Consider the following 60,948-nt stretch of genomic DNA (forward strand, 5'->3'; position numbering starts at 1 on the left):
CTTTTTTAAGGCGCAGACCTGTTGGTCCATATTTGAGATGAAAAGTTATCGATTAACCCTGCTATCCGAGCGTGGCTATTTTGATAGAAAAGAAGTTATATTTTGACAACCATGGCTGAGTTCTGCTCGAAAATCGGTCGATCGATAGCACAGGGATTTTCGAACATGGAAAATAACTTTATAAATGTCACTTTTAACCACGAGTTAAATTTAACTCGGCAATTGGTTCACAGTCTATGCGTATAGAGTTGGAAAAACATATTGGACCTTTATTTTCTAAGAGTGCGGATGTTACGATCAAAATTAGGTCGACTCTAGGGGCATCCCACTCTAAACTTCAGTTCCAATACTTATTAAGTATTGTTAAATCTCTCTTAAGTATTTTAAAGTATTTTCAAATATTTTTATTTTGACGTTATTTTGATCATAGTAAGTCTTGGCTATAACATCGGTTTCTAGTGTAATTGTTTTTTTTTATTTTGATGTCAAACATTACGCGTGAATTTTACAAAATGTCTACCGAAGAGTTAGTCACCAGTACGGTTAGTAAAATATCTATTTATTCACTATACTCATACTGATAGGATAAAATAGCTATTTTGTTGATTTGAATATTATTGCTGTTACTAATTTTATATTAAATACGGGAAAAGTTGGCTTCGGCAATACCTTAACCTATTATTGTCAGGGGTTATACAAAGTCCTAGAGCACTCAAATTTGGCCAATAGCTGCTCTGAAAATTGAGCTCTCAAGGGCGTTGTTTACCCCCTGACGATAATAGGTTAAGGTATTGCCGAAGCCAACTTTTCCCCTATTTTATTTGTAGTCATCATTCAACGGTGCTTTGGTGATTTTCCCAAAGATTTGCGTGTAAAGATAAATGCTGGACGTACTGGCATTTTCAAGTAGCCTAACCATAGCGCTCTTGAAGTCTGAAGTTACTTCACAAATTGGAGAGGACATGAGGACGATGACAGAGTTAATTTGGAAACGGCACGACGTCAACTATGCACACCTCTATGGGAACTTCAGTGAAACCCCGAGAACATCCAGCTGTTTACCCAATTGGAACCCCTAACCTCGAGCATGCCACGAGTAATCGGTCCTCGTTTCACTAACATTAGGTTTAAGAAAACTCTGTTAATCTAAAATTAAACTTCAGCTTTGTAAAGCTAATGCAAATAAGCTTTGACAAACAAAAAACATTCATATACAGTTTACCGCAAAATTTAGTACACCTTTGTGGATTTTTTTTTAACATTTTAAATAGGTTTCTTTTTAAAATCTTGGTTGGTGGTTAAATAGATGTTTATTGATTTTTCACCAAAGTTTTTGACTTTATTGGAAGAACCAGTATGAAGTAAGATTTATTTTCAGATTTTCAATTTTTTTACCATTTGGACGAATTTTAGAAAAAAAAGTGGAATAGGTATTAATGATTTTTATTATGACTAAAACTGAGCAAAATTTCAAGAAGTTTAGTTCATTATTTTTTGAGATATTAAGGTATTTCAATAAAAAAAGCGTTTTTCTCAAATAGCTCTTACTTTAAATAAACGCAACCAAATAAGCCCAATACTGTACCAATAATTGATAAATGAATGATGATGCAGCAACCAAAAATTCAGAAGCGTATCTTTTTAAAATTGGGCTTTTACAGCTGTTTTTCTAAAATTTAAGGACATATGTACGCTTAATTTTGCGATACAATGTTTATTTAAAAAAAAAAATCATGGTTTACATTTGGCTCACTGTCCTCTTTCTCATGTTTGCCTAATACTGAATTTGCTCAATGGATTCAAATTAATCACTTATCTATTTTTATCTATTTATGTATTATCTATCTACCCTTATTTTGATCGAAAAAAAATTTCAAAAATGCTTATGACAAATCCGTTTCATTCCAAATAGGGAATAGGAGTGAATATTATAATGATTTTTTTTTTTTCAGAAAAAAAGTGTGTTTGCTCAATTACTATCTCAAATATAGCTACTTAAATAAGATATACGGGTTCTGCAGGTTGAGAATCGGTGCAGCTGGAAAGCAGATTTTTTTTTTAATTTTCTCTTATGTCAGAAGAAAAGACACATTCTGATAGACCATAATTTTCCTTTCCTATTAAGTTGTAAATCTCTTCTTTTGTATGATTTATTCATTAAATACATTTCCGCTGGCAATTTACAAAACCCAATCTAATACATAAAATCCCTGACAACATTGAGTAAACAAACAACAGAAATTTATCTAGCAACCAGGGAAGCAATCTAGTAATAAGTATTTCTTAAGTATTTCAAGCATTTACATGTATCTAAGATATCAGTTAAAACTTTATAAGTACATCGTAAGAAATAGAAAGTTTAGAGTGGGATACTCCTAGGGTCGACTTAAACTTGACGCATTTCTTTTAATCGAGCATTTAAAAACCCTGAACACCCTCATTTTGTATGCGTGCAGAATGATGCCTCTATTTTGATTTTGCCATTTGCTCTTCAGTTATCAAAATGGCGTCCATTCAAGAGGAGCAACGCTTCAAAATTTTGAACGCGCATCGCGAAAATCCAAACTACTCGACGAAACCTACGTCAAGGCAGACTTCAAACAAGCAGGAATTGTATACGGCAATGGGAAAGGAGGTAGACATTTTCAAGCATATGAAACTGTCGAAGTTCGATAAGAAATATCTGGTTTGGCAAGGTATCTGTACCTGTGGCTTGAAAAGCGACTTTTTTATAACAAACGAGACCGTTGTGCTGTTTTGGCCAGATATGGCATCCTGCCATTACGGAAAAAGACCATAGAGTAGTATCATAGAGGTAACGCTAAGACTAGAAGGTCCCGAAGAAACGTGTTCAACTTTTTAACTCAGTTCTGGTACTATCTTTGGTCCCAAGATAATCGATGAACCCCTCGAAACATAGGAAAATCCACGAACCCCTCATTTTATCTGTCAAACTTTCATAGCGAAGCAAATTAAACATAGTATAGTACTAGAATTTTGACTAGAATGGGGTACGCTTATAAATGTGCTTGAGACCAATAGGCTAGTCAAGTAGTGAGCCAATTCAAAATCGTTAGTTTCCACCGGTTGGTAGTATACCGCCGATTGCTGTACATAATCTCATGGCAGGAGTTAAACGAAAGGCCCAGAATTTGCATTCGATAATCCGGAAGCTTAGCTGAATATGTTTTCTGTGTTCTATACTAATTTAACGTAAAAAAGAAAAATAATTTGATTTGTTTTAATAAAAAATTTCATATTTTTTTATCAAATTTTGATCGTAACACCCTTTAATGGCTTCAGAAAGTCCAAAATTTGTTTAAAATCTTTAAAATGTTCCTTGAATTTTCTAATTGATTTCAACGCTTTTTCACAGCCCAAATCTTGCCAATTCCCATCGGTAAATGTCTTATTTTACAACTTTTCACAAATCTGAACTGATTTATAACACAACTATTCACACACAAGAAATCCGGAAGATCATAGCCACTAAGACACTATTCTAATTTTCTATTTTTCTCAAATAAAATATTACTGAACACCAGCTGGATCCTTGCAAAAAACGATACGAGTTAAATTTTTCAAGTTTTGGTGTTTTCATATGAATCAATTTATCAGGAAAAGTGAGAAAGTGTTCCGCTTCCTATATCCCACGTCAAAAATGTCTGCTCACAACACTCTATTCATCACCGTTTAGTTTAGATTTGATCCCCAAAGGATTAGATACACTAAATCCTAAGATATGGATATGAAAACAAATTAGACGCAAGGGGTGGTCACTCTACACACTTATTTTGCGCCAACTTTATTCTCATTGTACCTCAAGTGTGCCACGCTTGCCGGCAGTGCCGACAGCACCAGGTTGACTTTGTTTGTGAGTACATACATACATGCTTGGCAACCCAGTATTTTGACAGCTTGAATGTTTTGTTTTTCTTGCCGAGAAGATAATTGACAAATCCGGCATAGGTCACCGCGGCGCTGTAATCGTAGCGGTGATGAACTTGAAATCATTTGTCAAATTGCATATCTTTTCAAGTTTGTGATAAGAAAACTATTTTTTATTTGTTATTGTAATTGCTTTATTCAATAAAAGATAGGAAATATGAACAGAACGGTAGCGCCGGTAAGAATGGTAAGTAAATCTTATTTTTTAAATGTAAAATTATTGTGATTTCTTCAAAATTAAAAATATGCTGCTCCTAGCAAAACATCTACAAATAATGTTAACAATGTTAATACAGGATTCAAACTGAGAATGCAATCCTACAGGATCATGCCATCAGAGATTGAATGAAATCAATTAATTTTGCTGTTTAGGGTGAGTTGTTTTTTTTTTCCTTGATTTGTATTTCCGTCGATCTTGTTTTCCGTACTGAGTACCAATGCTACCGACGCCAGGGAGGCACAGCTCCCACACCTGGACCCTACATATCGATCCATCAGCTCATAGACCGGGGACCAACGGCTTTACATCCCTTCCGAAGGAAGGCGTGATCAGAGATTTTATGCCTCCGAAAATCCCGGTGGTGCCGACTGGGATTGAATTCTGGCCTTTTGGGGTGAAAGGTAATCACGCTTACCACTACACCACCGGCGCCGCTGTTTGAAGTGAGTGGTTAGAACAATTTTACATTTTGAAGCAATCGAGACAATTTATTGTTCCATTCGCAGGAGCATCATCTTCCTTATAGCTGAACCCACTGTGAAACCATTAGGAGGAAATCACACCTGGTTTGGTAGGTTCAGATGAGCGGGGCAACAACTGTGTCGTAGACGGCATTAGTTAGTTTGCCTGATCCCCAGGAATATAGCCGAAAGGAATCCCTTTCTTCTCTGACATTCTCAAAGAAAAACAAAGCCAGCGGATTGCCCATGTGAATTCGTTGGAATCAAACGAAAGGAACTAGCAGTAGAGACACTGACCACGGATGGACAATCGGGATCCAGACAAGGAAAGCCGATCTTAAAAAAAAGTAGCGTTGATCATAATGGTAAGTATTGCTAAATTATTGAAATAAAAAAAATCGTACACTCAAAAAATTTATCACATATCTAATGGATGAAATCCATGTGATTTTCACATAGCTTTCATGTGATCACATAGCAGCAAATCCCACCACAAAATCACATGAATATTATGCGGTCCATGAAATTCATATGAAAAATCATGTGATCGCATAAATGTTACGTGAAATTCAGATGAATTCCATTAATTTTGATTATGGATGAAAATCATGTGCGTTTCCGATGGAAGCCACATGAAAACTATTTTCGGTGTAGAACAAACATTATTTTAGGCTCTGAACCATTTGGTGGATTATTTTAACTTTTGGTTAAAATTTGACAGATGAAAAGTTATCGATTAACCCTGCTATCCGAGCATGGTTATTTCTGACAGACAAGAAGTTAAATTTTGACAACCGTGGCTCGAAAACCGGTCGATCGACAGCACGGGGATTTTCGAACATAGAAAATAACTTTCGAAATGTCACTTTTAACCACGAGTTAAATTTAACTCGGCAAATGGTTCACAGCCTTAGTAGATAGAGTTAGTGTGGAATAAAGAATGAGTAGAATTGAGTTAGCGTGAAGCGTGGTAGACCTTTATATACGGTATTGGTTCGAGAATTTTGATAGGTTAGCAGGAATAAATAAGCTCGTTGACGGCATTCTTGTAACGCCTCCAATTCCACCAAGGTGGTCATACTCTAATAACAGGCCTGATAGGACTAAGAACTGTAAATAATAATTAAAAATTTCAAATGTTCTAAAGTTGAAAAGACGCATCTGTGTCACTTGATAATCCATACATGTAAACCAAACAAATACAAGAAATAAAGATCATTTAAATGTCATTCTTGTAACGAATTTTGGAGGAGACAGAAGGAACAGCAGCAGCAGGGTTGGAACTAGGGGAAGGACAGGTCCAAGTATCAGCATCAATATCGATGTCGGAAATATTAAATATTTTAATATGTGTGATATTTGCGAATCTTATACTTAGTCTGACAGTTGTTTTTTTTGTTTTTGACTATTTTTAGTTTGAAGTGTACATTTGAAATTCGTTTAGTAAAAAATGGATTTCACACCAGATGCAAGTCATTCTTTGATGATCTTGCTGGCCATCGCCACCAAAATCCGCTCCTTGTTCTAAAAAAATCGGCATTATTTGTTAGCTGATTTCAGTGCAAATAATCGGTCGCACTTCTGTCCCAGAAAATAGTCATTAATTTCCTCGAATTCTTCATCGTCTGCGAATCAATGTGCTGTCCTCCGATGGAACGGGAATCGACTGACTACACCTCTCCTGTAAACGGAGTCCCAGAGTGATGGTTCCGTGGTCGTATTACACTCGATTTGCCATGAGCCTGCAACTGGCAAAATTTGCTGCTGGGGGAACGTCCAGTACCGTTTTTATCATGAAAAGTCGAAGTCGAAATCGATCAGAGTTATCGAAAACGAAAATCTAGGCAAAAATGAAAGCTGCAGTAAACATAAACAACAACGGTGAAACGTCATTGAGTGTATGCGTTAAAATTACACTGTTATTTTTTTTTTACTTTGAAGCTGTCCGCTTGACAGTTAATGTCATTAATATTTATACTAAAAATTATAATAATTACCAATTTGAGAAATTTTGACACCAAATATTACTGCAGATCAAGTTGTACTTCCCCTAGGGTTGGAAACAACCGCAGCCGCGGGAGCTGCACCGTTAATTCCGTAATGGGGCTGGAAAGTGTGATCCACTATAGAATGACAGAAGAACTGAATAATTTTTTTTTTTTTTGAGAAATAATTGTAGATTAGAATTGCCATGACCTGATAGATGATAAATATGAATATCCATGACCTGATGGATGGTAGATAGAATTAGCATGACCTGATAGATGGTATATAGAATTACCATTACCTGATGGATGGTAGATAGAATTACCATGAGGTGATGGATGCTAGATTAGAATTGCCATGATCTGATGGATGAAAGCCTCCTAAATAAAGCTAAATAATAATAATAATCTGATGGATGGTAAATATGAATTGCCATGACCTGATGGATGGTACATAGAATTACCATGACCTGATTGTAGATTGGCTCTTCTATTTTTCTTTTATATGGTTGGTCACGTCTTCATATCAACATGAATCGATGTGGTATCACCAACAATCAATACGAAACTAACGATTTTAAATTGGCTCACTACTTGACTAGCCTATTAGCATAGAGGTAACTCTAAGACAAGTAGGTCCCGAAGAAACGTGCTCAACTTTTTGGCTCACCTCTGGTACTATCTTCGGTCCCAAGCTTGTCGAATCACCCCTCGAAACATAGGTAAAACCAATAACCCCTCATTTTATCTGTCAAACTTTCATAGCGAATCAAAACAAACATTGCGTAGTACTAGAATTTCGACTAGAATAGGGTACGTTAATCGTTTGCTTAGGGTTACTTCTATGGTATGACTGTGAATATAACCATGTCTATAACCTTAGCATGTTTTTTTTCAATTTTATTTGAAAACTTGTAATTTTTATCTTAAGATCGGTACATAGGGAAAATGTATGTAATGTTGGCCTAAATGCTCCTAATTTGGGCCCATTCATAAATTGAGTAATCGACTAAATTTTGAATAGCGACCAAAAATATCCATTACTATCGTCCCAATGACGTGTTCATCTAGATAAAATTTATAAATAGCAGATTTTTAGCGATGGGCCCAATCTTCGAACCATAGGTCAACATTAGAGCCATTTCACCTATCACAATAGTTTTTTAGGTTTTGTACAAGATTCATTCATTTTAATTTGCATAGCATTAACTAGCACTGTACTTTAACAGTTTTCCAAAAAAAAAATCGGTTAACGTACCCCATTCTAGTCAAAATTCTAGTACTACACAATGTTTGTTTTGATTCGCTATGAAATTTTGACAGATAAAATGAGGGGTTATTGGATTTTCCTGTGTCTCGAGGGGTGAATCGATTAGCTTGGGACCAAAGATAGTACCAGAGCTGAGCCAAAAAGTTGAGCACGTTTCTTCGGGACCTACTAGTCCTAGGGATGGTCCATTAAATATGTCACGCAAATTTTGCCCATTTTCAACCCCCCTCCCCACTTTTCCACATTTTTTGTATGGACCTTAATTTTTTTTTTGTATGGCTAGTCACAGTTTTCAAAACCCCTCCTCTCCCCTAAATGTGTGGCATAATTAATGGACGACCCCTTAGAGTTACCTCTATGGTATCATGACAAGCAGCTTCAGTCAGATGGTATTTCTGGCTAGTAAAATGTTTTAGCTTGAGCATTGACCTTCCGGACATAAGTCCACTGTCAGCTGCTCTCTAAATAAAGGGTGATACGGTCAAAATTTGGTCAATATCAACTTGACGTATTTCTTTCAATTTTGCATTTAAAAAACCTGAACACCCCTCATTTTGAAGGTGTGTGTGTGTAGAATGTTGCTCCTATTTTGATTTTGGAATTCACTCTTCAGTTGTAAAATGCCGTCCAAGCAAGAAGAGCAGCGTATCAAAATTTTGCTCGCGCATCGCGAAAATCCGAACTACTCGCACGCAAAGTTGGCAAAATCGCTAAAAGTTGCCAAATCAACCGTTACAAATGTAATTAAAGTGTTTGGGGAACGTTTGTCGACAGCCAGGAAGTCTGGATCGGGGGGAAATCGAAAACCGGAAGCCGCTGAGACGACAAAGAGAGTTTCCGGTAGTTTCAAGCGAAACCCTAACCTCTCTCTCCGAGATGCCGCAAATAAGCTGGGTGTATCGTCTACAACCGTGCATCGAGCCAAAAAACGAGCCGGACTATCGACTTACAAGAAGGTAGTGACTCCAAATCGCAATGATAAACAGAATACGACGGCCAAAGCGCGATCCCGGAGGCTGTACACGACGATGCTGACGAAGTTTGACTGCGTGGTAATGGACGACGAAACCTACGTCAAAGCCGACTACAAGCAGCTTCCGGGACAGGAGTTTTATACGGCAAAAGGAAGGGGAAAGGTAGCAGATGTTTTCAAGCACATGAAACTGTCAAAGTTCGCAAAGAAATATCTGGTTTGGCAAGCCATCTGTACCTGTGGCTTGAAAAGCAGCATTTTCATAGCTTCCGGGACTGTCAACCAAGAAATTTACGTGAAAGAGTGTTTGAATAAACGTCTGCTGCCTTTCCTGAAGAAACACGGTTGTTCCGTACTGTTTTGGCCGGATTTGGCATCTTGCCATTACGGTAAAAAGGCCATGGAGTGGTACGCCGCCAACAACGTGCAGGTGGTTCCCAAGGACAAGAACCCTCCCAACACGCCAGAGCTCCGCCCAATTGAGAAATACTGGGCTATTGTCAAGCGGAACCTAAAGAAGACCAAAAAACTGCTAAGGGCGAGCAGCAGTTCAAGGCAAACTGGCTTTCTTTCTGCGGCGAAGAAGGTGGACAAGGTGGCTGTACAAAATCTGATGGCAGGGGTCAAGCGTAAGGCCCGGCAATTCGGATTTGGAAAAGCGGAAGCCTAACTGAATATTTTTCCTGAATTTTATACTAATTGAACTTGAAAAAGAAATTTAATTTGATTTTTTAAATAAACGATTTCACCGATTTACACGCGTTTTCCCTTGACCAAATTTTGACCGTATCACCCTTTAAATAACTGATTGAGCCTAAACGATAGGAAATGCGTTAGGGTCTTAGCTCTGGGTTACGATTGTGATTACAGAGCTGGAGGGTAGCATGGAAGGAATCAAATTTTTACCGAGTATTAGAGCGGTTTCTTGGATGAACATTTTCTTCATATCACAATCGGTGATGTTTGGAATGTGGCGTGTTGTTATGCATGCAATGTTCAACACAGTAGTAAGTTCCCCAATTTTGGTATGCGCAGTTATCCTAATACGTGAACGCAGAGTCTTACGTGGAATAAAATGTGCGGCTTCGGACAAGCGTTAGGATGTGCTGACTGTCTTGTTAAAAATCCATGGCAGCGAAAATTCACGGTTGTTGAGGTTTCCAAAAAATGAATTGTGACAACAACAATGATTGAATAAAATACTAACACATGCGCACAACACAGGCATTGTTGCAAGACACTTTAAATAACGTAAAATTGTTTATTCATGAGCAGCGTTGGAAAAGATCGCAATATTTCACGCAGTTCACCAAGGGAAAAGTTCGCGAGTCATAATGAGTTTTGTCCATGGGTGCCAATCATTGCCAATAAGTGTGCCCAGATGTGCCCAAATCTGTTTTTGGCACACTGTGCGGAGTGATCATTTCTTTGGATAGACGGTGGTTTTGATGCATGTCAGTGGCTCGCGAGTATTTGAAAAATTTAATATAAAAAGATCTTAAAAAGCATGTAATCAAAAGGGATTCAAGTGTCTCCCCATTTTTCAAAATGCGTATTTGGACATCTTTAAGAAAAAAAACGTACATTTGAGAATGTATATATCGCGTTGAAGGCTTAAGAGTATTAACATAGAGGTAACTCTAAGACCACTGGGTCCCGAAGAAAATCATTATTATTTTTGGCTCACTCAGTACCAGAACAACGGTCCCAAGCAGTCCCAAGCTATTTCACTCACCCCTGCATGTTCTGCATGAATCCACACACCCCTGATGTTATCTGTCAAACTTTCATAGCGAATCAAAACAAACATAGTGTAGTAATAGAATTTCAACTAGAATAGGGTACGTTAATCGTTTGCTTGGGACCAATAGGCTACTAAAGTGGTGAGCCAATTTAAAATCGTTAGTTTCGTATTGATTGTTGGTATTAATAAAGTACTTTAACTATAATTGTTCGTAGCTTATCCGAGGGTGAGTTTTGAACTCTTGGTGTGAGAGGTATGGAAGTTAACCACTACAACAAGTAACGCTGTTAGATCACCTTTTAGTGGTGTGTTACTGGTATAAGATCTACCAAAGAGCCCTAGTCGTGACAACTTCAAACTTGGGGAACAAGATTATGAAGTAATCAAAGGAACACATTGTAGTCCTTGTTATTTGTTATGCTCTATTAATAGTGATATTTCAAATCAAAAATATTGCTTATGTGTATAGCGTACCCTTTTCCCTTTGTCATTCTCCTATTACTTTCCCTTTCTTTTCTCTGTTTTCTTTCCAGAAAGAGAGTAACGGTGCTATAACCATAAGCCATAAAAGGCTAAGACAAGAATTAATGCTCATGTCCCAACCGTCAGAGGAAAATGGAGCATCACTTAACCTTTCTAGTCATTTATTGGATTCTGAAGTATCGAAAAATCTTTGATTTAAACAGACCCGATGTTTTCTGACTCATCTTGCCGCTTAAATGCCGCACAGTAGACCTGACGGTTTTCGAAATGTATGACGCATATTCGATGTGAAACATATATTAAATTCACAAGAAATTTTCCAGGATGCCTACAAGAACTGGCTATGTTGATGTTAGATTAGGTTAGATTAAATTAGAGGTATGGAGGTTAACCACTACGCCCGGGCCGTCTCCTGATAAACTATTACCATGATGCTTCATCAAAACCCTCTCCCAAACAACTACTTACGCCTGTGTATGCTGAAGCGAAAAGCGAATGTTGCGATTTTAAGGTGTAACAAAACAGAAGAACGATCAACACAAGTTGTATACATCCGCCCGAGAATGACCTTACGCGTTACGGAGACTAACTTGTAAACTACCGCAGGGGAATCCCCGATCGATTTAACCCATTACCGTCTGAATGCAATGATTTAAAATTTGTTTGTTTGTGAAGTGTGTTCCATTTTGATTTAAAGAAAACTAACTGGGTGCTGATGATTTTTGTGGAATTAAGACTCCCATAAAAATCATCAGCTTACAGTAATGTGAGACTTTTGAGATTTTTTTTATTTTTTTGTTAATGACAAACCATGCACTCCTTTCAGGTGCAATCGTTATTTAAAAAAAAACGCGTAATTCATCAAAATATGAATTTGACTTTGCCACAGAAGAATCACCAGAACCATGAAAGGGTTGAAAACCTGAAATGTCGTCTGGAAATAATCATTTAGGACGAGTAGTGACGTTCACGCCAAATTTCGACTGAAGAGAAATGCAAATTTTCGAATGTTGTATTTTTATAGCAAAAACAACTTTTTTCTTCATCGTTTATCGCTACCAGGTGACTTCGCGAGAGAGGGTTTGGGATGCGATCGGATGTAGACACTCTTCTTCTTAACTTACACCCGTCACTTTTATTGGAAACACACATAACACGACCATTGATTTTGATTGGCACAAGTATATAAACTGGCTGGCGTCTTAAGTAAGACATCAGTTTCAAATAAGGATTAATACAGCGAGGAAAGTTACCAGTTCTTGAAAAATAAACAAAAAATGAAGTTATTTATTTGTGCAGCAGTGGTTCTCAGTGCCCTGGTGGCATTGAGCAGTGCACAGGATAATCAGCCGCAAATGGTCGAGCTTCAAGCAGACTCTGCACCCTTGGATTCCGTGTATCGAGCTAAGCGTCAACTTTTGATAGGAGCCCTGCTAGGAACCCCTGGTCGTCAACATGGAGGATTAGGAGGGTACCCAGGCCAAGGTGGACATGGTGGATCGCACGGTGGATCGCACGGTGGATCGCAAGGTGGCTTCGGAGGAGGACATGGCGGTCATGGAGGAAATCAAGGAGGACATGGTGGTTATGGAGGAAATCAAGGAGGGCATGGTGGTTATGGAGGAAATCAAGGAGGACATGGTGGTTATGGAGGAAATCAAGGAGGACATGGTGGCTATGGAGGAAATCAAGGAGGACATGGTGGCTATGGAGGAAATCAAGGAGGACATGGTGGTTATGGAGGAAATCAAGGAGGACATGGTCTGAGTCACGGAGGACATGGTCAGAGTCACGGAGGGCATGGAAGTCATGGCAATGGTTATGGTCATGGAGGTGGTAATAACTATGGACACGGAGGTCATGGAGGACACGGCAACGAACATGGAAATGGCCACCATAAAGGTTAAACCAAAGAATCTATAAAAAAAAAACAGAACTTCTAACTACTTCTTTAGTTATTTATTGCAATAAATTAAATGATTTTTTTAAACCGAATTTGAAGTTTTCATTGTTGTTTAAACATACTACGCTTCTGATGTACCGAAAAAAAAAATATTCTAGTGGAAAATACTATATCTTTAATTAAGTAGTTCTGATATGCCGTTTGGTTGGAAGATGCAGGTTTAAATGTTCATGAATTAACAACCAAATTCTTTCTTATATCACAGTGTTTAAAAAAACCACGGAGCTCTAGGATCAGTTTCATGGATGGACCACTTTTACGAATTTTACGGAGGAAGGTCCCATAGCCATTCTGATTCATGTTTATTTCACGACCCAAATTCATCACAGTTTTTTTTTTTTCATTTGGTTTGCTTTTTTCCGTCGATCTTGTTTTCCGTGCTGAGCACCAATGCTACCGACGTGCCAGGAAGGCAGCTCCCACACCTGGACCCTACCTATCGACCCATCAACTCATGAACCGGGGACCAACGGCTTTACTTCCCATCCGAAGGAAGGCGTGATCAGAGATGTTATGCCTCAGAACATCCCGGCGGCGCCGACTGGGATTGAACCCAGGCCTGCTGGGGTGAGAGTTAATCACGCTTACCACTACACCACCGGCACCGTTATTCATCACAGTTCCTAAAGTTTAAAAAAAAACTCGAAGCTCTAGGATTTTCCGGAGGACCGTTTCGTTGTCTCCAGGATCGATATATAGGAACCATAACTTTTTGCTGGCTAGTTATGAACATTTTTCCCCACTAATCTAAATTCTTAAGACACCTGTAAAACCCATAGGGTAGAACGCTACTTCGTCGTAATCGTCCATTTCCGTTCTATCGTGCAGAAAACATCAGTAAAATCAATGATTTCACCGTGCACAAACCAGTAATACGTTTGTGCCGATGCGTTAGTTCACAAGCTACAACACAAAGCCTATTAGAGCGTATTGTATGCCCAACAAACAATTCAAAGTGACAGATAAGCATATATATTGAATAAATGCTGTATAACAGTGTACAATGCTGAATAAAAAGAGTTGTCGAATTATGTGCTGAAAAAGCTCATTGTTCCACTGTTTGCTCTGATCTGATCAATTTACTTATTAAAAGCTGTAAAAGTGTTAAATGTCTTCCTAATTCAACGCCAGAAGTTCGATCTAATAACAAACTGAATAACTGTAATTTGTACATACATTGACACTTTAATTTGACTGTTTTCAATTGATTTAATAACATGCTTTATTAGACGTCTAATAAATGTTCTCCAGCTCCTTTATTAGATTTCATTGCATTACTTTACAATATTGCTGAATATATATACTATTAGATTCATTATTCGACAACACTGATTCAGTCTTACAACAAGGCGAAATCAGTAGAGTAGTGGTTACCGTTTCCGCTTTCCAATTAGAAGGTCATGAGTTCAATCCCAAGCTCAACCCTTTTTTTATTTGTGTAGAACATAATTAATTTAAATAGTAATATCGATCACATGACTCACGATAATGAATGCATTGATCTAGTTTAAAATATAACCGAGCATCCTTTCTTTCGACTTGGAGATGTGAAGAGGCAACGTTGGTCTCATTTAAAATAACGACGAATGAATTAATCATTCCCACAGGGCCTTAAAGGAGCTAGAGTTGCGATCGGGAGTGCTGATAGGTATTTACTTTCATGCAAGCTTTTATAGATTATTGAGTTGCCCATTTGATGAATTCTAGGATAGCTCAGCTGACAAGGCAAGCGGCTGGTGATCGGAAGGTACATGGTTCGAATCCCATACAACGGCATGTATAAGTATTTAATAAAGTTTCTGATATCTGTGTGGTGCTAGCCACGTCAGAAATATTGAAATACAATACACTTGAGAAACACACACAACAACACCCTTCCCCCTTTCCCTGTCACTGTCCTCTTATTTTCGGGTTAATTTTCCCGCAGTTGAATAATCTTTTAATAAATGTATAATAATGTCTAAATAAACGTTACTTCACATGAGAATTAAGCGTATACAGAGCATCACTGTTTTAAGGAAGCAGTGATGTCTAATAAACGCTGAATAATCAAAAATTGTATTGTATAAACTCTGTTACAACTCATATAAGTCGAATAAAAGCTTCTCGACATACCTTATACAACACCAGTAGTTCAATGTTGTGGTTGAATAAATTCTCCAGATTTGTGTGAACAAAGCCTGAATAGAAGTTATTATTAAAAATAGTACTAGTACTATTAAGCATGCAGTTGAATAAAATGGTAAAGAAGTCGTTTCTTCAATAGACGATTGTTTGTTGGGTGAATATTTACACTCATTGTTCTCTAAACAAAAGAAGCGATCCTAGCGAACTCGCTTTTTCTACCTTGATCCGTAGGACGAAGAAAATCCAATGGCGTTTCAATGCGTTTGGACGGAATTGAAACTCGTAAGACAAATTTGGAATCAAGAAGCAGTGTTAGATTTTTAACAATATCTCAACAATGTGTGGCTTTTTATCAAATTCAACGGTATTTATGGATGGGGGAATAAATTTAGAAGTCATATTTGATAGAAACATTTCATTTATTGCTAAAACCCGTTCAAGAAAGAGAGGTTAAGCGTGGGTTGTGCTTAGTAAGATGGAAATTTGATCAAAAACCCTAATCACGCATAACTCTATTTTTAATCTCTTTACAATGAGAATAATCTTCCGACCCTTAGGAATTCTAGGCATCGTATTCGGAGTGTTAATGAAGGTCTTAATCGCGAACTCCTCAAATGGGGTTCGAAATCGTTAAGCGTTTTTATTTTTTTAATTAAGGCTTAAATTGCAATTTTTTTATCGTAAATATTTTTTTCAGAATTTTTTTTAATAGAAATAAAGACGTAATAAAGTTAACTTCTTTTATTATAGGTACAAATATACACACAAAGAAAAATTCATGTAAATTTAGGTGCTCTGACAGTGACATATACGAGCGTCAATTTTGACATAAATTTGAGTCATAACAGACGTGTGTGAATCAAATGTTCTTTTCGTCGAGCCACGAATGTTTCAATCTCGGAGCTCTCAATAATACATGAGATGTTTGTATACGTCTTATTTTTTATGTCAAAGATGGATTCCATCACGTGTAAAATTTGTTATTTGTAAGTGTGCCATTCCATATCAAAACGGTATAGTGGTTCTCAGAATTTCGTTAAAATTGGCAGTTTCTTATTGAAAAATATCAGACCCGTATTTTATTATTTTGTCATTAGAGTGACCATTTCCATGTTAGGGTGGTAATTAACAATGTTTGTTAGGAAAAATATAATTTTTTTTTGTTTATAATTACTTTATTTTACAAATCCGAGTTATCCTTTGCGTTATACATTATTACTGTCTTAAATTTAAAGTTAAAGGAACTGGACCGAGTACTCGCGGTTGTCTCGAGGTTAGTGGAGATTTAAAATTTTTCGGATGGGAAAAGGGAAGAAGGAGGTTTGAAATGTGGTTTATGATACAACTATTTAATTAATCCTAAAGCATGAGGAAAAATATAATGATATTAAAAAAAATAGATTTTGCATTGAAAAACATCGATTGTATCAAGGGGTCATTCACTCGGCACAGCTCCTTTTGTATTAACGCTGTTATCAGTGTGCCGTAGTTTGCCGCATTGTGCCGGTACTGTGCCGAACGAGTATATTTGTGCCCTGATTTGTGCCTTTATGTATTTGAAGTGTATGAGTGGTCAAGTACAAATTGATCTGGTATATCTGGCAACAGTGCTTCTGTGATTCTGACAGCTGTTTATTTACTAGGTACAAATTCGCTTCGAGATTCGCTCCTGTGGTGGAAAACGTCGGCCTTTAATCTCGTCAAGGAAGTGCAACCTTTTTATTTGTCTATAATCGTACGTACCAAGGTTCAACAGGTTTGTTCATTCTGATTATTGGCTCTGTTCAGCTTATCCGTGTATTTTTATCTAGATTTTCTTACGAATTTCTTCATACAGCTGCAGCACACAGAGCTTCTGTAAAACAACGGCGGAGACAACAAAAGCAAATGGGCTTCGATCCACCACTTCAGCACCGGAGCAAACTTTTCGGTTGAAAGTCGTTGCTGGAGAATTACCTCTCGATATCTTCTGATTTTAAATTGACTCACTACTTGACTAGCCTATTGGTCCCAAGCAAATCGACTAACGTACCCCATTCTAGTATAAATTCCAGTACTACACAATGTTTGTTTTGATTCGCTATGAAAGTTTGACAGATCAAATGAGGGATTAAGGGGTGAATCGATTAGCTTGGGACCGAAGATAGTACCAGAGCTGAACCAAAAAGTTGAGCACGTTTCTTCGGGACCTTCTAGTCTTAAGGCCGGCGCACAATAGATACGTTTTCAGGTTTTTTGACAGTTAGCCCATGCATTATTTGTCAAAAAAAAAACCGAAAACGTATGCATTGTGCGCCGGTCTTAGAGTTACCTCTATGGTGTTAGTCTTTTTAATAGAGCTAATAAACTATAGAGGAAGAATAGCGCTGCCGTCGCTGTCGAAACATCTTTTCCTTACATCTAATAGGGACACAACTGTCAAAGCGAGGAAACAACTATGCAGTTTGACAGTTCTGTACCCGGTATTATTCAACATCGGAACAAACGGAACACCAGCGCTATACTTCCTCTATAGTATATTAGCTCTATTGTCTTTTCAGATCTAAGCGTGCATTAGCGGAGCGTAGCAAAATTTACGTTGGCATGAAAAGGATATCTAGAACTTTTCTCCATCTCGAATACACCATAATGAATGGGAGAAAAGTACTAGATATCTTTCTCATGCCAACGCAAATTTTACTCAGCTTTGCTAATGCACACTCAGATGCGTATACACCATAAAGGATCTTATGTGCATGCAGATCTCGCATGTCATATAGTACGTATTCACGCAAAAGTTCGTCCACAGTCAGGGGAAATGGAATAATCCGATTGTCATTTCTTATTATGCCGGCAAAAACAACTTTTATCTTTATGTAACAGGCATCCGATTTTTGGTTAACGGTTGATGGGCTGCCAACCGGTCGCAGCTCACCTCTGTGCGAAAGGTTGGGATGCGATCGTACGTCGAAGGTGGGTTTCTACAACTTTGAAAACATAACAAATGTGACGCATACTTTTCGAATGGTTCGTGTATATATAAACTGGCTGGCGCCTGCTAGAAAGGATCAGTTTCGAAGTACAATTGACACGGTGCGGAAGAGTTGGTTTGCATTTGTGAAACATGAAGATATTAATTTGTGGAGCGCTGGTCTTCAGTGCCTTACTGGCATTGGGTAAGGCTTTGCCGGCGGAGGAAAGTGAACCGCAGATGATCGAAGATGGACCTGCTGTGGATCGAGTTAAGCGACAGGGTCTGTTGGGAGCATTGCTAGGAGTAGGCCAAGGAGGTCTGGGTGCACCTGGCTATGGAGGTTACGGAGGATACGGTGGATACGGTGGATACGGAGGACAAAGTGGATATGGAGGATATGGGGGACACGGAGGACAAGGGGGATATGGAGGACATGGTGGACATGGAGGACAAGGTGGATATGGTGGACATGGTGGACACGGAGGACAAGGTGGATATGGTGGACATGGCAATTACGGTGGACATGGTAATCAAGGTGGTCACGGTGGACACGGAGGACAAGGTGGATATGGTGGACATGGCAATTACGGTGGACATGGTAATCAAGGTAGTCACGGTGGTCATGGAGGACATGGCAATGGATACGGACACGGACACGGAGGCCACGGAAGTAATGGTGGACATGGACATCATGGAGGTTAAACCAAAGAATCTAAAATGTAACCTGATTAGAAAAGTAGTTTTAATGTAAATGTAATAAACGCGTTGAATGTTGTGCCAAAACTTATTATCTTTTATCACAAAATGATGGAACCAAAAGTGTCGGAATCCAAAGATTAATTCGCTTTATAACGATGAAGTTACGACTCGCGTAGACCACCGTTAATTCGAACGATTTTGACGCAAATTAGCTGATTAATTACTGAGTACCAATCCTACCGACGCCATCACAACGGTGTTTTTAAATACAAAAAAATATATATTGGCTAAAGGCCGGCGCACAATGGATGCGCTTTCAGGTTTTTTGACAGTTAGCCCATGCATTATCTGTCAAAAATCCCGAAACCGTATGCATTGTGCGCCGGCCTTAACTCAGAGACGATGTTAAATAAGAGACACGCGAAGACTGAAGCCAAAAGTTCCAATCGAACCGTCAAACGTGGTTCAAGTATTGAGATTGGCGTTGAATTTAATTGTTGAGGTTGATTGTCTTTATTAGAGTCGGTGTATAATGAGTCACACCAAGAGAAAAACAGTTGACCGCGCATCACGGTTTTCGAAAGATTACCTTTCTTTTCACTTGGCAACAAAGGACTTCTACATCAACTTCAAATGACTTCTAGCGAGAAAAAAAAGCGGCTGTAGTGAATCATTATTTTAGTGATTTTGTCAATTTATCTCATCAAAAAATATTAGAAATTCTCATTACTGATCATTACCAAACGTATCCCATGACAATTTAATGCTCACTGCGTGTTTATGATCATTTATTCAATTATATTTTTTTTATTTTATTGCAATACTTTTCGTGGACCTTTCATAGCATCGTAATGTTTGTTTACTTTGTTTACGATAGGTAGCCAGTTTGACAGTTCAATTGGTAGACTTGGATTCACTCTTGGCGTGCCTCATTATACACCGAGCTTTAAATAATTATAATTAAGTTTGCGTATGAAAAGTGAAATTGGACAGGGAATATTATTGTTATTCACCAGCTGTATTCTCGTTATATTCTCACGAAATATTGTGCAACGCTCTGTAGAATGAACCCTCCAATGTGGTATATTTGGTTTCACTCAGAGTTGCCTTCCATTGAATAGCGATACTACCGATACGGTTAAAAAGGTATTAATTTTATCGTGATGCTGAAGCAGATGACAGTCGCTCAAATTAAAAGTCACTAGAGGTAAACACAAAATGGCAGGTTGCCAAACCTTCCAGAGAAAGAAATTAGCTGACCGTGCAACCAGATTTACTTTTATTCTCTTCGCGCGTCTCTTATCGTCTCTGGGCTATCTGGGTTTAGTTATACAAATTTCAAAATCAACTCTTACGTTGTATGTGTGTATGTGTGTTGCCCCTTGCCCTGCTTTATCACCCGTGTTAGATAAAGCCCTGCAGTAAAAGTATGGACGGCTGTCACCACAAAACTGAAAAAAAGCTGTTCCAATCGAGGAAAACGGTGCATTTTGACGGTTCGATTGGAACAACTTTTGACAGACGTCGATACTTTTACTGTAGGGCTTTAGTTTTAGCGTCTCAGGCGTCTCAGGCCGATACTACACTACACCCAATATAGTTTTCATGTAGCTTCCATTGGAAACGCACATGATTTTCATCCATAATCAAAATTAATGAAATTCATCTGAATTTCACATAAAATTTATACGATCACATTAATTTTATATGATTTTTCATATGAATGTCATGGACCTCATAATATTTATGTGATTTTTTGGTGGGATTTGCTCCTATGTGATCACAGGAAAGCCACAGACAAACAGACATAACACTCACAATGACATTCATCACAAATAATGTTTTAGTTGGGAATGTGCTTGCATTTGTCATGGTGGCGCCACTGAAGCATTGAGCAAGCCACCACATTTCGAACTTATCAGTGATGCCAGTTCTTTTTTAACGTCTAGTTAGTAGATGTCAGCTCTTGAAAATGATAAGTGGTCAAGGCATCCCACTGGAGACACATACCAAATCTGACGAATACAGAAAAAAAAAGTTGTTGAATATTACATCAAAAGTGCTGCAGATTAGTCATTCCATTCCTAATATTACGCTGTACTATAAACACAAAATTCGAGAACAAAACATGTTGATGACTGTAATATTCTATCAAATTTTACCCCTTTTACCAGTTATTGATGTTCAATACTTCACCATGAATTTTATTGCTTGATACATATTATATTTTTTTTTTTGCTGTACACACATTAAAGTGATGAGCGGTGGTAGAAAGGGCAATACTTAGTGATGCATTACCTCGTTTAAAAACTTGTTTCCAGCAAAAGAAAAAGCACACTAAACAAACAAAACAATCCCCTAAAAAAAAAAGTTTTAGCTTCTGTAAATTTTTCCTACGGATCCGTGTTTCTGCAGAATTCGATCAATTCTATAGATCTACGGAAAATTTCGTAGAACCGACATCACTGACTTCCATCTGTTTTGTTTTTATTCAACACAGCTGAAGCGTTGACAGAACGAGTGAAAAGCAACTGGGTGAAAAAGTGGCATGAACGAGGGATGCTCTGGTTGCACATCAATGCTTGGGAACGTGGATGATAGATGGTGTTAGTGCACATGCAAAATAAGCTTGACGATATTTTTTGAAGAATTTTCTTCTAAGAGTTATGCCTGTTTGTCTGTGGGAAAGCTATGTGAAAATCACATGGATTCCATCCATTAGATATGTGATAAATTTTTTGAGTGTACGCTCCTGTATCCGTTCGCATCTTCTGGATCTGAGATAATTAGCACGGAGGGTGTTGAATGCCTCGTTCCAGCAGTAAGTTCCAAAAAACCCGAGAAAAAACCCTGAAGTTCTTAGAAGGTTACTGAAATTCTACAATATTCATTGAGCATCTACAAAACTTCATGAACTCTTACAAAGTATGCTGAGTTTCTATAAAGTTGACCGTACTTATGCGAAGTTCCCTGATCTTTTACAACATTCCTTGCTCTTCTATGAAGTTTTTCGCAGTTTTTTTTTAATTACAGCTAAATTCGTTTAACTTTTACTAAGATTTCTGAACTTTAAAAAAAAATCTATACAACAGTTTTGAACGTCTACATAATTCGTTAAACTAATCCAAGTCCAATCTTTACAGAAGGTCCCGTTCTATTAACTTTTTCAAAGTTTCCAAATTTGTATAAATTGGCCACTTCTAGAAAGACCTCGTAGTCAGGACCGAGCCCCAATGATGTTAACCTTATCAATGGTAAAAAAAATACATTCCCCAACAAACAATTTGTGCTGATTAAGGGCTGAATAAGCTATGTTTAAGCTGAAGAGGCATCTTATTACGCTTGCAATGTTTGTTGGGTCAAGCATGGTCATAACATAAAAAAAACATATATCTTATAGTCAGTTACTCCTGCCGGCGAAAAACAGAAGAAAACTTTCGACGAAGCGCATCATGGGAGAGATGAAAGTCGAAAACAGATGCAACTCTGTTAAATGTTCTCTGTAGTACGCTCCATAATTTGTGCGACGTAGAGGCAGTCTTAGCATAAGGTTATTACGAAGCGGTCGGGGTTTCACATTCAGGTCAATTTGCCTCAGGATAGCCTAACAATCTGTCCTTCCTTGCAGGATATCGGCCACGGTTAGGGCTCTGCTTGTGTCTCTTCTAGTCCGGAGAAGTTCTAGGTCGATAAGTTGACAACGGCTTTCGTAACTGGGTAATCGAAACGGATCATTCCAAGGCAATATACGCAACGCAAAACGAAGAAAGCGACGTTGAACAGATTCAATTCTCTCGGCACCGTTGTTGTAGTTTGGGTTCCAAACCGGTGAACAATACTCAAGCGTCGATCGAACAAGCGAACAATAGAGAGATTTTAGACAGTAGATTTCAGTGAAGTTTTTAGCTATCCCAAAAATGAACCCTACCCAACAAACAATTGAGAGCTCTTATAAATCACCTGAGTTGATCAAACGTTGAATAATAGCTTCCAGAGTTGAACAAGAATGTAGTTGTATTGCCATTTGATTAAAAGTTTTAAAAGCTGTTGGAGCACTCTTAAATGATTGTTTACGTTTGGTTTAATATATGCTTTATAAGGCCTACGATAATTTTTATAGCACCTTAGTCAAACCGATTGACAAGAGCTATATAGAACGTGGAATAAACGCATCAAAACAAACCATTGGGAGCTCTTATACAACACCTGAGTTGATCTAACGTTGAATAATAGCTTCCAGAGTTGAACAAGAATGTAGTTGTATTGCCTTTTTGGTTAGAAGCTTCAAAAGCTGCTTGGAGCACTCTTAAATGATTGTTTACGTTCGACCAACTACCAACCACAATTTTGTTGCTAAAAATAGCACAAGTGATAGGCACGTTTATATGACCATAAGGCAATGATTATTCGACTGCAAAAGAAGTCACTCAAGATGGCTTCATATACTTCTCTCATATGATCAAAATATGTATTCAAGAATAGAGCAGATGGAAACAGAAACGGCTGGCAATCCGGGATCATGAGTTCGAATCTTGCTTCGAGAAACCCTCGGTGGAGTAGAGGTAAATTATATATAGGTGTTATATTAATAAATGCAAACATTAATTTAAGAAATATATCATATAATCAACGATAACATTTCTAGATAAATTCTCTCAATATCATTAATAATCATTAATGATTAGAGAGATTAATTGAAAGAATATCAATCAAAGATTAAACAGATGCATAATTACATATTTTTTCAATGTGCACAAATAAATTAAATTAATAAAAACTGTACAAGCAATTATTTTGGCGTACCACGACAATTGTTAAACTAATTTTAATCTGTGAATATTGTGAGTACTTACACAACGGTTATTAAGGAGTCATTAAAAAGTGCTATAAACGCTTTTCACCGCTTGCTGTACAATGATTATTTAGGAGTCATAAAAGAGTGCAACAAACGCCTCTCAGGTTTACTCTCTACTAAATTTCAAAGCAGCTGTCAAGAAGTGTCTACAAACGTTGAATGAGAGCTTTCACCAAAATAATAAAGCTTGAGTTTAAATATGTATCTATATACGTTGTATAAAAGTTGCTTCTACTCCTATACCGTGTATACATATAATGCTGTAGTTGAACAGGTTCTCCAAACCAGTGTAAACAAGAGTTTTACAGAAGTTGTAATAAACAAATTGTACAGTTATTATTCAGCATGCAGTTGAATAAAATCACAATGGAAGCGTTTCTTCAACAAGAAATTGATTTTGGGTAAACGTTTTACTGAATACGTTAGACAACACCTTTGTGTTGCAGTTGTATAGGTTCTCCAAACCAGTGTAAACAAGGGTTTTATAAAAGTTGTGGTGAACACATTGTGCAATTATTATTCAACATGCAGCTGAACAAAATCAAAACGAAAGCGTTTCTTCAACTGGAAATTGTTACTTGGGTAAAGTTCTTGACGCCTTATCAACAACATATGCAATGTGTTGCTTGAATGAAAGCTGCGAATCCAAGATCACACCCATGTCTTTCACCTGATTCACGCGTTCGATTGTCGAGCCAAGCAGGTCATAGCTAGGTAAATATTATCGGTTGTTGTTTCCGTGAGAACGTAATAGCGAAGCATTTGGCTGGGTTCACTACCATTCTGTTTAGCCTGCATCAACTAGCGAATACATTCAGTTGACGTTGAAGAAAGTGACAGTCAGCAATGGAGCAGATTCGTAGGAAGATTTTGAGGTCATCTGCATATGATAACCGAGGAGCTTCGATGACCAGATGCACGTCGTTGAAGTAAAGTATTAAAATTAACGGTCCCATGTGGCTCCCCTGAGGTATACCTGATGTGGCGAAGAAGCTAGCTGATCTGCAATCTCCTATGGCAACCTTTAGTTGCCGACCGGTAAGATATGATCGAAACCAACTCAGAAGATTACTGCATACACCGAGCCTGCCGAGTTTAGCAATCGCAATAGCATGGTTCAACTTGTCGAATGCTGCGGATAGGTCAGAATAAATAACGTCCGTTTGAGCCCGATCCGACATGCTTTCGGTTATATACGATGTGAGACACAGCAGATTGGTGGTTGTAGAGCGGCCGACAGTAAACCCATGTTGATCAGCACTCAAATACTGCTTGCAATGGGACAGCAACGGTTCCATAATCACTAGCTCGAATAGCTTCGAAACGACACTTAACGATGTAATTCCTCGATAGTTATCCACAGCTCGTTTCCTTCCTTTTTCGTGGACGGGAAACATGTGCGCAAATTTCCAGAAAGATGGAAATATGCCACCTGAGAGAGACATTCGGAACAGACGAAGAAGCGGAATTAACAAGCTAGCAATATGTCTCTTCAAAAATACAGATGGAACTCCATCAGGTCCAGGATTGAAGGATGACTTGAGCAGAGTCGCGGCCTTAGAAATCAGGTTAATATGGTCGTCAGTTAGTATCTCATTAGTGAATACACTGGCAATATTTTCGGAAAAAAAAGGTGGCATATATCCTGAACGGTGGCAGCAACTTCTTCGTTGAATTCCATAGACGATGGGAGGCCGGATTCCCCGCATTGCTAGATCACGTAGTTCCAAAAGGATTTCGGGTGTAGCTTAAGTTTGCGCTGGATGCCTCGTTGGAAACTTGCAAAGCATTCACGACTGACTCGCTGGTACATGTGATTCAGCCTCACATAATGTAGTTTCAGAGGAAACGTGCGATACTTCGTAAATCTTCTCAATGATGCTCTGTTGATTGACTTCAACCTACGTAGCTCTCTCGTCTGCCAGGGAGGGTGAGACTTTGTGGTGAGTTCTTTTCGGGACGTGTCTGTCAATGACATATGCCAAGACATGTGAAAAGGTTTGCGCTGCAGCCTCAACGTCATCTGGATCAAGGATGTTCTCCCATACCATGCTAGAGACAATACATCTATGATGCTACGGTGGTCAGCTTTACGGAAGTCATAAGAAACCGTAGCAGGATAGTCGTCGAAATCACGCACGAGTTTGTCCTCAACAGTGACAATTAGAGGAGGGTGATGTGGAACTAGCTTAGTTATTGCACATGGAAGGCTAATAGCTCCTGCGTGAAATGTAGAGCTATCCAGGATCTGGGCACAGGAATCCGCTATGAGATGGACTCCGCGAAACGCCTGGCAGATTGAAGTCACCAAAAATGGATATCTCATCAACTGGAGTGGCACTTTCGACAACTGTGAAAACTGACCGACAGTGAGTATCGATAAGCTCATTGTCGCGGACTCGATCAGGTGGAATGTACAGAGCGCATAGAAATAGTGTGCGATCACGCAGATTGATGGCTGTTCAAACCTGCTCCACATAGTTCCATGAATCGTTCTCGATGGCCTTTGCCTCCAACCTGCTACGGACAACTACAAGGACACCTCCACCAGTAGATTTACGGCTGTTGTTAGGATTCCGATCGCAACGAAAGACCTCGTAGTCAGGACCGAAGACTTGACTGGAAAGCGTTCGATAATCGAGCCACGTTTCGCCCAAGACAATAATATCGTAGCAACGATCCGATACAGCTAGGAGGTACTCTTCAACATCAGAATTCATTCCACCGGCGTTTTGGTAGAAGATCACGACGTCCTGCTTGCGGCAAGGAATCGAACGACTGCTCTCCCTGGAAATCACAGATACATCAATTTAAATACAGAATCGACACATGACCACTACGACCATAAAAGTAACTGGGTGGATTACAAAGTGGAGTCAGACGAGCAGATTGAGGTTTTCGAAAAATAAAAATTAGAAGCAACATTGTAATTTTAATTTTTGTAGTAATATCGTTTTTATTTAAATTTATTGTCGCAGACTAAACACAGATAAACAAAATCCTAAATTGTTTCGCCTAACCAACGTACAGGACACTGAAATAATAACTGGGTTTCTACTTGATGACTGATAAATTTGGAATCCTAATATGTGTAGTTTAAATATAAGTATTTCGTAAATGATGAATATTTTGCTTCAAACAATATATTAAGACATCTAAATTTGTTGTTTCTTCCGAAACATTTCTACATGCTCGGTTAAGTATTAGGACGTGCTGGTTTGCATTCCTCGGTGCAGTTATTATCTATGTACAAATTAAAAACAAAAATCCTCACACTAGCACCCTAATCAAAGGTTGACTTCTAGTATTTTGATGGGAGGGTTATTCCTTAAGTAGATACTTTGTGTTTTTTTGTATTAACCTAAGCTTCGATGGCACACTCTCATCCACGATCTCCGCACTGAGCTTAGTTTCTTTGTAGTCTTGAGAGTGGTATGAGGTGTATCAGACGATTCTGAAGTGCGGGAATCGTTCGTTCGTTCCAACCATTGCGAATATCGTTTCTGGTGAGTGGATGACAGGTGGCGGTCGGGAAGCGGTATTCTTTTAGTTCTTGGCCGCTGCGATCTGCTTCATGCGGTTCAGCGCACTGCCAGCCTTGAACCAGGAGATTTGCTGCTCGTTGAACGAGTGGTTCAGCTTGATCTTGTCTACCTTGCCGTCGGTCTTGATTTCGCAATCAACCTGCTTGCCTGGGGCTAGTTTCTCCAGGCCGAGCAGCGAGATCTTGGAGGTGGGTTGAACCTGGGTGGAGGGGTTGGTAGAGAATAGTTCATGTTTGATTGGAAGGGAAAATGTTTATTTGAGTTTAGGTTACCTTATCGTAATCAGCTGGATTGGCGAAGGTCAGTGGCAGGAGACCCTGCTTCTTCAAGTTGGTTTCGTGAATACGAGCGAAGGACTTGGTGATGATAGCACGGCCTCCCAGATGGCGTGGTTCCAGAGCGGCATGTTCGCGAGACGAACCCTCACCGTAGTTCTCGTCACCGACGGCCACCCAGTGGATTCCCTTGGCCTTGTAGAAACGGGCAACGTCCGGAACTCCAGCCCATTCACCGTTGACCTGGTTCTTGATCTTGTTCATCTCGTTGTTCTCCATGTTGGTGGCACTGTGGTATGAAAAGGAAATTTCAGTGAAAAACTTCAGCTTGATTACGGTTTACTCGATGCCGCATACCCAATGAACATGTTGTTGGAAATGTTGTCCAGATGGCCACGGTACTTGAGCCATGGGCCAGCGGCAGAAATGTGATCGGTGGTACACTTGCCCTTAACCTTGATCAGCACAGTCATATCGACCAGATCCTTGCCATTCCACACATCGAAGGGTTCCAGCAGCTGCAGACGCTGGCTCTTGGGATCGACATCAACCTTGACATTGGAACCGTCCTGTAAAAGGGGAAGAGCATAACATTGTAGGAAAACACACCGATCACAACACATCACAACGACTGTCGGAAACTATCAAGTCAGTGTAAACAAGAAATATAAACACCACCACTTGGCAACTTGGTTAATCAGATTTGACCTACATTTTTTCTTTTTCTCTAAATAAGTTTTGATTTTTTTATAAACTAAGAAATCCATACAAAAGCGCCCGGAAAACGCATGCAACGAATAATTTCCGGTATTACTTACTAACTACTAGTGATGGATGTACGAAGACTGAGCCAGACGCTGTTTAGCCGAATGGGTCTTTAGGCCGAATAAATTCACATTTTATCATCAAATTGATCAAATTTAGGAGAACAAACATCAATCAAAGGAAGGCGAAACAATGTTTGATGCATAACAAATCCGTGATACCATAAATACCGGAAAACTAGGGGAAGTTCTTAAATTAATAATCCTTATCCAAATTTCACAATTTTTATTTTATAGGTCTAAGAAAAACCCTGACATGCTCAAATTATAGAAGCATGAAAGATGGTCTAAATTCCGGAATCTTTCAAACTTGGGCCAACGACTTTTCTTCCCTTCCGAAGGAAAGCATGATCAGAGATTTTATGCCTCGGAAAAAATCGGCGGCCCCGGTTCTCTGTCACCCTGATTTTTTTATTTGACAGTCTCATAAATCTATTATTATTATTATTATTATTATTATTATTATTATTATTATTATTATAGTCACTTTAACGCTCTTGGGTCATTCGTGACTTGTCCGGGGTGAGATTTGAACCCGTGACTTTGGCGTGAGAGGTATGGATGCTAACCACTACGCCGGGGTCGCCCCGCAGTCTCACAATCTTGTGAAAGCTTGTGTACCTATGTGTTGGAATCTTTAAAAAACCCAAAGAAACTTTAAACTTGGCTTCCCAGTTAATAAAAATTGCACCGAATCCCGAAACATTGCAAATTTTCAAAGCTTCAAACCCATACAAATTTAACTAATAAAATTAATTTGGCTAAACTTCAGAATCTGAAAAAAAAAATCAGATTTTGTTTGAATCCTAAATTCCAGTGGCGTCCCGTAACCTTACTTTTGACCTGTGCACCAACCTTTAAGCCCAGATTTAATGCCATATTCATACTCGAATCGGTTGAACAATACTCTTAATCTTCTAGTTTACTCGATATCAATCCATTGCAAGCAATATTTTGATAATTATTTATATATTGAGAGTTGGTAGATTGAGGTTAAGGAAACGCCACTGCCAAATCCGGACTCCAATCCTGGGAGATAAAAAAATCTCAGTGCCGGGATCTTTAAAAAACTGAAGCCTCACGTCAAGTCAGCATGTCGAAATCGCAGAATCTTAAGAACAAGGCTGATAGGCTTCAAACATGATCGGTGTTAAGTCAGTTTGCTTAGTAACATTGTTTTGACCCGTTTGGCTGTTTTCCCTGGCTGTCCATTGGATTTACCAAATCTGGCAAAAGTTTCGAAGCTCAAAAATGTCGATAAGTCTAATATGAAATCAAATTTTGACTACATTTCGGAATCTTTGAAATTTAGTGAGGTCTCGAAGGTGTTCTGAATGGTAGTCCCGGAAGCTTAAAACTTAAGCTAATCCACGAAATCTTCCAAATTTACGAAGGTAAAAATATGATGTCACAAATTCTTTAAAATGTGGCTAAGACATTATCAAACGAAAGATGTTTGTTGAAGATCAATAAATAAATTTCAATTCCAGAATAATGCAAAAAATAGAGACTATTGAGATGATTTTTTTTCCTCCGTTTCACGTTGAAAGCCGTTCCTTCAAACATCACCTACTTTCAATCAATACTCGCCGCTCAGTGCAGGCGGCTACCAAATCCCCCCTCACGGCAAAGTCTAATCTAAGCATGTCAAGAAGTGCTGATAAGATAAGCCCCAGTACGTACGACTACCTACTAGCTCGCTACACAAAACGTCACGTGGACTCGCGCCCCTCTCTCCATCCCTCACATCCCTTGGACTTACCGCTGGTGGGGCCTCGTAGGTGTCCATGCCAGGGTCGAATCCCTTCTGGGGCAGCTCATCACCGAACGGCGAGTCCAGCTTGAACTTCTTGCCATCGGCACCGGTCAGTTGGTCGGTCAGAGGGTTGAAGTCCAATCGGCCAGCAATCGACAGGGCCGTCACCAGTTCGGGACTGTAAAAATAAATCGAATATACCGGTCAATATTCCCACTATTTTCAAAATCACAAAAGAAGCACGCCACACACTTACCTAGTGACGAAGCAGTGCGTTGCGGGGTTGGCATCGTTACGTCCGGTGAAGTTACGGTTGTACGAGGTTACGATGGTGTTCTTGTCGCCCTTCTTCACGTCCTTACGGTCCCACTGTCCAATGCATGGGCCGCAAGCGTTGGCCAGCACGGTGCCTCCGAATTCCTTGAACGTCTTAGCGATTCCATCGCGCTCGATGGTGGCACGGATCTGTTCCGATCCGGGGGTAACGTTGAACGGGATCTTCGACTTGATACCATGCTTCATGGCGTTCTTGGCGATCGAAGCGCAACGGCCCATATCTTCGTAAGACGAGTTGGTACACGATCCAATCAGGCCGACACGGATGTCCATTGGGTAACCGTTCTTCTTGGAATTGGCACCCAGCTTGCTGATCGGGTGAGCAAGATCCGGAGTGAATGGACCGTTGACATGTGGTTCCAGAGTGTCCAGATTGATTTCGATCACCTGGTCGTATTTCGCACCCGAGTCAGCAGTAAGTACGGATTGTTGATATTTCTTTGCTTCGCCAGCAATGGCAGCGCGGCCAGTTGCTCCAAGGTAATCAGCCATACGTTGATTGAAAGGGAAGGTCGATGTTGTGGCACCGATTTCAGCACCCATGTTACAGATGGTTGCCATACCCGTGCAGGAAATCGAATCAACGCCCTTGCCGTAGTACTCAACAATGGCACCGGTACCACCCTTGACGGTGAGGATGTCGGCAACCTTCAGGATAATGTCCTTCGGCGAAGTCCATCCGCTGATCTTTCCAGTCAAATGGACACCAATGACATTCGGGCACTTCAGTTCCCACGGAATGTTGGCCATGACATCGACGGCATCAGCACCGCCAACACCAATGCACAGACCTCCCAGACCACCTCCGTTCGGGGTGTGCGAGTCGGTACCAATCATCAGCAGACCTGGGAAACCGTAGTTCTCCAGGATAATTTGATGGATGATACCCGATCCTGGTTTCCAGAAACCAACTCCATACTTGGCACCAGCAGAGGATAAGAACTTGTACACCTCTTTGTTCAGATCCTTGGCGCGGGCCAAATCCTGCTCACCACCAACCTGGGCCTCGATCAAGTGATCACAGTGGATCGTCGACGGGACGGCAACCCTCGGCAGTCCGGAGGAAATGAACTGCAACATGGCCATCTGGGCGGTGGCATCCTGCATGGCCACACGATCCGGGCGCAGTCGCAGGTAGGACACGCCACGCTGGATGTCCTGGTTGACGGGATCATCCAAATGGCCGTACAGGATCTTCTCGCTGAGGGTCAACGGACGGCCCAGCCGCTTCTTGACGATCTCGAGGTTCTTCTGGAGCTTCTCGTACGGCAGGTACACATCCTGATCGAAGCGGGACAGTGCGACCTTGGCCGCGGCAGCACACGACGCGTGGAAGTGACGCTGCTGCGTCTCAACGGCGTACAGGGCTGCACGCTTGGCCTGCTTCCGGGAGAGAGAGAAAGAGAGCATGAGATAATGAAATATCGAAAATAATAAAAGATCGATGATGGATGATGCGCAGCAAGAAGCACGTGATATTGACGACGATCGAGAAGAGGTGCGATAAAAATAAAGCATCGCTCGGAGAGGGTGATCGAAGCCGGCCGAGTGACCTTCATCGGTCGACATTCAGTGTCTATGATGCAGGGGAAATTGTGTTGGTGAAAGAAGGGGAGGCGTCGCTTGGTAATTATCTGGTAGCTGGCGAAATTATATACGGTAACTGGATCGACAATAAATAACTTACAGATCGTTATCGTACAGGTTTATTTACGATGGAATACGGTAGCGATTATGCAAATTTATCTCAGTAAGAAATTGAATAACTTGATTGAGGTGTATTGAAATTATAAAAGGTAAATGCACAATTCAGCGAATATAGCAACTGAGTTGTGAAACAGAAATGGGGGCGTACTTAACCTTTTTTTTTAGGTTGGAAAATTTCTCGACTTCCCTAGCCATTTGGACTATCTTTACGTTATTAAATTTTAGAGAAAAACAGTTCTAATGTAAAATTGTAATATGATTTCTTGTACGAAAGAAAATACATTTATTTCAAAAATATTAAATGACAGTGATTTATCGGCATTCTGTCTGGCCGCCAGAAGCAGTTTTGCTTTTTCAACAATAATCACATATTTCGCGGCCCTTTAACAGAACTAACGGTACATATGGAAAGGGAAATAAATTTGGAAACCATCTGTAACAATAGACCTTTTTAATGCACCACCAACGTAGAGTGCGCCAGGCGAGTTTGAGAGGAAACGTCAACCAAACCGTTTGTTTACATCAGAATAAAAATTTTACACACGCAAATTAAAGAATTTGTCATTGAAAATTTTGCAAATTTCCATCGGTAATTGCCTTATTTAACGATTTTCTACAGATCTGAACTGATTTGCATCTCAACTAGTCACACACAAGAAATCCGGAAGATCATAATTTTCCATTTTTCACAACAAAAATATTCCTGAAGGATCCCCCCAAAGAATTTAATATTTCAACTGTAGATCAGGTTTTGGATCATCTGAGATGAATCAATCTATCAGGAATAGTGAAAAAGTGTTCCGCTTCGTATGTCTCACGGTAAACATTTCTGCTCACAACACTCTTTTTGATGTTCTATTATTCACCACCAGAGGTTGCAGCGATCGCTTAGTTTCTATTAAAAAGGCGTATAACATTCCGTTTAGTGCTAAACTACGCTAGATTAAGACAAACTAAGTCCGAGTTGTGCTTAATAGGCCGGGAATGGGGTAGTTAACCCTATAATGGCTTGAATAGGTTTTTTTTTTTCATTATAGTCACTTTAACACTCTTGGGTCATTTGTGACTTGTCCGGGGGTGAGATTTGAACTCGTGACTTTGGCGTGAGAGGTATGGATGTTGACCACTACGCCGGGTCGCCCCTCGGCTTGATAGGTTGCAGAGAGTTAGAACAAATTCCCGAACTAAATTGACAGAAGAATTACAATTTTTTTTATTGTATTGTTTATTGTTGCCGTATTGGCTGTACCCCAATGGTGTTAATCACAGTTAATAAGAGATACACTGCATATAATCGCATATCAGTCCCATATGGGAAAAGTAGGCATTGAGAAAATGGCAGTCGAAATTGCGAAGTGCAATTTACATATAAGAATTAGGAAAATCCGGCATAGTTTTTGAGGTTTTCCACAGGAAAACATGAGGCAAATTTACTCATCGCTGAGTTCCTGCACTTTTGGCGATTATGAGTTAACTAAATTCAAATTCGGGTCGTTCTCGTTTTTAAAAACATAACCAACTACAGCAAGTGTTTTTTTTTTTAAAGTTGAATGTATACATCAACTCTATGAGTCCCCTAATTTATTCAAAACAAATCATTAATCTTTCAAGTTACTTTGAAAAATCAATTTGCATTAGTTTTTAGCTCGATACATATTATGGTTTTGAAGACAAGACATCTATACTCAGAGTTAATATGTTTGCAGTGAGTAAATTTGAGTTACTCATATTTACTCAAAAATAAACAATGTAGTTTAATATTTTCCATCAAATGATGTTCAAACTATCACCGTCTGGCAGAATATTTTGATTTCAAGATTAAGTTTTCGTTTATTAAAAGATCCAAGTTAGATGTGTCTTTTCCAGGCCAGGAAAAAGTTCAATGTCTTAGATGTTTCTGGTGATATGGTGGAGTTAGTGTTTTCATTTCCCAGACATTTCTGGCTACCCGGAAATCGGGAAATAGCTGAATACTCTTCCCGGGAACTCCCGGGATTCGGGTAATATTTTTATCCAGTGACCAGATATAATTTTCGATAGTTATTTATTGAAATTTGAACCTCGCCAGGATTTTCCGACATTTTCTGGAAGTTTTGTGCCTTAATCTGCATGAAATTTCTTTCATGTTTTCTTGGAATTCTCTTCCAACTTCACCCGGGAATTTCTCATAGATTGTCTCAGAAGCGTCTACCGGTTTAGTTTGGAAGGTTCTCCACCATGAAGCTTTTCTGACATCGCATCAAAAATTTGTCAAACTTTCTCCGGAACTATCTATCAATTTTCTTCAAACATTTTTCCAACTTTGTCCGTAAGTTTCTTCCAGCTTTCCTTACGGTGATGTATTTCTACTTCACCGGATTTGTATTTTACTTATTTCACTCCGAAAAATTTTTCTGACATCCCCCGGAAGATACTTCCGACTTCACCTCGAAGTTTCTTCAGTCCTTTTGGCATCCCCTGGAAGCGTCTTCCAATTTCCACGGGAAGTATTTTCGAAGTTCTTCTGCAAATTTGCTTTTGACTGTTCCCGACAGTTTTCTTCAACGTCCCCTAGAAGTGTCTACTGGTTTCTCTGGATAGGTTTTTCTATTTTTCCCATATAAATCCTGGGTCGTTTGGTCATTAAAAAAAAAACATGTTTAGTGTGGTTTTTGTACTAAACAAAACTGTTTCCCGGCAAGTCAAACTATTTTACTGGAAATCGGAAAATGATAATTCTGGTAAATTTCCCGAATTGGAAATACTAGGTGGTGCGATTTCAAGACCAAGGGAGTTGGAATTTGGCCAAATATTTTCAGAAAATTATGTTTAGCTCATGAAAATTAATACTTAATCTCATAAAACCGGTCAAAGAGGATGCATTACATGCCGGAAAAATTAGGAAACTCATAATTAGTAATAATTATTAATGATTACGGTGTACCGTGTTTAGCTAAACTTTATTTACAAGCATGCACACAGATATAAATTTTTGAGAATATTTAGCAAGAAAAGTTAAAGTTAGGGTAAACTCTCTTCAGAAACTTCCAGAACCATTACACCAATTTTTTTATACGGGGATTGCTTGGAATCCCCCGTTGGATTGACTGGAATCCTTCCTGTTACTGTCCGGAATCTCTTCTGGGATTGTTTGGAATCTCCCCTGGACTGTCATGAATCCTCCTCAATATTGACTGAATTCGTTTCTGGGATTGTTCGGATTCTTCCCTGGGGTTGTGCGAAGTCCCCTTTGATATTGTTGGGAAGCCACACTGGGATTTTCTGAAATCCCCCGTCACGAAACGAAAATCAATTATTTTATTCATGATAGTCCATCAGAATCCGTTCTGCGCTGTTGCCAATGATTGCAGTACTCGAAGGTTATCGGCATGGCAGTAAATATGTGCCAGAAGACTCTTTGAATCACTCTACAAATACCTAGAAATTCTTTGATTTTTCAATTATTACAGGAATTTACCTCTAAACATTGTAGGAAATGTCCTTGAAGCTTTCCTTAGAATTCCTTTGGAATACTTCTTAGGATTTCTTTGAAATCAACTTCAAAATTTTCCTTGAATTATTTCCAAAATTTCCATTGGATTCTCCTTCTTTTCTTGGAATTCTACTCACAAGTGCCATGGAGTTCTCCTTACAAATCCCAGGGCTGGTAGTGCTAATGCTATATAATAGTAGTGAGTTTAGTGACTAAAATTACGGAAATAGTGACCAAATAGTTACTTGTAAATACTAAATAAGTAACCATTTATATGGTAACTTAGGCTCTCAACCATTTGGTGGTTTTTTTTTTTTAATTTTAATTAAAATTTGACAGTTGGAAAGTTATCGATTAACTCTGCTATCCGAGCATGGTTATTTCTGACAGACAAGAAGTTAAATTTTGACAACCGTGGCTGAGTTCTTCTCGAAAACCGGTCGATCGACAGCACAGGGATGTTCGAACATAGAGAATCACTTTCGAAATGTCACTTTTAACCACGAGTTAAATTTAACTCGGCAAATGGTTCACAGCCTTACAAATTTAACTACGGTTTAATATTGAAATAAACTTTTTATGTTATTGAACTCCAAAATTAAATTTCATAAATTCCTTCAATTTAATCGAATTTCACAACGAAATCTATTGTGAAAAGCATTTCAAGTGATTTGAATAATTTAGTTTTGATAACTAGCAAATAGTAATTCCCATTTTTTTATGATCTTGAATTTGATTCTGCGTTCGAAATCTTCAAAATTTCGGTATATCTAGGTAGATAACTTTGATAATTCGCTAAGAACTTTTTTAGAATAATTTCCCTTCTCTTAAACTTAGAGGCAAATAAGCATTCTTGAAATTCTTTGCAGAACAATCAACAAAATTCTTGGAAATAGATTATTTTCGTAGTTGGAAATACTTAACATCAAATGTCAAAATTAAAGTGGACATTTTATACGACAGATGAGAAGATGAAAGTAAAGAGCTGATAGTTCCGTTATAGTAAGGCAGTGTGAAATTTGTATTTAGAAAGTAGATAGCAAACAAAGGACAATTTTGACGAAGGTACGAATCGGGTAGGGCATCTCCTTTACCAAGCTCATCCGTTAATGAGGGAAGGCAAAAGGGATGATCGCCGATTTGCTAATGTACCTCCGATGTGCGGAAACAGTTCTATCGATTATTTCACACTCAAGTCGCCTTCGGACGGAAACAACTACCCGATTCGTACCATCCTCAAAATTGTTCGCTTTCTACTTTGTATATACAATTTTCACACTGCTGTAGGGTAAACGCTCCTATAGTTGCGGTACGTTAGACGCATTAGATTCCTATAGTTGTGTATTGAGTCCCCATGACTCAACTATAGGAACTTAACGCTTCTAACGCAACTATAGGAGCGTTTCCCCTACTACAACGGAACTATCAACTCTATAACTTAATCTCCTCATCTATCGTATAAAATTTCCACTTTAAGTCGGATATTTGACGTTAAGCATCTCCGACTATGCAAATCGTTAAATTCACGCATAAAGTAATAACATACGATTAGTTAGAGTAGATCATTTTCGATTTTTTATTGATTCTGCTAGGAACTCCCTGAAGGCTCCTTCCATAAATCCATTTTAAATTTATTTGATTTCTGCTTAGAATAATCTTGGACTTCTCCCCCGCATTCAATTAGAAATTCAATTCGTATTCTCCTTAGAATTTCCATAGTATTTCTTCAGAATGCTCAAAACAAAAATCCATCACAAAATAACTTTGAAACTCTTCTCAGAATTCCTTTGAGATTGAACCTTCAAAATTCGATTTTATTGAAATTCTCGGAATTTATATCGAACTCTTTAGAAATCTTTTGGAATTTCGGAACTAATTTTGAATTCTTATTAGAATTTGAACGACAATACTCATCCAATCTTCATAGAACTCTTGTTAAACGCACTCAGGTATAACTAAATAGGTGAACCTGGTTTAAGATTTAAGCGGAGGTGAAGAAATCGGTCCTCAGAGCACTTAATTTTACATGAGACTTCCGTAGCCTGTACTTTGGCAATCTTCTCTGAAATATCTTGGTGTCATCCCTAGAATCCTATAAAATTCTCCTAAAATTTACTTTGGATTTTTTAAAGTTCTTAATCATCTTAAGACTTGTGAAAATCTATCACAGACAAATACCTTTGGAAAGTTTCCAAGGTTTACAATTTATTTTCTGGGAAAGGAGGTATATTTTCTCCGATTTTTTTTATCGAAATTAAAGGCATTTCCCAATAGTTTTCCTGATGTTCTAAAGTTTTGCGGTTCACTGGTCACCCTGGATAAAATTTTCAATTTTTTAACAAATATGTGACTATTTTTAGGGAAATAGTGGCTTTAGTGACTTTTTGGTTTTTTTAGTAACTAAAAAGTGACCTGCTACCAGCCCTGAAGTTCCCTACCCAGAACAATCTCGAAATTTTCTTTGCAATTACCTTTGAATCCTTGTCAGAATTATATTGAAAATTTCCTTTGAATCCTACTCGGGATTCCCTTGGGATTATAGTCAGAAGTACCATGGAATTCACTTTACGTTACACCTTACTTTTTATCTGAAGTACAACAGAACTCACTTGAAAAGAATCCTCAGATTTCACTTCAACTTTTCCTAACCATTCTCCGCTGAATTACCTTGAAATCATTCCTAGAGTTCCTTGGAAATGCTCAACAAACAGATTCTTGAAAATTCATCTGATTTTATTAGTTGCAGGGTTTCTTCGCAGTGTAAGCTTATTGCTTTTCGCATATTAGCTTCTCTTAACTTCTAGTTCCACTTCCACAGTTATTATAGCTTTCGATGCCTGTACCATTTTTACATCAGTATTATAATTGTGTACAAGTACAATCATATTCTATGCCCGGGAAAGTTGGGAAATTTTCCAACCCGAAACATTCCTAGACCGCACCGGAAATCGAACCCAGCCAACTGCAGCATGGTCAAGGGCTAACGGAGGTTCCAAAAATGTGTCTAAGTTTAAAATCTGTAGAAATTATTCATGATTCAGAACCACAAAAAAAAAAACAATTCATGTTTCAGAATTAATGTTGTTACTGAAGATAATCCACTACAGAATTGTTATGTTCAAAGAGTAAAAGTGAATACCGAGAAAGAAAAAGTTGTATTTTCTGCTCGAGAAGGTTCCTTAGCGTACTTCTATATATTCTATTCTAATTTTTAAGAATTCAGTACCACTATTTCAAAAAGGCGTAATTGCATTTGTCAATAGAATTCCCTGAGAATTCCCGAGTTTCTAGGTATTTCCAGGTTTTTTTTATGGTAGTAGACACTGTAAGTATCTTAACAGTAAAAAAACGATATTTCCCGAAGAAATTTCAAGCTAAACATTGCATTAGGTTCTAAATGTGCTGTCGTATTAGATGCTAGATAAAAGCTTCTTTCATCGTTCTATGTGCTGAAGATGCCTGGAAATGTCTTTACATGGCCGTGGAGGCAGAAAGAGAAAGTCGACGAAGAGAATCTGGCAATGTTACTTAGGACCTAATGTAGCTAACATAACCTTCAGCATGATTTGGTTTCAGAACAGTATTTTTTATTGTTTAAGCATTGTTTTGTTGAGAATCTGAAATTCGTGTTTTCTTGGATACAAAAATTTAACAATATATTTTAATGTACTAGAAAATCAACAATAACATTGCTCGGGTTTGCTCGGTATATTCAGGATTTTTTTTTTTTTAGAGAAATACAGACAACCAGAAGATAATTTTATTATTAGAATTGCATTAAGAGCTCAGATAATCAATTGTTTCCTTAATCCTATCCTACCTATCAATATGGATGAAATGTCTTAACCCACAAGACTTTATGATGAGGATCTAATCAACAGTTGTATAAACTCTCGAAAACTACGTGGTTTCTGGGCAGTCTCCAAACAGATCCTATTTTGATACCCGACCCCGAGGTTGGAACTTAAACTAAAACAAATACGATAATCATGAACAGGCAAGATGTTTCAATGATCACAAAACTTGATAGACCGATCTCACCACAAAACTGTTCTATTTATATACCTTTACAGAACATCCATTTTAAAATGATTAACACTTTCGCGCTCACATGCCACACATTAATGCTAATCAAATCTTGGTTATATGTAACCATAAATAGTTGTATTTCACGGGTAGTACCTATGTCAACACGAATCTTCCAATCACAACAAATACGATCATCAAAATATTGATAAGGTTTCATGGTTTTGCCACGAACCCATTGAAATCTAAGTCGGATTGAAATCTTGACCTAACTATTCTTCAATCTACGAAGAAACAAATCGCAAGTAAACATCAAAACACCGGTCGGCAGCGGATCCATCCACTCGGGTTCGAGAGGGTTCAAGTAGGTACACCCGATAAAAATAAGAACTCGATCAACCAACACATCCTAAGCATCACGACACACGTTCCTACTGAAAAGTATAATACACCGGCCTGAACACGAATGCATCCTAGGTGGGGTGAGGTGGCAAGTGGATCCCCTGGGGGGGCAAACGGAACGAACACAGTACACACATACACACACCGATACACTGTAAGATGCAAATGCCGACAAACGACGACGACGTCGAAATGAAAATAAGAAGATTCGACATTTGCACCAAGAGTGTTATCTAACCAATATGCCAGAACTTTTCTCGAGGGTTATTTTCAGCTGGAATTTTTGCAACGCCATCGATTTCGATTACATCACAGCATCATTCTTATCGCAAACCGTCTTATCACGCGCTTCGACGTCCATCATCGTCCAGGGGGAGGGGGGACCTTGTACCCGTTTTTGCTATTACGCCGGAACAAAATGACGGGAGCGGACATCCATGATTCTGCCACTTACCTGCACGTTTAACAGTCGGGCATAATGCACCATTTTTACGGATTATCACAATCCGTTCGTAATGCAATCGATTCGGGGGGTGATTTTAGTCAACCACGGTGATCTTCAGCCTTCTTAGCTGGAAGATTTTTCTATTCACTTTTTTTCAAGCACCCGCGCCAGCGACGAAAAAATTACCTAACACTCCGCGATCCGGTCGAGGAATGAAAAACTTTTGTCCGTCGGGGTTTGACTTTTGCGCACGGAAGCCCTCGGACAGAAACGGGAGATGGATTCTGCTAGTTGACAGCGAGTTGACAGACACGCAAGCTTTTTCGTCGATTTTTCTGGCGAGCTTTCCAGATGTACATAAGAAAAGAGCGTAAATAAATAAATCATGAGAAAAGAATTAAAAAAGCCTTGGGGTTTCATTTTGGACGTGAAAACAACAGACTTTTTCATACAAGCGTTCATACAAAAAATGGTTCGTTTTGACTTCCACAATAAGCTGCCTGACCTGACTAATGTTTTTATCGGTTTTGTGGTGAGCCCCTGGGTGAAACCAAAAAAAAAATGACCACAGTAAAACATTGAAATTTCATGAAATTTTCACTGTTAATTTTGTAGTAAAGGGTGATACGGTCAAAATTTGGTCAATATCAACTTGACGTATTTCTTTCAATTTTGCATTTAAAAAACCTGAACACCCCTCATTTTGAAGGTGTGTGTGTGTAGAATGTTGCTCCAATTTTGATTTTGGAATTCACTCTTCAGTTGTCAAAATGCCGTCCAAGCAAGAAGAGCAGCGTATCAAAATTTTGCTCGCGCATCGCGAAAATCCGAGCTACTCGCACGCAAAGTTGGCAAAATCGCTAAAAGTTGCCAAATCAACTGTTACAAATGTAATTAAAGTGATTGGGGAACGTTTGTCGATAGGATCGGGGGGAAATCGAAAACCGGAAGCCGCTGAGACGACAAAGAGAGTTGCCGGTAGTTTCAAGCGAAACCCTAACCTCTCTCTCCGAGATGCCGCAAATAAGCTGGGTGTATCGTCTACAACCGTGCATCGAGCCAAAAAACGAGTCGGACTATCGACTTACAAGAAGGTAGTGACTCCAAATCGCGATGATAAACAAAATACGACGGCCAAAGCGCGATCCCGGAGGCTGTACACGACGATGCTGACGAAGTTTGACTGCGTGGTAATGGACGACGAAACCTACGTCAAAGCCGACTACAAGCAGCTTCCGGGACAGGAGTTTTATACGGCAAAAGGAAGGGGAAAGGTAGCAGATGTTTTCAAGCAGATGAAACTGTCAAAGTTCGCAAAGAAATATCTGGTTTGGCAAGCCATCTGTACCTGTGGCTTGAAAAGCAGCATTTTCATAGCTTCCGGGACTGTCAACCAAGAAATTTACGTGAAAGAGTGTTTGAATAAACGTCTGCTGCTTTTCCTGAAGAAACACGGTTGTTCCGTACTGTTTTGGCCGGATTTGGCATCTTGCCATTACGGTAAAAAGACCATGGAGTGGTACGCCGCCAACAACGTGCAGGTGGTTCCCAAGGACAAGAACCCTCCCAACACGCCAGAGATCCGCCCAATTGAGAAATACTGGGCTATTGTCAAGCGGAACCTAAAGAAGACCAAAAAAACTGCTAAGGGCGAGCAGCAGTTCAAGGCAAACTGGCTTTCTGCGGCGAAGAAGGTGGACAACGTGGCTGTACAAAATCTGATGGCAGGGGTCAAGCGTAAGGCCCGGCAATTCGGATTTGGAAAAGCGGAAGCCTAACTGAATATTTTTCCTGAATTTTATACTAATTGAACTTGAAAAAGAAATTTAATTTGATTTTTTAAATAAACGATTTCACCGATTTACACGCGTTTTCCCTTGACCAAATTTTGACCGTATCACCCTTTATAATAAAATTTATCATAAAATCATTCTCCGGAGAAACATCAATTTAGTTTTTCATCAAAATAATGCTTAAACAATGAAAATTACTGCTATGCAACCAAATTTCATCGGGAAGATACGATTTTTTCTACTGTTACGATACATAACTCCCATTTTCACTGTAAATTTTGCCTCTATCAAAGTTATTGTATACACTTAGTTTTTTCTACCGAGTTCGGCTGCAAATCTCGAGAAAAATAAGTTTCACTGAAATCTCAGCAAAAGTGACATTTGATTGCTGAGTCTCGGATAATGCTTAGCTAGATCTCAGTAAAAAAAAATTTGTCGAGGTTTGCACAGCTGAGCTCGGGAGAAAAAACTAAGTATGTAGTAAATAGAGTTAGTGTGAAATAAAAAATGAGTGGAACCGAGTGAGTGTGAAGCGTGATAGACCGCATGTAAATGGAATATCGTTGGTTCGAGAATTTTGATATGTTAGCAGATATAAATATGAGGTACCTTAGCTTGTTGCGGCATTCTTGTAACATTAGCAGCAACATTGGGACCAGCCGCAGCCGTGGTAGAGCACTCGGGAGAGCAGCACCATTAATTCATGTAGCCGTGGCCGAGGCTGGAAACCTAGGTCCGGTCACGACAGTTATAACCAGACGTTTGACACTCGGGTCTTTCTCATCGCTAAGTTCATAAATTGTGTCCAACGCACATGGGACCCGTACAAATGCGTACGTTTTTCACGAGTGAGCTATTCTTCATAACAACGAGCCGTCGTTTCTATATACACACACAAAGAATACAAATTGTGTCAATAAAAATTTTGCAGTTTCAAATTAAGAGTTCCCCAAATAGAATTTTTTTACAGGGGGGAATCTGCTCCCAGACACCTGATAAGATAACTCAGGGTGTGGGGATGGGAGAAGTAGCGCTCCCGACCCACTAAACCTTACTCTGTGCTCTTGGCCCTTGCTCTCCCCGGAACCACCCGAAAGCATTACATCATGGGAGGGGGCCGGTTGCGCTATGGCGCATCACACTAGTGGTGTGTCACAGACGTGACACTCGCTACTGCACAGTACAGACAGATGTGACCGCTTACCAGCTGCGTGTGCTTAGCACTCTAAGAACCCGGTGTCACTCCTGCCTTTGCACAACGAGGGTTTGTGCAGGGCTTATCGACCTCCTGGGACGAGCTGGATGGGGCTCCAGCGTCCTTACTCTGCTGTAGTTCGTTTAGCCGCAATATCTCTCCCTTGGGTTCGATAATTAACGTTTCCAGGGCACACCACTAGGAGGCGAACTACTTCATGCCCCTCCCCATATAGGGGTAAGAGGGGCATAGTGAACAGGTGGGGCATAGTGAGCATCCCGTGCAACATCTTGGACTTCCGACCGTTCGGAACAAATTGGTATTATGTAATGAAATAATGATATTGAACCTACTGCCAGTTGATTTGTTTCATGCAGCTAGAGATCCAGGGCCAAACAACGGGATGCTCACCCTCCTCCCCCTAACTACACAGCAAAAATAATTGTAATATCAATCAACGTAATTGAAGCTGATGTATGAAATATTATGTAATAGCAAAAAGCAGATACAGATGCAGATGTAATTTTGTTCGCAAAATCGATGTACATCGTTCAACCAACAATCAATACGAAACTAACGATTTTAAATTGGCTCACCACTTTAGTAGCCTATAGAGATTGCTAAAGTATGATTGTGTAAGTGATTTGTATTCATCGGGAAAATTTTCCGCTATGAAGTTTTTTTTTCCCGATGAAAACATTTTGCGTATACGTATACGTGACGCACACTACGTACGACAAACGTCAGCAATCTCTATTGGTCCCAAGCAAACGATTAACGTACCCTATTCTAGTCGAAATTCTAGTACTACGCAATGTTTGTTTTGATTCGCTATGAACGTTTGACAGATAAAATGAGGGGTGATTGGTTTTTCCCATGTTTCGAGGGGTGAATCGATTAGCTTGGGACCGAACAGAGTACCAGAGCTGAGCCAAAAAGTTGAGCACGTTATTTCGGGACCTTCTAGTCTTAGTCTTAGTACCTCTATGGTACAACGTAATATCAACAATCAATACGAAACTATCGATTTGAAATTGGCTCACTAGTTGACAAGCCTATTGGTCCCAAGCAAATCGATTAACGTAACCCATTCTAGACGAAATTCTAGTACTACACTGTGTTTGTTTTGATTAGCTTTGAAAGTTTGACAGATAAAATGAGGGGTTCGTGGATTTTTCTATGTTTCGAGGGGTGCATCGATTAGCTTGGGACCGAAGATAGTACCAGAGCTGAGCCAAAAAGTTGAGCACGTTTCTTCGCGACCTTCTAGACTTAAAGCTGGCGCACAATGTATAAGTTTCCGGGTTTTCGACAGATAATGCATTGGCTAACTGTCAAAAAACCTGAAAACGTATCCATTGTGCGCCGGCCTTTACCTCTATGGATGTACGGTACACGCTACCTGAATTGAACTCAAAATGAGTATGTCAAAACTTGATGGGTCTAACTTTACTCTATATTTTATTATACATACAAATTATTATTATTATTATTATTATTATTCCGTACCAACTCTGCATACCACAATCACATTGCAAAAATTCATGTATGGGACACATAAAAATAATAATTGGATTTTTTATTAGTGTTATGTAAACTAGAAATACTCAGAGGGAGAGATGGGCGGAAAAAACAAAATACAATTCGGCAGCAGGGATTTGTACCTAAATAATCTTGCAACCCTTGCTAGAAGCTAGCATTTCACATGACTTTTATTTTTGATTCGATTTACGTGCAAAATAATAATTGAGTGCATGGCAATATTTTGCACATTTCTTGGTGCTATTAGTTAATCAATAGAGTTAGAATATTGTTTTTTTATTAAAAAAAAACTAGTAGAATTTGAGAAGTACACGAAACATAAAGGTGATTGAATTTCTGTTCGAATGCAATACTCTCTAAATTAATCTAGTAAGAATAATAAATCCTCGGAAAAAATCTAATTGAAATGTTCGATTGGCTCAGATTTTGACAGTTCATTTGACTCAAAACATTCCTTCCGCTTATCTCTCCGTCTGAGTATTTCTAATGTAAACGATCTTTCCTTTTCCGATTTATTTTGAACTGCGTACTTGGTCAAGAAATGCTAAAGGAAAGTAATTTCTTGAGCATTCCGTGTCCTATCCTGTAGCACGTAAAAACGTCATTACTTTTCTGCTGCGTATCAGGCTAGAACGAAAAATTATTTCATCAAGAGCACTTTTCCATTTCTTGATATCATTTCCGTTGACCTTGTTTGCCGCACTGAGTACTAATGCTAATCCACTAACCCCTAATTTTATCTGTTAAACTTTCATAGCGAATCAAAACAAACATAGTGCAAGCGGCGCCGGTGGTGTAGTGGTAAGCGTGATTGCCTCTCACCCCAGCAGGCCTGGGCTCAATCCCAGTCGGCGCCGCCGGGATGTTCTGAGGCACAACATCTCTGATCACGCCTTCCTTCGGAAGGGAAGTAAAGCCGTTGGTCCCCGGTTCATGAGTTGATGGGTCGATAGGTAGGGTTCAGGTGTGGGAGCTTCCTCCCTGACGTCGGTAGCATTGGTGCTCAGCACGGAAAACAAGATCGACGGAAAACAAATCAAGGAAAAAAAAAACATAGTGTAGTACTGAAATTTATACTAGAATGAAGTACGTTAGTTGATTTGCTTGGGACCAATAGGCTAGTCATGAGCCAATTTTCAATCGTTAGTTTCGTATTGATTATTGGTATTATTGTATGTAGTATTATTTGTTACATACGACCTATTGAAAAATCGCTCCTGAATGGGCTCTTTTTCTACATCGATTTCACGGCACACATCTCTAAATCGATCAAACTTTCATAACTGACCAAACTGGCAGCCCTACACAACCATCTGTCAGATGCAAATAATAATATTCGCAAAGTATCCGGGTTCCAAAAAAAAGTGGTAAACGAGTGCGCCGCTATTTTCTTTATATTTAGAGGTAATTACGAAAAATCGGATTATATCAAGTGGCACGAAGCTTAGAACGTTACCCGGAGAAGGGAACCTTCATTTTAATCATCAGCAATGGTGAATGTAATGAAAGGAGTGCTTGTTGAATGGTAAGTGTTAAATAAGTTTTATTCCCTACTCCAGATAGTCAAGGTCAGAGGGAATTTGGAACTGCTTATCGATCAGGTTTTCCTGGATGTTGAAGCGATTTTTGCACCACGACTTTATCGAGAATATATTGTCCGTCCAGCGGTTTGCGGCGTCATGTAAACCCTGGATGGAAAGGTAGATTCCATGATTATAATCGCTAACATGAAACTGAATAATATTATTGTACTAACCGGAAGAGTTTTGTTCATCGTCTCCAGCGATTTTTTATCATTTTGCCTTAATTTTTCGAGGTCCAGTGAGAACTGTTTTTCCTTTTCCTTGAGTGCTTTCAGCTTGTCAAAAACATCAGCGCTTTTCGAGGATTCTCCTTGAGTTTCCTGAAAATAAAATTGTGAATAGGAAATTTTTCGATCCCCTAAAGGCAAATTACCTGCACATCTTCTATCCGTTTCTTTAGTTCCTCAATCTTTCCGGTCGATTCATCAATCTTACATTTGAGTTGCTCCAATTCCTGCTGCTTTAGCTTCCGCTTCTTGGCGGGAAAAGACCAATAGTACTGCGAAGGGCCAATTTTATCCGACTGGACCAGCCCTTCGTCAACGAGAGCCTGAAGAATCTCCTTAACCACTTGCTCCTTCAATCCCTTCTCTTTGGCGGCTATCTTTTCGAGATCTTTCAATTGGTAGAATTCTTTCGTTTCGTGAAAAATTTCCATCAGTAGAGATTTCTTCTCATCGGCTGAAATTCCTTTTTTCCTTTTCGACATTTTCACTCCACTCTAATCTAAACTTTTGCGTTTTTAGTGACCCTGCAATGAAACAGTTCCTGCTACATCTGGACGAAACACAATCCCTCGGACGCAAGTTTATCATTCAAGATCTAGACGAACGACATCTCTTCATCTCGACCGACATCATCGAAACACTGCAAGCTCGGGTGGACGATTTGATGGACCGTATCAGTGTTTCCCTGCACGAAAAGGAAGCATAAGGTGGTGGAAACGAATTGTACAATTTTCCCTAAGAACAGTTAAGAATTAGTATTAAGTCAACGAAAATGGCATCGCGAGAGTCGGGCCGAATCCGCGAGGCGGATAAAAAGCGTGTCCTGGATGAAGCATCCCGAAAGCGGCGGGCGCGTAAAGCACTGGAAGCCCTCGAGCAGGACAATTACCACGAGGACCCACATGCCGATCTGGTTATGTCGAAAAAGATTCCCAAATTCCAAGACAATCTGGACGGTTCGAACAATAGCAAAAAGAAAGCCAAACGAAGCAAAGGAGCGGAGTATTACCGGGCTAAGTATAGGAAAACTTTCCCGCAGCTACTGGAGGAGGACAAGATGCAACGGCCGGATGCACCGAATTACTTCACGGCCGCCGTCAAGCCATCGAAGCTGCCGGAACGACATTTCTGCGCTGTTTGTGGTCTTCCATCCAGCTATACTTGTACTGCTTGTGGAACCCGATACTGTTGTGTGCGCTGCTTAGGGACTCATCAGGACACGAGGTGCCTCAAATGGACTGCGTAATTATGCGTGAATGCTTGCGAAGTTGATTTATTAAAAAGATTTGGTAAAGAAGTTTGAACTTGCCTGATTTGATTCTTCGAAATAATTATAAGACCACCGAAAACACTCCTGCATTAAAAATTAAAGAACACTCCGTTGCTCTGGATCAAGAAGCAATATCGGAAATCTGCGATGTAAACACAAATACACAAAGTAACTACTGATGTAGGTTTAACCAAGGTGACTACATATAGGTGTTCTAATGTGTCAAATTCATGATTCAGCCATGTTGGATTTTTGTATGGGACAGCGACCGAGTTGGTTGATAATTATTTGCTCTAAAGCCGCACTCCCGCCGCTCGGCGATTTCCTCACGGGGTGACAATGCTGTATCACCATGCTAAACCCACCATGGGTTTACCCAAACATAATATTATTATTGTTATTATTCTCGCGCAACACGAGAAAAGGACCTATCATTGTTGATCGATTCTCTTCATCGATTTTCTCTTTCGCGAATATCCGGAATAACCCGACTGAAAATGAATCTCCTAATCAATGTGTTGTTTCAGGCGCAAGCTAACATCATCTTCTGTCGAACTGTGCGGCGAGCTTATCGAGAAATTCGTTCATGTTGCCGTATACGCTAAGATGCACATACCTAATAATTCTTTGGGTTTTGACAGTTCACACAGCACATATTATGCAATTCAGTGCCAACATTTCAAAGGGGCGTAATTGCATTTGTAAACAATGGCTTTAGCCGTCGATTTCTTGCGAATAAAAGCTTACTCATAAAAAATAATGACACCAGCAGGTAGAGGGATGTTTCCTCTACCAGCTAGCATTGTAATTTTGGAGAGGTAAGATTTCATTCGCCGGAAATTGACGGCTAAAGTCATTGTTTACAAAAGCAATTACGCCCCTTTGAAATGTTGGCACTGAATTTTTATATAATAGTCTATTATAGGCGCACTAGTATCGGTGTCTTGCAGTGAAACTTTTCCAAGCTTTCGCCTCCCACATTTCGAAGTGAGAACTACTAGAAGGAGGATAGTTTTCAAATTTTCCAAGTAAAACAGACGCTATTTGGGGCAAATCGGTCCATAAAGAAAAACTAATAATTTCCCGTGGACACTTTTGCTTGAATCATGTAAGAAAACGTGTTTGAAAACTATTTGTTATTATTTCGGTATGGATCGGAGATGTTTTCATGGCAAATTATGCATAACAAGCTTGCACCCACAGGGAGAGTTTACCTCCTGTGCAGCTGCATTTTTCAGAAAATGGGAAATATGTGCGATTTTCACTAAGATGAAAGTGGAAATTAAGTGAATTCACTTAGGAAAGGTTGTATCATGCTGGTGGTAATGGAGAATTGGTTGTATAGGACGCCAATTTTCAATAAATGTTCATTTTGGCCTTTTTTAAGCAAACATATTGATACTCACAATTTTCGACGGAAAACGCACCGGAACTTGATTTACTCAACACGCACCATACTATAAAATGGTGCTAGATGGTCTTCAAAGTGATAACAAGATGACAAATCAACTTTATTTTGAGTAATTGAACAATTTACTTCTGTTTACCATCATATTTACGATGCAGCATTGATGGAGCCGTGAAATTAAATGAAAATATCTTATGAAAGTTCACCTTGAAAAGTCAAAGATGCACATCAGTCTGATCGTAAAAACGTTTTCTTCTTCAATTCGAATGTTAAATTGGAAGGATTTTACGCAGGCTTGATGAAAATTATGATTTAATGCTAATTTTCACGAATTTTATATGCAGTCTGTCAACATAATCATCATCATGCAGTGGCGACAACAATCAATACGAAACTAACGATTTTAAATTGGCTCACCACTTTAGTAGCCTATTGGTCCCAAGCAAACGATTAACGTACCCTATTCTAGTTGAAATTCTATTACTACACTATGTTTGTTTTGATTCGCTATGAAAGTTTGACAGATAACATCAGGGGTGTGTGGATTCATGCAGAACATGCAGGGTTGAGTGAAATAGCTTGGGACTGCTTGGGACCGTTGTTCTGGTACTGAGTGAGCCAAAAATAATAATGATTTTCTTCGGGACCCAGTGGTCTTAGAGTTACCTCTATGGTGGCGACATCTGCGTTGAGCTTTTGCGGCACCCGCATAAACGCGAACCATAAATTTACCTTACCTAAAATGGTTAAAAATTGTTTATAATCCCTGCTAAACTTTAACTGAAATGGTTATGGAACTTTACATGAACGTTTAATGATAAAGTTTCAACCTTATGTATTATGGTTTTTTGGAACTGGACCTTACAAATAATGGGTTGTTAAGAACCATTACCATTCCAAATTCTTGTTTTCTCCATACATTTTCAGAAAGAGAACTATATAAGAACGTTTTTACTTATGATTTGAGAACATTAATGGTAATGGTTATGGTAGTCAGTAAGGTCCATTAATAGTTTTGTATTATCGCTCAACTTTACGTGGAATATATCGTGAATTGGTAATCAGTAAATTACAGGCAACCAATTCGCGATATATTCCACATAAAGTTGATCGATGTTTCAAAACCATTCGTGGACCTTACTGACTACCATAACCATTACCATTAAAGTTCTCAAACCATAAGTTGAAAGGTTCTCATATAGTTCTCTTTCCGAAAATGTATGGAGAAAACAAGAATTTGGAACGGTAATGGTTCTTAACAACCCATTATTTGTAAGGTCCAGTTCCAAAAAACCATAATACATAAGGTTGAAACTTTATCAATAAACGTTCATGTAAAGTTCCATAACCATTTCAGTTAAAGTTTAGCAGGGATTATAAACAATTTTTAACCATTTTAGGTAAGGTCAATTTATGGTTCGCGTTTATGCGGGCAATCTTCCAATTGATGGTCCGAAAATGAGGATAACAATAACAAACGAACGTTTTTGACTGGAGCGAAAGTGAGGATAACAAACTTCGCTTTTGAAAATGGGATTTCTCAAGTATGCGTGTTATAAACGTCAGAAAGGTCAATACCGCCCAAGTAACATTGCAAGTTTTATCGAGGTTTTAAAGCATGCTACAAGTCTAAATAATGGTCTCTATAACCCTCATAAAACTAAAATTGTTACTTGGGCGACCCCCTATACTTGTAGGTGTCAATTTGTTTGCATGTGTGAGCTTTTATTCACAAGAAATCGACGGCTAGAGCAGCTTTGCCCTTTTGAAATGTTGATGAAGAAATGCCAACGACTGTTCACATCCCGTTGGCTTTTTGTTTTGTTTTTCATCCGTAAAACACGCTTAGAACAGAACTCCCAAATGTGGTTTTAGTTTACCCAGATTGGGCATAAACCGGACAAACTCAGCATATACACTGAAAACGAAACTAGCTCAGAGAGTAAGTAACTTTTACTCATTCGAATGGATACATTTCTACATTTACTAGGGGCACGCAATAACCTTTAACTCCAACGCAGGCAACGGCTGTAATTAAATTAATTCCATTAACTACTGCTTTAATTACATTAATTATACAATGTACATTTAATTATTACATTTTACATTACATTAAAAATGTACTTTAACCACAGACAAACAGACATAACACTCGCAAGTTGTTCATCGAACAAGCATTTAACGGTCAATTTAAAAGTATCGTAGTTGGTAGCTATTGCCTGTAATTTACTGATTACCAATTCACGATATATTCCACGTAAAGTTGAGCGATAATACAAAACCATTAATGGACCTTACTGACTACCATAACCATTACCATTAATGTTCTCAAATCATAAGTAAAAACGTTCTTATATAGTTCTCTTTCTGAAAATGTATGGAGAAAACAAGAATTTGGAATGGTAATGGTTCTTAACAACCCATTATTTGTAAGGTCCAGTTCCAAAAAACCATAATACATAAGGTTGAAACTTTATCATTAAACGTTCATGTAAAGTTCCATAACCATTTTAGTTAAAGTTTAGCAGGGATTATAAACAATTTTTAACCATTTTAGGTAAGGTCAATTTATGGTTCGCGTTTATGCGGGTTTGTATTGTGTGCCCCTCGCATTTTTACCAACCGGTGAACACTCGTGTTTATTTCAGTTACCGTGTGGACGTAATTAGTGATGAGCCCCGGTCCCTTTCAAATTGTATCATTATTTATGTACGGTCCATATATTTGAAATGACGTTTCACATTCATCTGGTGATGGCCGATTTTCATTCGAATTATCGATTAATCGATTAACGAACCGAAAAGTAAAATATTTGCAATCGGTTATATCATGCCGATATAAGCATTATCTTCTCCAGAGGATCATCACCGATCGTTTCAAACATGTGCTGCACTCTCATTAGTGGAAAAATGGCAGCACAGCGAACAAAAAAAAATCGATTAGTTGTTAATCGAGTAATTAAAAAATGGGACACTTCTGATTTTGATGTGTTTGTTTTGATAAAAATGAGCGCAAAATTTCATCTCTACCGAGGGAGCAGCAACACCACAAAATTACCTTGAATACGAGGGGTATTCAATGGATGAAAGGGACCGTGAAAGAGGACACTAAAATAGAAAGTTTTTCTTCTGACAGTTTCATCTTAGTATTCATCTTTGTTTTTACTATTGACTACCCGCATAAACAATAACCATAAGAAGCGCCTAACCACCAATTCGGGATATCATCCCAACTTTATGTGGGATGGTCGTACCATCTATGATATCGTTAGAGTATGGTACCCGTTTATTAGGGTACACTATCCGAGTTAGAGATTACCGCCATTAGTGAAAAGATTTCGTTAGTTGGGATGAACTGTCAAAGCTGAAAATTTGTTGAGGGATACACCGATTGTTTATTATCATGAAAATCGTTTACCAACTAAAGGCCCAAGCGCATTGACAGCGGAAGCGGAACGGCAGCGGCAGTGGCAGCGTAAAACCCCAATCTGAGTTAAGCCTACTTGTTGGATTGAAAATTAGTTAGCACCAAATCGCCCAACAAACATTGGAAGCAGAATAAGAGCTTGTTCAGGCAGACATATGCTTCTTCAGCTAAAAAATAGCTTATTCAGCCTGAAATCAGCACAAATTGTTTGTTGGGCTACTTCGGTTCGAGCTTCGGTTAGGCATCTTGATGTCATTTGTAACAACTGTCAAACTTTCCACAACAAAATAAATAAAATTATGTAGGTAATGAAACTGTTTATTGTACCACCAACAATAGTATACTGAAAAAAGTTTTCACTTAGTTTCTATTAGGAACGCACATAGTATTTTTCCAAAAACAAAAACAATGATTTTTACTTGAATATCACATAGCTTTAGAAATTCTATATGAGAAATCATATGGATTTCATTTGACACATAACGTTCATGTGATTTAGTGGTGCAATTTCCAATTATGGGATCACATGAAAGTTATGTGAAATTCACATGGATATTTTCCACTGGTTATGTGATTTATTTTATGAGTGTATATGTGACATTGTACACAGCAAAAAAAATGTAATATCGATCAATGTAATTCAAGCTGATGTATGAAATAATGATGGAATAGCATAAAGCAGATACAATATTACCAACAATCAATACGAAACTAACGATTTTAAATTGGCTCACCACTTTAGTAGCCTATTGGTCCCAAGCAAACGATTAACGTACCCTATTCTAGTTGAAATTCTATTACTACACTATGTTTGTTTTGATTCGCTATGAAAGTTTGACAGATAACATCAGGGGTGTGTGGATTCATGCAGAACATGCAGGGGTGAGTGAAATAGCTTGGGACTGCTTGGGACCGTTGTTCTGGTACTGAGTGAGCCAAAAATAATAATGATTTTCTTCGGGACCCAGTGGTCTTAGAGTTACCTCTATGGTAATATTACGAAAAGTTTCGCACCGCCATGGAGTGCATTTTTTTGAATGTGAGTTAATGCGCAAGATAAATGTAATTTTATGTAGACTGTAAAATAGAGATTCGGAAATCAGATTTGAAAAATGCCGCGACATTACATCAAATTAGAGTAAAATCAAGTACGTTTTGTGTTTACATGAGTATTTGAAGTACGTTATAGACAATTGCGCAGCACCATTTTAATATTTTTTTTGCTGTGATACGCAAAATGTTTTCATCGGGAAAAAAACTTCGTAGCGGAAAATTTTCCCGATGAAAACAAATCACTGACACAATCATACTTTAGCAATCTCTATAGCTTATTGACAGCAGAGTCGATGTTATAATAAGAGTCCCGTCAAGAGAAAATGTTGCGAATAAGCAGCACTGATTGTGATTTATTTTTCGTCAGAGTAAACGGCAAACCACATTTTTTGCGTTAGCATTAAAAATACTCACAGGGAGAGATGGGCGGAGAGAATGTTTTGAGCCAAATGAACTGTCAAAATCTCAGCCAATCAAACATTCCCATTATAATTTTTCCGAGGATTTCTTATTCTTACTAGATTAAATTTGATGGCTAAAGTCATTGTTTACAAAAGCAATTACGCCCCTTTGAAATGTTGACACTGAATTAATGGTACCAAGAAATGTGCAAAATCTTGCGATGCAATCAATTATTATTTTGCACGTAAATCGAATCAAAAATAAAAGTCATACACAGAAAAAAAAGTTGTTGAATATTACATCCAAACTGCTGGTACAGGTCAATCCATCGGTTGTGTAATATAACGTGGTACGATGACTACGATGTACATCGATTTTGCGAACAAAATTACATCCATTGATGTAATATTGTATCTGCTTTTTCCTATTACATCATTATTTCATACATCAGCTTGAATTACATTGATCGATATTACATTTTTTTTGCTGTGTACACGAAACGAAAATCAATTATTTTATTCATGTGTTTCACTTATACATTTTTGCCAAAACATCAGCCTTATACATTCCATAAGACAAACCGCATAGCTCCTATAAAAATGCATAAAAGGTATGTGTGACCGTTTATACATTTCATTTGACACATGATCTTCATTAACTTTTTGCAAGCCGCCTGCTTATTAGTTGACTTATGACTTATGAATAATCAGCAATAGAAATTTGCCAAAAGGTATAAGGCGATTTCTATCTGTGTATGAAATGCTAGCTTCTAGCAAGGGTTGCAAGAGAATTTAGTTACAAATCCCTGTTGCCAAATTGTATTTTGATTTCGCCGCCCATCTCTTCCTCTGAGTATTTCTAGTTAGCATCGGATGACTTTCATTCAAAAATTTCATGTCGATAACGCAGCTTCTGGTAGACAAAAGCAATTATAGAACCTGAAATATGTTCAAACAAGTGCTTGGTATCCCTAATAAAAATTGTATGGTTAATTTGCTTAACGACGTGTTCTGAGTATCATCCAAACCATTTGTTGAATAATTCGATGATTTGGGTTATCGTTCGTTTATGGTTATTTTTTATTAGCGATAGCTTCACTGGCTGTGGAAACAATAATGTTTATTTACTTTGCTTGTTTGGTACCCCGCTTGACAGTTTTATTGGTGCGTTTGGCTCAATGACGTTTATAATTATAAGGTCTGAGCCAAAGGGCTTATTGGTGTTAGTGAAATGTGCAAATGTTTAGTGGTGTTCGTATTTTATTGCAATGTTTATCTTTTTACACGAAACAGCTGTTGGCAGTGACGTATTTCTATCTGTTCGGAGATGTTCAGCAATGTTTACAACATTTTTGATTCTAACACCAGCAAGCTGCCTGTTAGCCCAGACCTTATATAAATGTCATTGGTTGGTTTGAACTTGAGCTTCGGAAAGCTCCGAATACACGAATATGATCCGTGTCTGTGAAGTGGTAATCAAAGATCGGCTTCCAAACAGTGATGCCACATATACAGATTTATCTGTAATCATACAGATTTTTATCAATATTTTGATACAGATATCTGTATAAACAGATAACAGGTTAAAACAAATATACAGATTTTTCAGATAAGTTGAATATATTTTTAACTTAGGATTATATTTATTCATTCCAATAAATAATCGTTGCTTCTTTTTGTGCAGCTACACCTGAGGCCACATGGATACGAATTTTGTTAATTTAAACCAAAATTATAAATGTGTATATTCTAAACATGTTTAAAACTTAAATATTTATGTTCGAATTAAATTAAAAAGCATGTTTATTTCAGCAATATAGAATAAGGGTAAACAACTTTTAACGTGTTCTTTTTTCCTTCTTGTTTACATTCGGCAAACTCAACTGAAAACGGCCCACACGCAGCGGAACCGTAGTAAAGGGTCAGGAAACCCACGTAGATAAGTGTTTCAAGCTCGTCAAAACCGGCGGAACAATATCAACATCACTCCGTCGTTTCTGATACCGACCCCCATATCATCCTCAATCCCACCCGACGTCGAAAGAAAAACGAAAATCCGAAATGGATACTGAATACATTCCGGATCCGCCCCCAACACCAAACGTAGAAAGAGGCCGGTATGAGGACCAGCGTCAGAAACGACTAAACGCTAATATCACAAAGTTTCACCGATTCTACTGAACTGGAAAACCCGGACACCCACCCAGACGGGTCACCGGATCTCGGAACACCCACAGACTACCCTTAATCACACCGAAAATTAGCAGGAATTTAGATGCCCTGTCTACAGATTTCCATTTATTTGCTACCCATTTTATTTTGTTTTATCCCGCATTGAAATGTTTGAATAATTTTAAAATATGTTTGCTTCTTTTGAACATGAAAACCGTGTTTACAATAAACATATTTATTTTTGAACACAACAATATTCACGTTTACTTTGAACACGAATATTTTTTAAAATAAACGTAACATTGTTATTGTTTTAAACATTGATATCGATGACTTCTAACATGGAATACGTTTGAAGTCAACCTAGTTTATGTTTGTTGCCAGAACAAACTGATGTCGTTTTCGTTTTTGCGGTGTAGCTACACCGGTGCTACACTGCCGAACACCGAAAAAATTTAGGGTGTAGCTATCGGTTGCACCTTTGTTTACAAACAAATGATGATGAACTGTCAATGACTCGCACTTATTGCTGCTTACACTACACCGGTGTAGTGTAGTAAAAACGAAAACGACATGAGTTTACGTTTAAATTTACCTCAAATATTTTTGATTCGACGATTAATTTTTCTGCGTGAACGAACACCTAACCCAAATAGCAATTTCTCACTAAATATTTCAACTATTAAATTATGATCGCGATCGATAGGTTAATTCACCTATAGCCTCCATGGGACGATAGAGAACCTCCTTCCAAAAGAAGGATATCAACCGGGGGAAACTAACGATTTTAAATTAATCATGTTTTGTTGTTTTTGACATCATCCACATCCAGAGGGCCAGTCACTTCGAATGTATGGGAATGGTAGGAAACCATTTAGAAATGCATGAAAAGTTTCAGTTTTTATTCATTATCGTCTTTATGGGCAGTTTTAGGTGCACAAAAATTGCACGAGTACATTACTATGGTGATAAGGTAAACACTCGTTTATTTGTTTCCTTCTGTGAAAGCATGTTTAGTCACAAATCGTGGATTTTCTAATATTTTCCATACTGCAAAAATGATTTTCCTACCACTAAAGGGGCGACATCTCTCGGATCTTCAGTATAGCTACTGCTCAAATCATATAATTAATTGGCTCACTACTTGGCTAGCCTATTGGTCCCAAGCAAATCGATTAACGAACCCCATTCTAGTTGAAATTCTAGTACTACACAATGTTTGTTTTGATTCGCTATGAAAGTTTGACAAGTTCGTGGATTTTCCTATACTTCGAAGGAGTGCATCGATTAGCTTGGGACCGAAGAGAGTACCAGAGCTAAGCCAAAAAGTTGAGCACGTTTCTTCGGTACCTTCTAGTCTTAAGGCCCACGCACATAAGATCCGGATCAGACGCGTTGAGGCAAAGTGACAGCTAAATCTATTGTCTAACTGTCAAATTTACGTCAACGCAACGCAAACGGATCTACTGTGGGTGGTCCTTTAGAGTTACCTCTATGGTATAATGTAGCCAAACGAACTGTCCGTTATGTGGAGATCCAATGGTTACGCCCTTTCCTAAACCTACTCCACATCGCCCACCCCTGGGAACCAAGAGCCGGTGACATCAAGGTAATGTTGTTAGCATTTTACTTTCAGTGTAAACTGATCGCTCATCGCGCATAGAACCAGGGTGGCCATACCTACCGATTTATCGGTAGTCCTACCGATTTTCGGGATGCCTACCGATTCACAGACGAAAGGTTCAAAACTACCGATATTTCACTTTTCCTACCGATAATCACAGATTTTAAGTAATCTTGAAAAAGGTTTAATACCTATGTTTTGTTTTACGTGTAGTCAGTCAATTTGATCGAACGCGATGCGTTTTGCAACTTCAATCCAAACGGATGAGTTTTTTTTAACGTTTAATCAACTTTCTTTGTCTGCCTCCTAGAGGAGATGCTATTTTCTGTTTCTACCTTTTTGGTTCCGTATTCCGTTCGTCCTACTCACACTTACTTGTGATGATTAGACTAGAGTCGGTGTATAATGAGTCACGCCAAGAGAAAAAAAAGTTTAACTCGCATCACGGTTTTCGAAAGATTCCCTTTCTTTTCACTTGGCAACAGAGGACTTCTACATCAACTTCAAATGATTTCTAGCGAGAAAAAAAATTGTGGCTGTATATATCAGAGATTTTGTCAAGAGGTAGGTCACTCCGCACACCAATCTTGGGTCATATTATTAGACAGGGTTCCGCATGTGTGCCGCATGTGTGCCGCAGATGTGCCAATTGTGCCGGTCATGTCACCTGGAATGTTTTGGTTTGAAATCGCCAGGATAAATTGGATCGAGGATGACGCGGGAAGTGGCGGGTGTGCGAAATTTGTTTGTGTTGTGTTCGTAGGATAATAAAAGTCCTGTGTTTTAGGGAATTATAATGTCCTCAAACGTAGACTAGAAACCTAGTCTTTAGTGATGTGAAAAATAACGGTCTATCAGCGGTCGGAACAAGTGCATTGTTGGAGACCGTCTATAGAGGATGATGAATAGACTTCTGTAGTTTGTTTTGTGTGAGTTGCAGCATTATTTGAATTAAGGCTACTATGTCGTCAAACATCACGTAATGTTGTGAACAACTTCAATGACAGTTGTCCAGCAGTGCTTCCATTTTATTTACAACAATCCAATGCCTACGAGATTGTGCCCAAGCTGTGCCGAATCTAATTTCGTCACAATGTGCTGAGTGACTTACCCCTTGGATTTTGTCAAATTATCTTAACAAAAAATAGTAGAAATTCTCATTACTGATCATTACCAAACGTATCCCATGACAATTTAATGATCACTGCGTGTTTTTATCATTTCTTAGATTATGTTTTATATTTTATTGCAATACAGCAAAAAATAAATTTCAATATTACATCCAAGAGGATGCACTTGAATCATGTCGAAAATCTCATGTAATTTTTATGGCCACATAGAATAAACAAATGCAGTAAAAGTAGCGTAATGTCAGTTCATGCACTGTATTAATGATAGTTTTGTCCTTTTGGCAAATAATATTACACCATATTTTTGACACGATTGAAGTGCATCCACTTTGATGTGTATAAAAATTAATTTTTTGCTGTGTTTCCTTTCATAGCGTAATGTTTGTTTACTTTGCACGATAGATAGCCGGTTTGACAGTTCAATAGGTAGACTTGACTTCACTCTTGGCGTGACTCATTATACACCGACTCTAGATTAGACAATCCAAAGTGTGACTGATGGCTCGGTTCGAAAGTTCAAAATTGAGCGAGATTTGTTTTCATCCTTGCCCCACTCACAAAGGTTTGAAGTTTCGGGAAGCCTTTTTAAGACGGCCTACCGATAACTACAGATAAAAGTTTTGAGAAGCTACCGATAATGAAAAAAATAATCTGGCCACCCTGCATAGAACGTGTTGTATTCTTTCTCCCGATTAAATACCTTTTTACAAAGTATTCCGCGTGTGTAAAGTTATTTCCACTGTGCTTCCGAATTCCCGGTGACCCTCCCGTTCCACTGACACCTGATTCTGTCCATCAGGTTATGGGCCCAGTGGTCAAGCCGCGTCGGGAATCGGAAAAGTGAATTGTAAAAGTTCTGGCTGGCCGAGCCGCCATTGCTGCTGTTCCGCCGTGTGTGCGAGGAGTGGAAAAAGACGAAAAGACCGCGCGAAGACTGCCCGCTGCTCGAGCGGCTGTGTGTGTTGGTGAGCGTTGTTTTGATTTCCCACCGTCGGTCGGGTGGAAGACGTTTCGTGACGAACGTAGAGCAAACGTGCGGTGCCGGCGCCGAGACAAGAAGAAGACTTTGTTTACGTTCGGCAAGTGAAAGTGAAATTCGCGAAAATGGTCGATGCCAGGTTCTCTATTCCGAAGTTGAGCGGACAGAACTGGCAGACCTGGAAAATTCGCGTCGAAATGCTGCTGTGTCGTGAAGACCTGTGGTTTGTTATCGAAGACGACCCTCCGGATGAAAACGAAGTGGTGGAATATGCTCGCTGGAAGAACGCCGACCGAAAGGCAAAAGCAACCATCGTGCTATTGCTAGAAGATAGCCAGCTCGCGCTGGTGAAGAACAGTGCTTCCGCGCGCGATGTTTACAACTCGTTGAAAGCGTACCACCAGAAAACGAGTCGGTCTGTGCGTGTGTCCCTCCTAAAGAAATTGTGCGCGATGAATCTTCCGGAGCGCGGCGATCTGGATCGGCATTTGTGTGAAATTGACGAGCTGTTTGATCGGCTCGATGCTGCAGGCACGGAGCTCGATAAAGATACGAAGATTTGCATGCTCCTGCGAAGCTTGCCGCCGTCGTTCGATGGAATCGTCTCTGCGTTGGATGGTCGTTCCGATGACGATATCTCTATGGACGTGGTGAAATCTAAACTGACGGATGAGTA

General features: G+C 39.0%; 5 protein-coding genes across 7 annotated transcripts; 3 read left to right on the forward strand and 2 right to left on the reverse strand.

The window, feature by feature from the left end:
* The first annotated feature begins 18,222 nt into the window (after nucleotides 1-18,222).
* Nucleotides 18,223-18,910, forward strand: LOC135700909 (uncharacterized). 2 transcript variants are annotated; one of them, XM_065221580.1, is made up of 2 exons: nucleotides 18,223-18,490; nucleotides 18,572-18,910. In XM_065221580.1, exons 1-2 carry the CDS (start codon nucleotides 18,278-18,280, stop codon nucleotides 18,827-18,829), a joined length of 471 nt encoding a protein of 156 aa, XP_065077652.1. In that variant the 5' UTR covers nucleotides 18,223-18,277; the 3' UTR covers nucleotides 18,830-18,910. The 2 variants fall into 2 exon arrangements, with proteins under 2 accessions (XP_065077652.1, XP_065077651.1); XM_065221579.1 differs by having other exon boundaries at nucleotides 18,223-18,910.
* Nucleotides 18,911-26,611: 7,701 nt separating this feature from the next.
* LOC135700885 (probable aconitate hydratase, mitochondrial) lies at nucleotides 26,612-40,681 on the reverse strand. 2 transcript variants are annotated; one of them, XM_065221544.1, is made up of 6 exons: nucleotides 40,479-40,681; nucleotides 30,338-31,797; nucleotides 30,088-30,259; nucleotides 27,859-28,070; nucleotides 27,499-27,790; nucleotides 26,612-27,425 (listed from the first exon to the last, which is right to left on the reverse strand). In XM_065221544.1, the coding sequence occupies exons 1-6, from the start codon at nucleotides 40,509-40,511 to the stop codon at nucleotides 27,228-27,230; spliced, it is 2,367 nt and encodes a 788-aa protein (XP_065077616.1). In that variant the 5' UTR covers nucleotides 40,512-40,681; the 3' UTR covers nucleotides 26,612-27,227. The 2 variants fall into 2 exon arrangements, with proteins under 2 accessions (XP_065077616.1, XP_065077615.1); XM_065221543.1 differs by having other exon boundaries at nucleotides 30,338-31,800.
* Nucleotides 40,682-46,353: 5,672 nt separating this feature from the next.
* Nucleotides 46,354-47,515, forward strand: Tfb5 (transcription factor B5). Its single transcript, XM_065221536.1, has 2 exons — nucleotides 46,354-46,524; nucleotides 47,329-47,515. The coding sequence occupies exons 1-2, from the start codon at nucleotides 46,490-46,492 to the stop codon at nucleotides 47,513-47,515; spliced, it is 222 nt and encodes a 73-aa protein (XP_065077608.1). The 5' UTR covers nucleotides 46,354-46,489.
* Nucleotides 46,535-47,314, reverse strand: LOC135700876 (meiotic nuclear division protein 1 homolog). The gene is made up of 3 exons (XM_065221534.1): nucleotides 46,956-47,314; nucleotides 46,756-46,902; nucleotides 46,535-46,687 (listed from the first exon to the last, which is right to left on the reverse strand). Exons 1-3 carry the CDS (start codon nucleotides 47,289-47,291, stop codon nucleotides 46,550-46,552), a joined length of 621 nt encoding a protein of 206 aa, XP_065077606.1. The 5' UTR covers nucleotides 47,292-47,314; the 3' UTR covers nucleotides 46,535-46,549.
* Nucleotides 47,516-47,581: 66 nt separating the features above from the next.
* LOC135700877 (zinc finger HIT domain-containing protein 1) lies at nucleotides 47,582-48,101 on the forward strand. Its single transcript, XM_065221535.1, has one exon. It carries the CDS (start codon nucleotides 47,582-47,584, stop codon nucleotides 48,053-48,055), a length of 474 nt encoding a protein of 157 aa, XP_065077607.1. The 3' UTR covers nucleotides 48,056-48,101.
* Nucleotides 48,102-60,948: the final 12,847 nt, after the last annotated feature.

Source organism: Ochlerotatus camptorhynchus, unplaced genomic scaffold, assembly GCF_037179485.1.
Source record: "Ochlerotatus camptorhynchus isolate MF236.1 unplaced genomic scaffold, CSIRO-AGI_Acam_v1.1 ptg000144l, whole genome shotgun sequence".
Lineage (NCBI taxonomy): Eukaryota > Metazoa > Arthropoda > Insecta > Diptera > Culicidae > Ochlerotatus > Ochlerotatus camptorhynchus.

What these genes read in the sequence shown, in the direction of transcription:
- LOC135700877 (XM_065221535.1), top strand. Translation starts at nt 47,582, where the DNA reads ATGGCATCGCGAGAGTCGGGCCGAATCCGCGAGGCGGATAAAAAGCGT.
- Tfb5 (XM_065221536.1), top strand. Translation starts at nt 46,490, where the DNA reads ATGGTGAATGTAATGAAAGGAGTGCTTGTTGAATG. An exon ending in AAAGGAGTGCTTGTTGAATG is followed by an intron (nt 46,525 to 47,328) that starts GTAAGTGTTAAA and finishes TTGCGTTTTTAG; the next exon opens with TGACCCTGCAATGAAACAGT.
- LOC135700885 (XM_065221543.1), bottom strand. Translation starts at nt 40,511, where the DNA reads ATGGTGCATTATGCCCGACTGTTAAACGTGCAG. An exon ending in ACGCACTGCTTCGTCACTAG is followed by an intron (nt 30,260 to 30,337) that starts GTAAGTGTGTGG and finishes TTATTTTTACAG; the next exon opens with TCCCGAACTGGTGACGGCCC. An exon ending in CCTACGAGGCCCCACCAGCG is followed by an intron (nt 28,071 to 30,087) that starts GTAAGTCCAAGG and finishes CCCCTTTTACAG; the next exon opens with GACGGTTCCAATGTCAAGGT.
- LOC135700909 (XM_065221579.1), top strand. Translation starts at nt 18,278, where the DNA reads ATGAAGATATTAATTTGTGGAGCGCTGGTCTTCAGTGCCTTACTGGCA.
- LOC135700876 (XM_065221534.1), bottom strand. Translation starts at nt 47,291, where the DNA reads ATGTCGAAAAGGAAAAAAGGAATTTCAGCCGATGAGAAGAAATCTCTA. An exon ending in AACGGATAGAAGATGTGCAG is followed by an intron (nt 46,903 to 46,955) that starts GTAATTTGCCTT and finishes TTTTATTTTCAG; the next exon opens with GAAACTCAAGGAGAATCCTC. An exon ending in CGATGAACAAAACTCTTCCG is followed by an intron (nt 46,688 to 46,755) that starts GTTAGTACAATA and finishes CTTTCCATCCAG; the next exon opens with GGTTTACATGACGCCGCAAA.